We start from the raw sequence: 60948 nt of genomic DNA on the forward strand, positions 1-60948 counted from the left end.
TAGGATATACAATGTACAGTCAGCATAGTCAGTTATATTATTGGTTAGTCTGGTAACCAATCAGTTAAAAGTCCCACGTGTAATAACTGATTAGTTAATATCTCTTGTAATATATATGCGTTCAAAACGCTCAGTCAAATCAAGTCAAACATTTCCAAAACAGAATTCTCTTTTTCTTGATTTTCTTCAACACGTTCAGAACACACACAAAAGCAAATGAGGAGTGGGTTCAACCTTCGACGGAACACCACCGCGAATCTTCTCCGAGTCTCTGCTTTCCGCTGTAATGATGTTCCTCCAACGTCGACTCGCATCACCACCGCGGACTAGCTCCTCGCTAGAGACCTGGGAGGTAGCGTAGCAAAGACCCTCACAAGCAACTCAAGGACTCTCAACCGACTTCGCCGAAGACCCAAGGCCGGCAATCCTTCGGTGCCACCAACTCTTTCGACAAACCCCTCGGCGAGGCGATGAGGCCGAACCACGAGACGAAGTCCTACGTGTCAAATGGAAATAATTATTCTGAACTTAATTTATCCCTATTAATTAAGTAATTACATTTATTTTCAAAATAAAAATTTCAATTTCCTAATTTGTAGGATATTAGTAACTAATTGAAATTTAAATAGATTAATTCCCAGCATTTCTATATCTCTCTCCAAAATCATTGTTCTCACTCTCTCTCTCTCTCTCCCTCTCTCTCATGCAGTATCGGAACACGACATTTCATTTAGGGCTCCATAACGCAGTTTTATATTTTAATATATTTGGGCTTTTGTTTGTTATTTTTTTTTTATTTCCAAATATACAGGTAAAAAAGTTTAGAGAATCCGTTCTCTCTTGTGGTTGTTCTTTGTTTTCCAAACCCCTAGTTTCTATCACTGATCTTACTTGGTTGGGTTTGTATAATTTTTTGATTTTTTTCTCTAAATTGCGCATTTAATAACTGCTAATAATTTATTGAGTTTTTCAGTTTTTTAAGTTTTGCATAATTAATAATCGTTATTTATTATTAATTTATTGCCGTCTTCATTTTCGTCTTCTGATTTTTTTTATGGATTTATTCATGCATAATTAATAATCTTTAATTATTGTTAATAGGTGTACGTGTTTATCTTTATTTCACTATCTTCTACCAAAAGAATCAATTAATAAATTCATTGTTTCTTACTATCCAAAAATGTATAACACACGTTTTATAAAAATTAATTATACCAAATTTATACGCTTCGGTCTTTTGGAAGATTTTGTGAAGTTTGCCATGTAATACAAAGCTCGATATAATCAAAATTTTAGGTGGTATTTGCATCTTATGTCACAAATTGGCAATCCAATTGCAAATAAGTCACATGCAAAAATTTTAGAAAGTTTTAGAGGAAGATGAAGTGATTTTTAATGAGGTATTGTAAAAATTCAGAAGACATTGAGTAACTAATAAAAAGATTAAATGATGAGAGAGAGTAATTTGAAATTTGCACATGTGACGCGAATGTAAATACGTGACACAAATGCAATTTTGACAATTTTGTGACACAAATGCAAAAACCCGACGAATTTGTGACATTGACGCAAATTTCCCAAATTTTAGTAGGGTACTACTTCACGTATCTGATATGTTCCCATATATACTATAATAAAAAATTTCCGCTTTTAAATATTTGTTAGCAGATGCCAGGGTATCTGTAAGAAGAGATAAATGAACACATCTTATTTAGGTAATAAAGAAAGTAGAGTTTGTGATACAAAAGATGAGGATTCCATCTAAACATACCGTAACTCTTACCGACTAGGATAGTCCATTTCACACACTAGAAGACAAAACAAGACACCAGGCAGGTGGATAGATCCCATGCATATCCCACATTTATTTCTGGCATATATTATTTTAGCATATATATAATAAAGTAGCATGAGATTGGATTACATGGACAATAATGGTTCACCAAGGCCACCCACGGGCTGACATATTCCATCAGAATTGGGGTACAGCAACATTCATTACTGACAATAGCCACCAAACCCATGCCACGCATCACTTACACACGTCAGCCCTCCACAGCATACTTTTTTTTTGGTAAAAGTTGCAATCTCAGTCTCCACGATGCAACGCTGGTTGATGGAAGGGTATGTGTCGCCTTGCGACCACAACTCGCCGCTCCCATTATCGCCACTACCACTACCATCACCACCGTCATCCTCATCTTCTCTATCTGTTTATGATATCTTGTTTTTGTTGTCCAAACTCAATTTATCTATAGGAAAATATATTGCATGGCTTACCAATCCATCCCCTCTTTATTACAACCCAGGCTAGGCAGCCGAGAGCTGAAAACGAGGTCGTTTTAGATTCCCGCTCTTTTGCTTACATTTGTTTTCCGAGGCTGCACCTCCCCATGGATTCAGCAGCAGTTCGAAAGGTTGATCTATTCGGGAATCTCCGGATCTCCGCTTATTTTCAACTCCCCGATAGGAAAAGGGACTGAATTCATCCCTTGATGTAGGCGTATCATCAAACAACGTATAAGATTGATATGTATTTCGTATATGCTAGATTTTGGTATTATTCATGCGTTCACTGTTACAATTCTATGTTAGGTGTGTGTATATATTATTTATAAATATGTATATACGAAAAGCCAAAAACTCTAACTCTCAACCAATAGCCAAAACCAAAGTTATCGGTTAAAAACGAAATTATATTGGCAAGTAGGATATATAAGTCTTTAGTGCTATGTGTGATATTTCATGACAATTTTTTGAGGTTCACAATTTTGCTATATTGCATTGTATCTACCCTCTACATCCCGGCAAGTTATAAATTTCATGGCTTACAAATCCACCACGTATTCCGCTTTTCAACTATTGCTACTACTGCTTGTTATGATGGAATGTTTCTCTTATCGAGTGAAGAACATGAGAATTAATTTCTTAAGTTCTTGGACACTCTTGTAGAGGGAATATAATTTGGCTTGGAGTCTTGGGTTTTGAGAGAGAGTGCATTTTTCTTCTCCCACTCTAGAGAGAATGGAAGTAGATTGTTCCTCTTTTTTGTGTAAAATTGTGTGTGTGAAGTGACTTTGATTTCTCTTCGGTCTCAAAAGTGTTTTTAGTGAACGAAATATATGAGTAGAGAATTTTGTATAATCTGGTTAGAGAGAGAAAAAATCCGCCCTTAACATGAGTTTGTCTTGGGTATTTATAGTGAGGGGATGAATGTTGGGATAAATTCGTCATTTGGCTGTTGGGTCGCGGGCAAGTCTTTCCTTCCTTTAAAAGTCGAGAAGATCCTCACGTTGTCCGACCATATTTCTTACCCATTTTGAGAGTGTGTTGATTGGAAGTGCAGAGACTCAGATTCAGGGGAAGTTTGAGTGAAAATTCACTGGGTAGTAAAATAGCCAACTTAAACGTTTGATATTGTTAAATAGTCAACGTTTAATAAATCTTAGGTAAAAAGCCATAAATGATGACGTGACTTAATATAGGGAAAATATCAAAAGTATCCCTCGTGTTTAATAGAAATGCAAGATTAATCCCTTCGAATTTTAGAAATATCAGACATATCCCTTCAGTTTAATATAAATGACATATACTTCCCCTAAAAAAATGTTGTATTACAAATATCACCCTTTTTTTATTTTTTACAAAAATATAATTTGAACTCCCAAAAATACCCTTAATAGAATAAATATTTATTTACTATTTTATTAAAAAAATCAAAATCTCTCTATAAAAAAATCCATAACTTTTTATAAAGAAATTTTTTAATTTACTTTTTTTGTACATAGAGTAGGAAAAAAAAACTTATTTCATTAAGGGTATTTTGGAGAGTTCAATTTTATTTTATTTTTGTAAAAAATAAACGAAAAAAGTGATATTTTGTAATATAACATTTTTTAGGGGAGGTATATGTCATTTATATTAAACCGAAGGGATATGTCTGATATTTCTAAAAATCGAAGGGATAAATCTCGCATTTCGATTAAACACAGGGGATATTGTTGATATTTTCCCCTTAATATATGACAGTGGCTATTTACTTAAGATTTACGTTTGTAAATATATGAAAGTCGTTATTTACTTAAGATTTACCAAATATTGACTATTTAGCAATATTAAACGTTTAAATTGGCTATTTTCCTGATGAACCCTTTTAAAATAGAGGGTTTTGAAAGGTTGAGCATTCAGATAAGATTATGTTGTATTTATTTTACTATGATTGTGAAGTTCATTTTCATTGAGAGTATCATCTTTTTCAGACGTAAGCACAATTTGTCAACTGAGTTACCAAATTACGTGTCTCTTTATTTACAACTTTATTTGTTCTTTTAATAGGGTAAATCACGTTGTTAAAAAATCTTGTTACACATAAAATAAGAGAGACACTTTTTAAAAAACATCACAATGAGTCAAAAGATTTAGCTCTATGGATAAAACTTGTTTTTTATAGAGGTCAGTGAGTTGGATGGCTGCACTAAGTTTACGAGAAAATCTAATTCAAAGATATTTGGTGAAAAGAAATACAAAAGTGATCTTCGAGTAAAATAAAAACTTCCACAAAATCTCGATCAGCCCTTATAACATGATCCTGTAACATCTTGGACAATGTTGCCAAACAATCTCCATTCACCAACAGTAAACCCAAGCGTAGATTTTTGAATTGTTCTAGCGGATTAAAAAAAAAAGTTATTTAGCTAAATATTCAATTTACACTCATATGAATTTACAGATAAAAATTAGTGAAATAATCAAAATGTGTAATAATTTGGTTTCAAAAAAATTTTGACTGCATAATTAATTTTTTTGAAAGTGATATATTGTTTATTATAACCGTCAAAATTTTTAATACTGGGTGTAAAAAAAAATTTGAAAACGTAAATTTGAGTATGTGCTGAAAAGTTGAAATTTTGGTTATTTTGTTAATCAATAAGTTTCAAATGGATATGATATTTCCTTAAAAAAAAAAAACAAAATTGCTCTCGTGGAGCATCTTCAGGACAAGGCGCGCATTTCATCTCCCTCCACAACTATTTTTTATAAGTGTAGAATCTTCACACTTTATTTATCCCATGTTTAGCCCTGTTTTGAAAGTATTTGGTTTAAGAATTAAGATTCATGAGAGTGAATAATAAATTTTGATTATTTGCACAAATTGGGTTAGAAGCCAAGAATGTAGAAATTTGTGGATAAATTCAAGTACCAACACGCAGACCGCAAGGTTTCTAAGAAAAAGAAGGACGTAAAATTTTTAATATAAGGTATAAGATGAGATAGTGAGTACGTAGTTGCAAACGGGAAGAAGAGATAATAACATAAAATGACCGGATCTTATTAGGTAATAAAGTAGAGTTACGCTTACTCTGACTGACCAGGACACTTCATTTCACACACACAGAGAAAAACAACAAAAGAAGCTACCACAGCACTCTCATACCAGTGGTCTCCTATCAGAGATCCATCAGGGATTACATAATAGAGGTGCAGTGCAGGTGCATAGCATAATAGCGTAATAGATAGATATCCCAATTATATATATTTGGTATTAGTGGCATATTACATATTTCACAATAAACCAGCATATATGGGGTTGGAAACATTACATAGGTAACACCGAAGCAGAAGCAGGTTCAACAAGGCCACTTCGAGGCTGACAAACTCCATCAGAATTGGGTGAAGTGCAATAATAGCCGTAGCAACAAGGATTACTGAGTAAGTTGCAACCTCCGCCTCCTGGGATACAGCCCGCGACGGGCCTACAATAGCCACCAATCGGACTCCACGTGTCACTTCTACACGAGAGCCCTCCACAGCATATTTTTTCTTGGAAAAAGGTGCAATACTCGCCCTCCACCATGCACCGGTTGGAAGGGTACGTGTCCACATGGCGGCCACAACTCGTCGGTCCCACTATTGCCACTCCCACCAACAACATCAGCATCATCGTCTTCATCTTCATTTTTCTCTTTTCTGTTTATTATATCTTGTTCTTGTTTTTGTCTTCCAAACTCCCTATATATGGGGAAAGGGCATGCTAGTTGAGAGCTGAAAACGAGGTCGTTTCACATTCCCGCGCGCTCTTTTGCATATCCACTTGTTACACTTATTGTGCAATGATGCCCTTCACCAACTCATGAAGATCAATTATTGACTAGTCCACTGACAAGAGTTTTTTTTTGTTTGTTTTTGTAGCAGTTGTTCATAATTGTTGTTTTATATTTTTATATTTTTGGCACTGCATACCCATTACCATCAAACAACAACGTAAGATATATAACTTTTCGTATATGCTAGATTTTGGTATTACTTATGCAAGTTATTTTTCATGCTTATCCTTTCGTCAATTATTGCGCGTTTTTTTTTTATTGTTTTTGTTGATGGGTTCATTGTCACACACACACACACAAAATATATAAAACACTCTAACTCTCAACCAAAAGACAAAACAAAAGTTCTCGGTTAAAAATGAAATTATATTGGGCAAGTGAGATTAGTCTTTAGTGCTACGTGACAAATATTTCATGACACAACTTTTTCACGTTCACCATGTTACTATCTATTATATAATTACGAAACTTTTTGACGTTCATGTTTGTAAAGACCGGAGTTTCGAATACCGATCTGCGGTCGCTGTAGCCAGGGACGGAGCGAAAGATGTAGGTTAGGGGGTATAATATGCCAAAAAATTATAGGGAGGTTGGTTTGTAAATTTTAAAAATAAAAAAACTGGACGAAAAATATAAAGGAAAAAAATTGAGAGGGGAGCTTTAGTGGGCGGCAATAATAGCCGTAGCAACATAAGTATGGAGGACGGAACCTCCACCTCCAGACCTCGACCTCCAGCGGTACAGCCCTCTATGGAAGATTATTATTGTTTTTGTTTATGCGTTGCACTGTCACAATTATATATATATACACACACTAGGGACGGAGAGCTAGCGAAGCTCACCAGGGAGACTAATTTGATTTTTTTAGAGATGTTAATTCTCAAGGTAAAAAAATGTAAATTTTTATAAAAAAAAGGATCAAGCTAAAAAAAAATAAAAATAAAAAATAATTGAGGGGAGGCTTGAGCCTCTTTGTAGCTCTGTCCCAATATTGGGCAGTTGTTCATAATTGTTGTTTTATATTTTTATATTCTTGGCACTGCATACCCATTACCATCAAACAACAACGTAAGAAATCTTTTTCGTATATCCTAGATTTTGGTATTACTTTTATGCAAGTTATTTTTTTGTTGATGGGTTCACTGTCACAATTATATGTTACACAAACATATTAATATATATATATATATATATATATATATATATATATATATGTATGTCTCTGAAAGCCAAAAACACTAACCCTCAACCAATAGCCGAAACCAAAGTTATCGGTTAAAAACGAAATTATATTTGCAAGTAGGATATATAAGTCTTTAGTGCTATGTGTGATATATATGTCATGACAATTTTTTGAGGTTCACAATGTTGCGATATTGCATTGTATCTACCCTCTACATCCCGGCAAGTTATAAATTGCATGGCTTACAAATCCACCACGTATTCCGCTTTTCAACTATTGATACTACTGCTTGTTATATATTGCATGGCATCTTGGACCAGAGCATTGAGTATTAGTGGACACTGATGGATAACTTTTAACTACCTCTTGTACACCTTATTAGTTGTCTGGCTTGCAAATCTACCACCTTTTTATTGTTTACATACCCTTGGATATATACTTGTTATTTACAAGCCAGGCCAGTGATAAATTGTTGAGGTCGTTTCACATTCCGGCTCCACTCTCCTAGACCACGGCCACTTAATTGTACACGCTGCCCTTGCATCTATGTCCATCAATGACTAGTTCTAAGCTGTTCTTGCCTGGTTAAAAGGAAATTAATACCTATTGAAGCCCACTGTATAATATACGAGACATTGAATTGTAAGAAAAAATTATAAATATAAAAGATGATTTTAACGAAAATTTCCGACTTTTTTTATTGAGTTCATAATAATATAAGTGTTTGCGTAACTTGGATCATTTTTTTTTATTACAAGCAGGTTGAGAGAAAGCTGCCCTTCATTTAGGTTAACTCTCTTGGACCATTGCTGGGGTCATGAATTATTGACTTGTAGTACCATGACTGATTGTGCGCCTAACCGCACAAATTTATTGACTAGTAGTACCACCACTGATTGAATCGGCAACCGACATATTTTTTAAGAGGAACTCGACAAATGCTACTAATTAGAGCACTGATTTTAAAATTCTATTAAGTTTGATCAACACATGTAAATTATCCTATTTAACTATTTAAATTATTAAATTATGAGTCTACAAATTAGCTAATGTATAGTATAAGTGTTGTTAGTGAAATTCTGTTGTTTAGTGAAAGACAAGATATCGCACACAATATAGAGTTAATGTATGTGACAATATGTTTCGATGCAATAGACGGAAAATATAAAACACTACATAAAAATAAATGACATAAATAATAGTAACTCAGTTCGGTCCTACTCTGTAGCGCAGTTTACCCAGTGAAAAAGAAATTCACTACATGAAAAATAGTCAATAGTACTGATGAAAATTTTCTTTGACTAGGAAAACTGACACAACGCAAGCGTACGAGTCGTCAAGTGGTAAATGTGTAAAGAGCACAGATATCGATCCCACGAGAACTTTTGACGAATTTCAAGGTGAACTCACTAGTTTTCTTTTCAAGTTATGAAAATGTAAAAATGGGGGTTTTGATGTTTTTGAGAGTGAACTAATTTAAATGATAAGGAGTAAATAAAAACGATTTACAATGATTCAAAAACTATAAGAAAAGCAAGGGGCGCGACTTCGTTAGTTCATCAATTTAATTGACCTTGGTAACGCTTCTAAGCTCGGATTAGAATAAAAAGATTTTGTCTAAATCCTACTAAAACATCCACTAACCCCTCTCGAATCTTTAGGGACCTAGTTATTTAACGAACTTACACCTCTCGGTTTGGGTTCTATTAAAACAAACAACCGAATTAAGCCCGGAATTTCAAATCAACTACATCTACATCATATTCTTTCTATAGCTCTAGGTAGGTGAATGATGAGATGGGTAGAGAGCTCGCTCGATTATTACCTCTCGATTATTAAATTTCAATAATTAGGTAGCTAATCTCACTGTTATCGATCATTTTTTGAAAAATAAAATAAAAAATTGTCGCGATCTGCGACGAATTTCGTACCAAAAAGCTGAACGGGCCGGGACCCAAACAAGCCCGTCAAGGCCCTAAAAGAGCCGAAGCCCACTCAAGACGGGCTCAAACCGAGCACACGGTCGCACGCGTTGCGGCCACGCACGCGCAAAGTAGAGTGTGCGACGCGCTAACACCCTACACGCCCTCCAAAATCTCTTCGGGTGCGCTGCACCGTCCATCTGGCACGACGCGCCTTCCTCTATGAGGCGCGCGTGAGCCTTTTTGCGTGCGTGCGTCAAGGGTTTCCGCACGCACCTTGCCTCCTCCCAACAGCTTCTCTGCAGCTTTCCTAAGCACTATTAATACCCCTCCTTAGAGGGACCAAGGTACACAATTCTATTTCTCACAATCACTTGATTCCAGAGTCTGCCGAGGACCCTCCGCACCTGCTTTTACTCTGATCGAGCTTGATTATCTCAAATATTCTCTACGACGGCGTCCCCACCTCACTCATAGCAATTAGACTAATGTTAAGTGTCGGTGCACGCCAGAGGCACCGCCTCTGCGCGGTCTAGCTTATTTTCTTCTCTTTCTTACTCTCAGGTCTCCGCGACCAACGAAGAGCATTTTTGAGCTAGGAGAGGGAACTCAAGACTTTCGAGTTTCTACAAACCCGGCTCGGGCATGACCACTTTGTCGGCTTTGGGTAGACCCGCCCAAAGTCTTCGATGTTGTCTGATTTTCAGCGAAAACACTAACTAGAGTTAACACAACCCAAAACTCATAAATCTTCACTATCTAACCCAACTATGATGCACAATTCTAATCTAAGGGCTGACCAACCTAAATCACTACCTACAACATAGATTTTCATATATTTTACTATAAGTATCTAAATAAGGGTCTTTTAGCTATATATGCATTTGGCTTATAGCGTTTTGTATATTAGCCAACATTTTGTAAATTTTCTGTAAATAGTCATCTCAATTTATTTACGGTACTCAAAAAGACAAAACAAACTCAAAATAGGCGGAATTTTTTTTTTGTTTTTTTTTGTATTTTTTCGTTTTTAGTGCTCTATCAGAGACTGATTCTAGAGGGTATGGAACAATAATCATTTATATGTATATATATATATATATATATATATATGTATATATTACAGATGAAATAAATAAAGAATTACACATTATTATAAAGATATATATGTCATTTTTACTAGACATTATATTATTGTCAAATAAAACGCAATAATGTAATATTATAAAGAATTTATTTAAAATATTTTATTTTACAATAAAAAAAAACGTTTACTGAAATTTTGTGGTGATTAATATAATGAAATTTAAATATAATGTAATTATATTGCAGTACCTCATTATTGGCATTTTTATTTAATAATAACTCTTAACCTGGTCATTATAAGCTCACGCGCAAAAGTGAAAATTTGAAAACAGCAATAAATCAAAGTCCTATATGATCCATACAAGTTAAAAACAACCATAAATAGATGGGATCACTAAAGAAAGATTGAACTTAAATAATATAATATAGAACAGCGAATTCAATTAGTGAATCAATGATTAAATTTAAAGGTGATTTTGATGTATCACCAAACTGACAGCTGCAACCTCTCCAATGATCATTGATCACCGATTGAGTGTGCGGTTCGACAGGCATTTTAACTGTTTTAACCTTTAGTCCTTGATTATAATGCATTTTAATATAGGGTCCAGAAAAATAATTAATTTAAATGTTTGATATTGCTAAATTATCAGTATTTGTTAAATCTTAGATAAACATCCATTTTGAGACGTAAATCTTAAGTAAATAGTCACTTTAATATACAAAACATTGAATATTGATATATTGACGACACACATGGCTTATGTAAAATTCGCCACACAAGAATTTAAAGTGCTATTTTCTTTTCTTGTGGTATGCACAGTTTAATTTGAGTCTCTCTGAGAGCGAGAAAAAGAGAGATGAGATAGTAATGTGATAAACATAACTACTTTGTGTACGTACGAGCTCACACAACCATTTTTGATGCATGGCAAACTAGATTACAATTTTTGAAAATTTAGAATTTTCGTAGCAGAAGTAGACGCAAAAATATTGTTTTTTGATCGGGTGATTTAAGCTTAATTCTAACGTTTACTATCTCAAAATGACCAGTAAGTGTTCGGCCGTTTTATGTAATTTTCAGTTTTATTTGTTTTTAATTCGGTGTATTAATGTGTGTTTTGAGTTGTGAAAGGTCTCATGAAGCACTATAAATATTGAGAGCCTGTTTTGTATCGAATAGATGTTGATGAATAAAAAAAATTGAAGCTTGAAGTTTTCCCACAAATTCGAGCGTTGTGAGCGAGCTCCGAGTTAATTAATGTCTCAAAGTCGGCATTCATGCCCGTATCAACAGTAATTGAATACCCCGAATCTAGAATTCATGCGCGAATTAATAGGCGAATGAAGGTTCTTGATCGAATACTTGTGCTCGAATCAACAATCAAATTTGATTATCCGGTATTTTTATTTCGATTCTTAGATCGGTCTTTGATCTTTGTATTCTCCACTGCATCAATATTTGATCATTTGATTACCATTTATTTTACTCTCACATGGTAAATATTTGCCTCTCTAACTTGAGTGCGAGTGGAGCATTTAGAATGGATTTGGTTGGGTTAAACTTATGAACAGTAAAAATTCTTAATATTTATACTACATAGGTAAATATATATAGGAAAATATTCCTACTTACAATTCCAGCACAAATTCCTTATTTTATTTTTTTTTTTATTTTTTATCATTTGCACACAGCTACTTGTTTATTAGAAGACAGACCAATTATAAATTACACACCATAAATTATTGACTCCCCATCATTTATATTGATTAGCTGTAGCCCGATGATTGTAGTACGGCCTAGACCGACATATTTGTTATCCCTATTATGTCATCATATGTCATTAGTCCATCGATGACTGATTCTAGAGGGTGCGGAACAACGGCATAATGCCACCATTAATAATAGGATCCTTAATAATATATGAGGCCTTCTTGAAGGAAATAAAAAATAAAAAAATAAAAAATTGTTTACCAACCTTTTTTTTGTACTGAGAACCCAAGATATAAATGAGTGTGTATGCATAAACTTGGAGGACTGCGACTTGGGTACTGCTATTCAAGCCCGGTCGAAGGCTGGGGCGAGTGGGCAATCGCACTGGGACAATGCCCCTTTTTTGTTCTGAAATATAAATTAATAAGCCCATATTTTATTTGTAACAGATTTTGAAAAAAAAAATTATATAAAACATTTCAACTATAATCGTTTTCATTTTTTCCGAACAAAAACACTCGTGTTCCAAATCTGGCTAACGGTTATTGAAATCTAATCAACGGTCATTGAAATTTAATCAATAGTTATTGAAATCTAGTCAATAGCTATTGAAATCTGGGTAACAGTTTTTGAAATCTAGTTAAACATTTTTTGAAATCCGGTTAGCAATTATTGAAATTTAGTTAAAAGCTATTATAAAATCAGGTTAACAATTATTGAAATCTGGTTCAAAATATTGTTATATTCAAATATGGTTAACAATTTTTGAGATCCCGATCCTAATCGCGATATCCCGATCTTTTTCGAGAGACCTAGTATGTCAAAGTAAGAGTTTATACTTTACTTTCTCGGCTTCTCGTTAATTTTCGGGACGAAAATTCAAATAATTTATTATTTGTTTATTAGAGGTTCTTTCTAAATGCTTTTTTGGGTTTTAAATCCAAAATATTAGGATATATATATACTATAAATTATAGTAAGTTTTTATGAAATATATATATATATATATATATATGTATATATGTTTGTTAGTGTTATAGGGATAAGTTATGTATTTTGTTATATATATATATATATACATATATAGATAATTATATATTGTGTATATTTGTTTGTATTGAGAAAGTAACGTAGAACAAGTGAAAAACACTAGCACAGCTTCTAGAAGGAAGCAATATCGAACATAACAATTCAAGAGTATTGGTTTATTATAAAAAAAAAAAATAAAAAAAAAATAAATAAAAAAATCCCTTATATTTGTTCATGTGATTCACTCGCTGGACTTATATTAATTCCCACTACTAAACACATATATATACATCGCTGCAGTGTATATATGTACAAAAAATTGGTAAAATATATATGGCTAACGTAATTAATGACACAAAATAACAACTCCTACTTTATATATGAGTATATACGAAATACATGCTGACGTAGGATGGCCACTTGCCAACGTAAATCTAAAGCTCTAAAGGCTTTATCAGGCTTTCAATAACAACAACTCTATTGACCAACATAATAATAAGAGATTTGTGAATAATTAGCCACTCGAGGGATCTTTAAAAATAATAGTCAATGTTTATATTTTATTAAACAATTAGTAAAAAAAAACATTAATGTGTCTAAACTGCCCTTGTCTCAATTCACATAATCCAATTTCAAGAACAGACGTCAACCATGAACGAGGTCAAGTCTCGCTCGCTCATCGGCTTGCAAGCGCATAGCTTCCCATCGCCGAACATGACGTATGGTGTTTCGTCTCTAACGATCTCAATTTGTTCATCCATGGCAACGGCGATCTCCGATTCCGATCTCGATTTGTCCAGCCATGGTGATGACGATCTCTGATTTCGATTCGCTATTCGAATTCGATGAGTCCAAACTCTAGAGCGAAGACTCATGGGAGACGGCGATATCAGGCAGAATCGATCCGATGAAGTGAATTCCACCAGCGTCAGCGAGGAAGCCCGGTGACGCCAAGACGGAGATTGGCGACGTCGTCTCTCCCGATGAAAGTTCCAGAGTTGTCGAAGATCCGGAAGAAGGACGAAGACGAGGACAGAGATCAGAGGTGGATTTCTGGTGGAGATTTCAACGAGGATCTCGATTTCTCCGGTGGTGATCAGATTCCACCGCACGAGGTCTTGACAAGGACAAGAAAAGCGTGACAATTAATCCGATTAACTGTCACGGTTAATCCGATTAACTATGACGAACCTCTTTCGAAAAAGGTTTCGAATATCAGCCCTTATAACATGATCCTGTAACATCTTGGACAATGTTGCCAAACAATCTCCTTTCACCAATAGTAAACACAAGCGTAGATTTTTGAATCGTTCTAGCGGATTAAAAAAAATTATTTAGCTAAATAGTCAATTTACACTTATATGAATTTACAAAATAATAAAAGTTTATCTAAAATTAGTGAAATAATCAAAATGTGTAATAATTTGGTTTCAAAAAAATTTTGACTGCATAATTAATTTTTTTGAAAGTGATATATTGTTTATTATAACCGTCAAAATTTTTAATACTGGGTGTAAAAGAAAATTTGAAAACGTAAATTTGAGTATGTGCTGAAAAGTTGAAATTTTGGTTATTTTGTTAATCAATAAGTTTCAAATGGATATGATATTTCCTTAAAAAAAAAAACAAAATTGCTCTCGTGGAGCATCTTCAGGACAAGGCGCGCATTTCATCTCCCTCCACAACTATTTTTTATAAGTGTAGAATCTTCACACTTTATTTATCCCATGTTTAGCCCTGTTTTGAAAGTATTTGGTTTAAGAATTAAGATTCATGAGAGTGAATAATAAATTTTGATTATTTGCACAAATTGGGTTAGAAGCCAAGAATGTAGAAATTTGTGGATAAATTCAAGTACCAACACGCAGACCGCAAGGTTTCTAAGAAAAAGAAGGACGTAAAATTTTTAATATAAGGTATAAGATGAGATAGTGAGTACGTAGTTGCAAACGGGAAGAAGAGATAATAACATAAAATGACCGGATCTTATTAGGTAATAAAGTAGAGTTACGCTTACTCTGACTGACCAGGACACTTCATTTCACACACACAGAGAAAAACAACAAAAGAAGCTACCACAGCACTCTCATACCAGTGGTCTCCTATCAGAGATCCATCAGGGATTACATAATAGAGGTGCAGTGCAGGTGCATAGCATAATAGCGTAATAGATAGATATCCCAATTATATATATTTGGTATTAGTGGCATATTACATATTTCACAATAAACCAGCATATATGGGGTTGGAAACATTACATAGGTAACACCGAAGCAGAAGCAGGTTCAACAAGGCCACTTCGAGGCTGACAAACTCCATCAGAATTGGGTGAAGTGCAATAATAGCCGTAGCAACAAGGATTACTGAGTAAGTTGCAACCTCCGCCTCCTGGGATACAGCCCGCGACGGGCCTACAATAGCCACCAATCGGACTCCACGTGTCACTTCTACACGAGAGCCCTCCACAGCATATTTTTTCTTGGAAAAAGGTGCAATACTCGCCCTCCACCATGCACCGGTTGGAAGGGTACGTGTCCACATGGCGGCCACAACTCGTCGGTCCCACTATTGCCACTCCCACCAACAACATCAGCATCATCGTCTTCATCTTCATTTTTCTCTTTTCTGTTTATTATATCTTGTTCTTGTTTTTGTCTTCCAAACTCCCTATATATGGGGAAAGGGCATGCTAGTTGAGAGCTGAAAACGAGGTCGTTTCACATTCCCGCGCGCTCTTTTGCATATCCACTTGTTACACTTATTGTGCAATGATGCCCTTCACCAACTCATGAAGATCAATTATTGACTAGTCCACTGACAAGAGTTTTTTTTTGTTTGTTTTTGTAGCAGTTGTTCATAATTGTTGTTTTATATTTTTATATTTTTGGCACTGCATACCCATTACCATCAAACAACAACGTAAGATATATAACTTTTCGTATATGCTAGATTTTGGTATTACTTATGCAAGTTATTTTTCATGCTTATCCTTTCGTCAATTATTGCGCGTTTTTTTTTTATTGTTTTTGTTGATGGGTTCATTGTCACACACACACACACAAAATATATAAAACACTCTAACTCTCAACCAAAAGACAAAACAAAAGTTCTCGGTTAAAAATGAAATTATATTGGGCAAGTGAGATTAGTCTTTAGTGCTACGTGACAAATATTTCATGACACAACTTTTTCACGTTCACCATGTTACTATCTATTATATAATTACGAAACTTTTTGACGTTCATGTTTGTAAAGACCGGAGTTTCGAATACCGATCTGCGGTCGCTGTAGCCAGGGACGGAGCGAAAGATGTAGGTTAGGGGGTATAATATGCCAAAAAATTATAGGGAGGTTGGTTTGTAAATTTTAAAAATAAAAAAACTGGACGAAAAATATAAAGGAAAAAAATTGAGAGGGGAGCTTTAGTGGGCGGCAATAATAGCCGTAGCAACATAAGTATGGAGGACGGAACCTCCACCTCCAGACCTCGACCTCCAGCGGTACAGCCCTCTATGGAAGATTATTATTGTTTTTGTTTATGCGTTGCACTGTCACAATTATATATATATACACACACTAGGGACGGAGAGCTAGCGAAGCTCACCAGGGAGACTAATTTGATTTTTTTAGAGATGTTAATTCTCAAGGTAAAAAAATGTAAATTTTTATAAAAAAAAGGATCAAGCTAAAAAAAAATAAAAATAAAAAATAATTGAGGGGAGGCTTGAGCCTCTTTGTAGCTCTGTCCCAATATTGGGCAGTTGTTCATAATTGTTGTTTTATATTTTTATATTCTTGGCACTGCATACCCATTACCATCAAACAACAACGTAAGAAATCTTTTTCGTATATCCTAGATTTTGGTATTACTTTTATGCAAGTTATTTTTTTGTTGATGGGTTCACTGTCACAATTATATGTTACACAAACATATTAATATATATATATATATATATATATATATATATATATATGTATGTCTCTGAAAGCCAAAAACACTAACCCTCAACCAATAGCCGAAACCAAAGTTATCGGTTAAAAACGAAATTATATTTGCAAGTAGGATATATAAGTCTTTAGTGCTATGTGTGATATATATGTCATGACAATTTTTTGAGGTTCACAATGTTGCGATATTGCATTGTATCTACCCTCTACATCCCGGCAAGTTATAAATTGCATGGCTTACAAATCCACCACGTATTCCGCTTTTCAACTATTGATACTACTGCTTGTTATATATTGCATGGCATCTTGGACCAGAGCATTGAGTATTAGTGGACACTGATGGATAACTTTTAACTACCTCTTGTACACCTTATTAGTTGTCTGGCTTGCAAATCTACCACCTTTTTATTGTTTACATACCCTTGGATATATACTTGTTATTTACAAGCCAGGCCAGTGATAAATTGTTGAGGTCGTTTCACATTCCGGCTCCACTCTCCTAGACCACGGCCACTTAATTGTACACGCTGCCCTTGCATCTATGTCCATCAATGACTAGTTCTAAGCTGTTCTTGCCTGGTTAAAAGGAAATTAATACCTATTGAAGCCCACTGTATAATATACGAGACATTGAATTGTAAGAAAAAATTATAAATATAAAAGATGATTTTAACGAAAATTTCCGACTTTTTTTATTGAGTTCATAATAATATAAGTGTTTGCGTAACTTGGATCATTTTTTTTTTATTACAAGCAGGTTGAGAGAAAGCTGCCCTTCATTTAGGTTAACTCTCTTGGACCATTGCTGGGGTCATGAATTATTGACTTGTAGTACCATGACTGATTGTGCGCCTAACCGCACAAATTTATTGACTAGTAGTACCACCACTGATTGAATCGGCAACCGACATATTTTTTAAGAGGAACTCGACAAATGCTACTAATTAGAGCACTGATTTTAAAATTCTATTAAGTTTGATCAACACATGTAAATTATCCTATTTAACTATTTAAATTATTAAATTATGAGTCTACAAATTAGCTAATGTATAGTATAAGTGTTGTTAGTGAAATTCTGTTGTTTAGTGAAAGACAAGATATCGCACACAATATAGAGTTAATGTATGTGACAATATGTTTCGATGCAATAGACGGAAAATATAAAACACTACATAAAAATAAATGACATAAATAATAGTAACTCAGTTCGGTCCTACTCTGTAGCGCAGTTTACCCAGTGAAAAAGAAATTCACTACATGAAAAATAGTCAATAGTACTGATGAAAATTTTCTTTGACTAGGAAAACTGACACAACGCAAGCGTACGAGTCGTCAAGTGGTAAATGTGTAAAGAGCACAGATATCGATCCCACGAGAACTTTTGACGAATTTCAAGGTGAACTCACTAGTTTTCTTTTCAAGTTATGAAAATGTAAAAATGGGGGTTTTGATGTTTTTGAGAGTGAACTAATTTAAATGATAAGGAGTAAATAAAAACGATTTACAATGATTCAAAAACTATAAGAAAAGCAAGGGGCGCGACTTCGTTAGTTCATCAATTTAATTGACCTTGGTAACGCTTCTAAGCTCGGATTAGAATAAAAAGATTTTGTCTAAATCCTACTAAAACATCCACTAACCCCTCTCGAATCTTTAGGGACCTAGTTATTTAACGAACTTACACCTCTCGGTTTGGGTTCTATTAAAACAAACAACCGAATTAAGCCCGGAATTTCAAATCAACTACATCTACATCATATTCTTTCTATAGCTCTAGGTAGGTGAATGATGAGATGGGTAGAGAGCTCGCTCGATTATTACCTCTCGATTATTAAATTTCAATAATTAGGTAGCTAATCTCACTGTTATCGATCATTTTTTGAAAAATAAAATAAAAAATTGTCGCGATCTGCGACGAATTTCGTACCAAAAAGCTGAACGGGCCGGGACCCAAACAAGCCCGTCAAGGCCCTAAAAGAGCCGAAGCCCACTCAAGACGGGCTCAAACCGAGCACACGGTCGCACGCGTTGCGGCCACGCACGCGCAAAGTAGAGTGTGCGACGCGCTAACACCCTACACGCCCTCCAAAATCTCTTCGGGTGCGCTGCACCGTCCATCTGGCACGACGCGCCTTCCTCTATGAGGCGCGCGTGAGCCTTTTTGCGTGCGTGCGTCAAGGGTTTCCGCACGCACCTTGCCTCCTCCCAACAGCTTCTCTGCAGCTTTCCTAAGCACTATTAATACCCCTCCTTAGAGGGACCAAGGTACACAATTCTATTTCTCACAATCACTTGATTCCAGAGTCTGCCGAGGACCCTCCGCACCTGCTTTTACTCTGATCGAGCTTGATTATCTCAAATATTCTCTACGACGGCGTCCCCACCTCACTCATAGCAATTAGACTAATGTTAAGTGTCGGTGCACGCCAGAGGCACCGCCTCTGCGCGGTCTAGCTTATTTTCTTCTCTTTCTTACTCTCAGGTCTCCGCGACCAACGAAGAGCATTTTTGAGCTAGGAGAGGGAACTCAAGACTTTCGAGTTTCTACAAACCCGGCTCGGGCATGACCACTTTGTCGGCTTTGGGTAGACCCGCCCAAAGTCTTCGATGTTGTCTGATTTTCAGCGAAAACACTAACTAGAGTTAACACAACCCAAAACTCATAAATCTTCACTATCTAACCCAACTATGATGCACAATTCTAATCTAAGGGCTGACCAACCTAAATCACTACCTACAACATAGATTTTCATATATTTTACTATAAGTATCTAAATAAGGGTCTTTTAGCTATATATGCATTTGGCTTATAGCGTTTTGTATATTAGCCAACATTTTGTAAATTTTCTGTAAATAGTCATCTCAATTTATTTACGGTACTCAAAAAGACAAAACAAACTCAAAATAGGCGGAATTTTTTTTTTGTTTTTTTTTGTATTTTTTCGTTTTTAGTGCTCTATCAGAGACTGATTCTAGAGGGTATGGAACAATAATCATTTATATGTATATATATATATATATATATATGTATATATTACAGATGAAATAAATAAAGAATTACACATTATTATAAAGATATATATGTCATTTTTACTAGACATTATATTATTGTCAAATAAAACGCAATAATGTAATATTATAAAGAATTTATTTAAAATATTTTATTTTACAATAAAAAAAAACGTTTACTGAAATTTTGTGGTGATTAATATAATGAAATTTAAATATAATGTAATTATATTGCAGTACCTCATTATTGGCATTTTTATTTAATAATAACTCTTAACCTGGTCATTATAAGCTCACGCGCAAAAGTGAAAATTTGAAAACAGCAATAAATCAAAGTCCTATATGATCCATACAAGTTAAAAACAACCATAAATAGATGGGATCACTAAAGAAAGATTGAACTTAAATAATATAATATAGAACAGCGAATTCAATTAGTGAATCAATGATTAAATTTAAAGGTGATTTTGATGTATCACCAAACTGACAGCTGCAACCTCTCCAATGATCATTGATCACCGATTGAGTGTGCGGTTCGACAGGCATTTTAACTGTTTTAACCTTTAGTCCTTGATTATAATGCATTTTAATATAGGGTCCAGAAAAATAATTAATTTAAATGTTTGATATTGCTAAATTATCAGTATTTGTTAAATCTTAGATAAACATCCATTTTGAGACGTAAATCTTAAGTAAATAGTCACTTTAATATACAAAACATTGAATATTGATATATTGACGACACACATGGCTTATGTAAAATTCGCCACACAAGAATTTAAAGTGCTATTTTCTTTTCTTGTGGTATGCACAGTTTAATTTGAGTCTCTCTGAGAGCGAGAAAAAGAGAGATGAGATAGTAATGTGATAAACATAACTACTTTGTGTACGTACGAGCTCACACAACCATTTTTGATGCATGGCAAACTAGATTACAATTTTTGAAAATTTAGAATTTTCGTAGCAGAAGTAGACGCAAAAATATTGTTTTTTGATCGGGTGATTTAAGCTTAATTCTAACGTTTACTATCTCAAAATGACCAGTAAGTGTTCGGCCGTTTTATGTAATTTTCAGTTTTATTTGTTTTTAATTCGGTGTATTAATGTGTGTTTTGAGTTGTGAAAGGTCTCATGAAGCACTATAAATATTGAGAGCCTGTTTTGTATCGAATAGATGTTGATGAATAAAAAAAATTGAAGCTTGAAGTTTTCCCACAAATTCGAGCGTTGTGAGCGAGCTCCGAGTTAATTAATGTCTCAAAGTCGGCATTCATGCCCGTATCAACAGTAATTGAATACCCCGAATCTAGAATTCATGCGCGAATTAATAGGCGAATGAAGGTTCTTGATCGAATACTTGTGCTCGAATCAACAATCAAATTTGATTATCCGGTATTTTTATTTCGATTCTTAGATCGGTCTTTGATCTTTGTATTCTCCACTGCATCAATATTTGATCATTTGATTACCATTTATTTTACTCTCACATGGTAAATATTTGCCTCTCTAACTTGAGTGCGAGTGGAGCATTTAGAATGGATTTGGTTGGGTTAAACTTATGAACAGTAAAAATTCTTAATATTTATACTACATAGGTAAATATATATAGGAAAATATTCCTACTTACAATTCCAGCACAAATTCCTTATTTTATTTTTTTTTTTATTTTTTATCATTTGCACACAGCTACTTGTTTATTAGAAGACAGACCAATTATAAATTACACACCATAAATTATTGACTCCCCATCATTTATATTGATTAGCTGTAGCCCGATGATTGTAGTACGGCCTAGACCGACATATTTGTTATCCCTATTATGTCATCATATGTCATTAGTCCATCGATGACTGATTCTAGAGGGTGCGGAACAACGGCATAATGCCACCATTAATAATAGGATCCTTAATAATATATGAGGCCTTCTTGAAGGAAATAAAAAATAAAAAAATAAAAAATTGTTTACCAACCTTTTTTTTGTACTGAGAACCCAAGATATAAATGAGTGTGTATGCATAAACTTGGAGGACTGCGACTTGGGTACTGCTATTCAAGCCCGGTCGAAGGCTGGGGCGAGTGGGCAATCGCACTGGGACAATGCCCCTTTTTTGTTCTGAAATATAAATTAATAAGCCCATATTTTATTTGTAACAGATTTTGAAAAAAAAAATTATATAAAACATTTCAACTATAATCGTTTTCATTTTTTCCGAACAAAAACACTCGTGTTCCAAATCTGGCTAACGGTTATTGAAATCTAATCAACGGTCATTGAAATTTAATCAATAGTTATTGAAATCTAGTCAATAGCTATTGAAATCTGGGTAACAGTTTTTGAAATCTAGTTAAACATTTTTTGAAATCCGGTTAGCAATTATTGAAATTTAGTTAAAAGCTATTATAAAATCAGGTTAACAATTATTGAAATCTGGTTCAAAATATTGTTATATTCAAATATGGTTAACAATTTTTGAGATCCCGATCCTAATCGCGATATCCCGATCCTAATCGCGATATCCCGATCTTTTTCGAGAGACCTAGTATGTCAAAGTAAGAGTTTATACTTTACTTTCTCGGCTTCTCGTTAATTTTCGGGACGAAAATTCAAATAATTTATTATTTGTTTATTAGAGGTTCTTTCTAAATGCTTTTTTGGGTTTTAAATCCAAAATATTAGGATATATATATACTATAAATTATAGTAAGTTTTTATGAAATATATATATATATATATATATATATATATATATGTATATATGTTTGTTAGTGTTATAGGGATAAGTTATGTATTTTGTTATATATATATATATATACATATATAGATAATTATATATTGTGTATATTTGTTTGTATTGAGAAAGTAACGTAGAACAAGTGAAAAACACTAGCACAGCTTCTAGAAGGAAGCAATATCGAACATAACAATTCAAGAGTATTGGTTTATTATAAAAAAAAAAAAATAAAAAAAAAAATCCCTTATATTTGTTCATGTGATTCACTCGCTGGACTTATATTAATTCCCACTACTAAACACATATATATACATCGCTGCAGTGTATATATGTACAAAAAATTGGTAAAATATATATGGCTAACGTAATTAATGACACAAAATAACAACTCCTACTTTATATATGAGTATATACGAAATACATGCTGACGTAGGATGGCCACTTGCCAACGTAAATCTAAAGCTCTAAAGGCTTTATCAGGCTTTCAATAACAACAACTCTATTGACCAACATAATAATAAGAGATTTGTGAATAATTAGCCACTCGAGGGATCTTTAAAAATAATAGTCAATGTTTATATTTTATTAAACAATTAGTAAAAAAAAACATTAATGTGTCTAAACTGCCCTTGTCTCAATTCACATAATCCAATTTCAAGAACAGACGTCAACCATGAACGAGGTCAAGTCTCGCTCGCTCATCGGCTTGCAAGCGCATAGCTTCCCATCGCCGAACATGACGTATGGTGTTTCGTCTCTAACGATCTCAATTTGTTCATCCATGGCAACGGCGATCTCCGATTCCGATCTCGATTTGTCCAGCCATGGTGATGACGATCTCTGATTTCGATTCGCTATTCGAATTCGATGAGTCCAAACTCTAGAGCGAAGACTCATGGGAGACGGCGATATCAGGCAGAATCGATCCGATGAAGTGAATTCCACCAGCGTCAGCGAGGAAGCCCGGTGACGCCAAGACGGAGATTGGCGACGTCGTCTCTCCCGATGAAAGTTCCAGAGTTGTCGAAGATCCGGAAGAAGGACGAAGACGAGGACAGAGATCAGAGGTGGATTTCTGGTGGAGATTTCAACGAGGATCTCGATTTCTCCGGTGGTGATCAGATTCCACCGCACGAGGTCTTGACAAGGACAAGAAAAGCGTGACAATTAATCCGATTAACTGTCACGGTTAATCCGATTAACTATGACGAACCTCTTTCGAAAAAGGTTTCGAATATCAGCCCTTATAACATGATCCTGTAACATCTTGGACAATGTTGCCAAACAATCTCCTTTCACCAATAGTAAACACAAGCGTAGATTTTTGAATCGTTCTAGCGGATTAAAAAAAATTATTTAGCTAAATAGTCAATTTACACTTATATGAATTTACAAAATAATAAAAGTTTATCTAAAATTAGTGAAATAATCAAAATGTGTAATAATTTGGTTTCAAAAAAATTTTGACTGCATAATTAATTTTTTTGAAAGTGATATATTGTTTATTATAACCGTCAAAATTTTTAATACTGGGTGTAAAAGAAAATTTGAAAACGTAAATTTGAGTATGTGCTGAAAAGTTGAAATTTTGGTTATTTTGTTAATCAATAAGTTTCAAATGGATATGATATTTCCTTAAAAAAAAAAACAAAATTGCTCTCGTGGAGCATCTTCAGGACAAGGCGCGCATTTCATCTCCCTCCACAACTATTTTTTATAAGTGTAGAATCTTCACACTTTATTTATCCCATGTTTAGCCCTGTTTTGAAAGTATTTGGTTTAAGAATTAAGATTCATGAGAGTGAATAATAAATTTTGATTATTTGCACAAATTGGGTTAGAAGCCAAGAATGTAGAAATTTGTGGATAAATTCAAGTACCAACACGCAGACCGCAAGGTTTCTAAGAAAAAGAAGGACGTAAAATTTTTAATATAAGGTATAAGATGAGATAGTGAGTACGTAGTTGCAAACGGGAAGAAGAGATAATAACATAAAATGACCGGATCTTATTAGGTAATAAAGTAGAGTTACGCTTACTCTGACTGACCAGGACACTTCATTTCACACACACAGAGAAAAACAACAAAAGAAGCTACCACAGCACTCTCATACCAGTGGTCTCCTATCAGAGATCCATCAGGGATTACATAATAGAGGTGCAGTGCAGGTGCATAGCATAATAGCGTAATAGATAGATATCCCAATTATATATATTTGGTATTAGTGGCATATTACATATTTCACAATAAACCAGCATATATGGGGTTGGAAACATTACATAGGTAACACCGAAGCAGAAGCAGGTTCAACAAGGCCACTTCGAGGCTGACAAACTCCATCAGAATTGGGTGAAGTGCAATAATAGCCGTAGCAACAAGGATTACTGAGTAAGTTGCAACCTCCGCCTCCTGGGATACAGCCCGCGACGGGCCTACAATAGCCACCAATCGGACTCCACGTGTCACTTCTACACGAGAGCCCTCCACAGCATATTTTTTCTTGGAAAAAGGTGCAATACTCGCCCTCCACCATGCACCGGTTGGAAGGGTACGTGTCCACATGGCGGCCACAACTCGTCGGTCCCACTATTGCCACTCCCACCAACAACATCAGCATCATCGTCTTCATCTTCATTTTTCTCTTTTCTGTTTATTATATCTTGTTCTTGTTTTTGTCTTCCAAACTCCCTATATATGGGGAAAGGGCATGCTAGTTGAGAGCTGAAAACGAGGTCGTTTCACATTCCCGCGCGCTCTTTTGCATATCCACTTGTTACACTTATTGTGCAATGATGCCCTTCACCAACTCATGAAGATCAATTATTGACTAGTCCACTGACAAGAGTTTTTTTTTGTTTGTTTTTGTAGCAGTTGTTCATAATTGTTGTTTTATATTTTTATATTTTTGGCACTGCATACCCATTACCATCAAACAACAACGTAAGATATATAACTTTTCGTATATGCTAGATTTTGGTATTACTTATGCAAGTTATTTTTCATGCTTATCCTTTCGTCAATTATTGCGCGTTTTTTTTTTATTGTTTTTGTTGATGGGTTCATTGTCACAATTATATGTTACACACACACACATACATATATATATATATATATATATATATATATATTATATATATATATATCTCAAAGGCCAAACACTCTCACTCTCAACCAAAAGATAAAAACCAAAGTTCTCGGTTGAAAATGAAATTATATTGGGCAAGTGGGATTAGTCTAGATTACAACTTTTTCGCATATGCTAGATTTTGGTATTACTTTATGCAAGTTATTTTTCATGCTTATCCTTTCGTCAATTATTGCACGTATTTTACTGTTTTTATTGATGGGTTCACTGTCACAATTATATGTCACACACACACATATAATATATATATATATATATATATATATATATATATATATATATATATATATATATATATATATATATATATATCAAAAGCAAAACACTCTAACTCTCAACCAAAAGACAAAACAAAAGTTCTCGGTTAAAAATGAAATTATATTGGGCAAGTGAGATTAGTCTTTCGTGACAAATATTTCATGACACAACTTTTTCACGTTCACCATGTTACTATTTATTATATAATTACGAAACTTTTTGACGTTCATGTTTGTAAAGACCGGAGTTTCGAATACCGATCTGCGGTTGCTGTAGCCAGGGACGGAGCGAAAGATGTAGGTTAGGGGGTATAATATGCCAAAAAATTATAGGGATGTTGGTTTGTAAATTTTAAAAATAAAAAAAACTGGACGAAAAATATAAAGGAAAAAAATTGAGAGGGGAGCTTTAGTGGGCGGCAATAATAGCCGTAGCAACATAAGTATGGAGGACGGAACCTCCACCTCCAGACCTCGACCTCCAGCGGTACAGCCCTCTATGGAAGATTATTATTCTTTTTGTTTATGCGTTGCACTGTCACAATTATATATATATACACACACTAGGGACGGAGAGCTAGCGAAGCTCACCAGGGGAGACTAATTTGATTTTTTTAGAGATGTTAATTCCCAAGGTAAAAAAAATGTAAATTTTTATAAAAAAGGATCAATTAAAAAAAAAAGTAAAAATAAAAAATAATTGAGGGGAGGCTTGAGCCTCTTTGTAGCTCTGTCCCAATATTGGGCAGTTGTTCATAATTGTTGTTTTATATTTTTATATTCTTGGCACTGCATACCCATTACCATCAAACAACAACGTAAGATAACTTTTTCGTATATCCTAGATTTTGGTATTACTTTTATGCAAGTTATTTTTTTTGTTGATGGGTTCACTGTCACAATTATATATATATATATATGTATGTATGTATGTATGTCTCTGAAAGCCAAAAACACTAACCCTCAACCAATAGCCGAAACCAAAGTTATGGGTTAAAAACGAAATTATATTGGCAAGTAGGATATATAAGTCTTTAGTGCTATGTGTGATATATATGTCATATGACAATTTTTTGAGGTTCACAATGTTGCTCTATTGCATTGTATCTACCCTCTACATTCCGGCAAGTTATAAATTGCATGGCTTACAAATCCACCACGTATTCCGCTTTTCAACTATTGATACTACTGCTTGTTATATATTGCATGGCATCTTGGACCAGAGCATTGAGTATTAGTGGACACTGATGGATAACTTTTAACTACCTCTTGGACACCTTAGTTGTCTGGCTTGCAAATCTACCACCTTTTTATTGTTTACATACCCTTGGATATATACTTGTTATTTACAAGCCAGGCCAGTGATAAATTGTTGAGGTCGTTTCACATTCCGGCTCCACTCTCCTAGACCACGGCCACTTAATTGTACACGCTGCCCTTGCATCTATGTCCATTAATGACTAGTTCTAAGCTGTTCTTGCCTGGTTAAAAGGAAATTAATACCTATTGAAGCCCACTGTATAATATACGAGGCATTGAATTGTAAGCAAAAATTATAAATATAAAAGATGATTTTAACGAAAATTTCCGACTTTTTTTTATTGAGTTCATAATAATATAAGTGTTTGCGTAACTTGGATCATTTTTTTTTATTACAAGCAGGTTGAGAGAAAGCTGCCCTTCATATAGGATTTATAATTAACTCTCTTGGACCATTGCTGGGGTCATGAATTATTGACTTGTAGTACCATCACTGATTGTGCGCCTAACCGCACAAATTTATTGACTAGTAGTACCACCACTGATTGAATCGGCAACCGACATATTTTTTAAGAGGAACTCGACAAATGCTACTAATTAGAGCACTGATTTTAAAATTCTATTAAGTTTGATCAACACATGTAAATTATCCTATTTAACTATTTAAATTATTAAATTATGAGTCTACAAATTAGCTAATGTATAGTATAAGTGTTGTTAGTGAAATTCTGTTGTTTAGTGAAAGACAAGATATCACACACAATATAGAGTTAATGTATGTGACAATATGTTTCGATGCAATAGACGGAAAATATAAAACACTACATAAAAATAAATGACATAAATAATAGTAACTCAGTTCGGTCCTACTGTAGCGCAGTTTACCCAGTGAAAAAGAAATTCACTACATGAAAAATAGTCAATAGTACTGATGAAAATTTTCTTTGACTTGGAAAACTCACACAACGCAAGCATACGAGTCGTCAAGTGGTAAATGTGTAAAGAGCACAGATATCGATCCCACGAGAACTTTTGACGAATTTCAAGGTGAACTCACTAGTTTTCTTTTCAAGTTATGAAAATTAAAAAATGGGGGTTTTGATGTTTTTGAGAGTGAACTAATTTAAATGATAAGGAGTAAATAAAAACGATTTACAATGATTCAAAAACTATAAGAAAAGCAAGGGGCGCGACTTCGTTAGTTCATCAATTTGGTTGACCTTGGTAACGCTTCTAAGCTCGGATTAGAATAAAAAGATTTTGTCTAAATCCTACTAAAACATCCACTAACCCCTCTCGAATCTTTAGGGACCTAGTTATTTGACAAACTTACACCTCTCGGTTTGGGTTCTATTAAAACAAACAACCGAATTAAGCCCGGAATTTCAAATCAACTACATCTACAATATCATATTCTTTCTATAGCTCTAGGTAGGTGAATGATGAGATGGGTAGAGAGCTCGCTCGATTATTACCTCTCGATTATTAAATTTCACTAATTAGATAGCTAATCTCACTGTTATCGATCATTTTTTGAAAAATAAAATAAAAAATTGTCGTGATCTGCCACGAATTTCGTACCAAAAAGCTGAACGGGCCGGGACCCAAAAAAGCCTGTCAAGGCCCTAAAAGAGCCGAAGCCCACTCAAGACGAGCTCAAACCGAGCACACGGTTGCACGCGCTGCGGCCACGCACGCGCAAAGTAGAGTGTGCGACGCGCTAACACCCTACACGCCCTCCAAAATCTCTTCGGGTGCGCTGCACCGTCCATCTAGCACGACGCGCCTTCCTCTATGAGGCGCACGTGAGCCTTTTTGCGCGTGTGCGTCAAGGGTTTCCGCACGCGCCTTGCCTCCTCCCAATAGCTTCTCTGCAGCTTTCCTAAGCACTATTAATACCCCTCCTTAGAGGGACCAAGCTACACAATTCTATTTCTCACAATCACTTGATTCCAGAGTCTACCGAGGACCCTCCGCACCTGCTTCTACTCTGATCGAGCTTGATTATCTCAAATATTCTCTACGACGGCGTCCCCACCTAACTCATAGCAATTAGACTAATGTTAAGTGTCGGCGCACGCCAGGGGCACCGCCTCTGCGCATTCTAGCTTATTTTCTTCTCTTTCTTACTCTCAGGTCTCTCCGCGACCAACGAAGAGCATTTTTGAGCTAGGAGAGGGAACTCAAGACTTTCGAGTTTCTACAAACCCGGCTCGGGCGCGGCCACTTTGTCGGCTTTGGGTAGACCCGCCCAAAGTCTTCGATGTTGTCTGATTTTCAGCGAAAACACTAACTAGAGTTAACACAACCCAAAACTCATAAATTTTCACTATCTAACCCAACTATGATGCACAATTCTAATCTAAGGGCTGACCAACCTAAATCACTACCTACAACCTAGATTTTCATATATTTTACTATAAGTATCTAAATAAGGGTCTTTTAGCTATATTTTCATTTGGCTTATAGCGTTTTGTAAATAACCAACATTTTGTAAATTTTCTGTAAATAGTCACCTCAATTTATTTACGGTACTCAAAAAGACAAAATAAACTCAAAATAGGCGGGAATTTTTTTTTTTGGTATTTTTTCGTTTTTAGTGCCGTAAATAAGTTGAGGTGACTATTTAAAATAATTTTATAAAATGTTGGCTATTTAGCAATTCTTAGACTTTCGGTGGCTTATTTTGCTATTTTTTTAAAAATAATGTGATATATTTCTCTTCCATTGTTAGCTTTATGTTCATCCCCCCTTGACCTCTTTTCTTTTAGAAATTAAAAAAAATTAACTTTTAAGTTTGCAATACTATATTTATTTTATCCATATTTTCCCCAAAAGTAACACTTTTATCCAAAAAAAAAATTATGAGTTTATTTACATTCTTAGCCGAAATTATATGATTTATTCATATTTCCATCCTAAAAAAAATTCATATATACCCCCGTCTTTAATCAAAATATTTATATTTTAATCATATACGCCTACTCGGAGTTCAAATTTTAGCTCCGCCTGTGATCATGCTAATATCTATCTAATTTGTAGTTGTAATTATTCGTATTTGTATAAAAATAGAGCTATAGTATATTAGCCGATTTGAAACATAAAATTGGTAAAATAGCCAATGTTTGGTTTATTTTGTGGACTAGCCAATTAATCACATTAACCAACATAAATAGAATACGCTTCATTTAAAATAAAAGGTTACCAAATATAAATTAGTTAACAGAAATAAATAAATTAATGAAAAATATTACAATAAATAACTGTTTCATTAATAGATTAAAAAAATATCTAAAGATTTTACGAGATCTTCACCTCCGGTCTTCAACGCCAAGTCAACTTGCACAATTTTCTATCGATTTTCGCTGTCGATCAGTCTCGAAACGCCAATTCTCCGGCCGGAGGCACAGAGTCGCCAATTCTCCTACAAATAAACATCGAAATTAATACGAATAAACACATATTAACACAAATTAACAGATTCCAACGACATTTCAACACTAACTCACAAATCAATACAAATTAGCACAAACCAACACTAGTTTTCAAATCAATAGAAATCAACACAAGTCAACAGGTTTAACAACAAATCAATACAAATCAACACGTATCAACACAAATTAACAGATTCCAAAGACATTCAACACTAATTTCAAATCAACACAGATTAACACAAACCAACACTAATTTCACAAATCAACACTAATTTTCAAATCAACAGAAATCCACAGATCTAAAAACTAATTTCAACCAAAATCACGACTAATTTCAACGCTAATTTCAAACCAACAACAAACACCACTAACAACAATCAACAGAAATCAATCGACTGAATTCTTTACGAGTTTCTTTCTTTAATGTGAATAATTTCATTGCCCGAAATTTTCAATAGTTTCTATGACAACATATACACAATCTAACACAACTCAACACTAATTTCACAAATCAACTCTAATTTCAAACCAACAACAATCAACACTAATTTCGAACCAACATCAATAAAAAAAAATAAACCGAATTAATATGAATTAACATGAATTAACACTGAATGAATGAATACGAATTAACGTTGAACATCCTACCACAAATTAACATGACACGGGTGAAGCGGTGGGAGAATTCTCAAATAATTACGTATTATTCCTCATTTCTCTAGATCATGTCAAAGAATTCAGTAAACCAACAAAATACCCCAACAAAACAGAACTTTCGTTGATAAAACAATATAAGAAAGCAAAGGAGACTCGAACGTTACCTGAATAGGAAAGAGCTTAGTAATCCCCTTCTTAGCTAGAGTAGATCTAATCTCCGAGGCGACTTGGAGCTTCGAAATCTCGAGTCCTTGGCCAATGTTGCTGAACCAATCGAGGTGTGGCGTGAAAGCCCCAACCTTGAAACCCTAACGGCCTCATGGTGAAAAATTTCGTGGCCTTGGAATCGCGTGGGCCGTGGAATCGCAATCAACCTCTCTCGTGGTTAAGCCTACGCGATCAAAACGGCCTCTCCTGGAGGATTCTTTGGTGAAGTCATGGACGCCGGCGACGACGCCGAGGGACTGGCAGAAGTGGAGCCTCACGTTGGATAGAGTTCTGCAATCTTATGGAGAAGAGAGAGAGAGAGAGAGAGAGAGAGAGAGAGAGAGAGAGAGAGAGAGAGAGAGAGAGAGAGAGAGAGAGAGCAAATAATTTGAAAAATATGCACAATTAAGGTTGGGGCATATACACTGCAACAAATCTATCATACTAATCCCGAAAAATATGCACAATTAAGAGCAAAATCATGGTTAACTTTTCAGCTAAAATACTTTCTTCATATAACACATATCAGCAAAAAAAAAAAATGCATGATAAAATGAGACGTTCAAGGACAAAATCGACATAAAATTTGGGGTTGAAAACGCCACCTCATACTGAATGACTATTTCAAAAAAAATAAATCAAACGTTGGCTAATATGCAATCTCAATGTTTGCGTGCGGCTATTCCGTGTAATTTTTCTATAAAAAAAGGAAAATTTAGTTAATTAATATATATTTATATTTCCTTCAAATATATATATACATATATATATATATATATATATATATATATTTATATGTTTTCTTACGTTACGATGCTCTTTGTTTCTATTCTAACCAAATTAAATTCGGAATCAAAATCTGTATGAATTATCTAGGGTTATATAGTTAAATAGCCTTCTACAATTATACAATAGTGGATTTGGCCAACCTTCTGTTAATTTTGGGTTAATGGCCAACCCAATTAATTAACACTTAATAAAGTACCAAAATACCCTGTAAACCGTTCCCGCGCATACGTCCTCCGAATTAATAAATTGCCGCTATATTGAGTGTGATAACTTCTGCGGTTATCGAGACCATCATTACACTTACAATTAATACCAAATATACACGATATCTTCGTTCAGTACAAACGAAAACAGTAACAAGAAATCCCCAAATTAAAACCCAAAGATACGAGACCTCTGAATCAACAAAGCCGAACCTTCTTCCTCACCGAAACTAAAGATTTACATTAGAGACGTTCGAATCATCGAATCGACGGCGAGTAAGGTAATATCCAACCTATTCTTTAAATTTTTGCTATTTCGAACCAAACCCTAACTGTTATCGGACTCCAATGACCGATTAATGAAATGAACTGTGATCCCAGAACTATGATAACATAAAAAGTTAAATAATTTAACGGTGTGAATCTAAATCAAAATTGTGTATTAGTATAAAGCTTGCATGTTATCTAATTAATAAAATCCCGACATATAGAATATATCTTTATATTTTAATTTTGTTAGGAATTAGTTTGAAAAATCTGAAATGTAAAATTGGGCAAAGTAGACAGTTTAAATTCTACATACAAATTTACAGGTAAGGTTTTGATGGTTAATCATGTTTGATGAACAGATTTACGAAAATGACGAAAAAATCTCCAGCAAAGACGAAGCCAAACGCGGCTGAGAAAGATGAAAAAGAAATGAAGTCCTCACGTCGTAAATTAAAGGAACCAAAGGTACGTTCTAACTGTGGTGCTTTACATTGCTGTTTGTCTTTAACGCTGCGCCTATGTACAGTTGAACTAATTAATTAACAAGAGATGTTAGTTAATGATTATCTGTAAATATGTTGTTAATTTAGAACATAGTTTTGTAAATATGTGTAAATATTTTGTTAGGAAATAGATAACAACATATGTAATAAGAAATGTTAATGCAGGTGAATATCTGAATCCATTACCAGTATCTGCTAATAGTCTGGAATAATAGTTATGCACTAGATATTAATAAGATTAAAATATAACACTAACGAATTTAATTGCTTTGTAGATTGGAGAACAGATCATTAAACGAAAAAATTGGGACTTAAAACAACGTATAATAGTCCACTCGTCCTTCAATGTCATTAACAACTTGATGTCAGTACTCAACACTGAGCATCAACGAGATTTATTCAATCAAGGGCCATTTTCTCATTTTCAACATCTTAAAGGAGATGTGTACCCAAAGAAACTAGCCCATTTACTTGTGCTAAGTCAGGTGGAATCTGGGAAAGATGACGAGCTACATTTTAACATAGGAGGAAATAAATTGGTATTCAATGTCTACGACTTCGAAATAATTTCAGGTTTGCTTCTATTTCAATCCTATTAATTTGTATCAAAATAAATATAAATTGTAATACAGTTATTAACATATTTAATGTAACCAATTTACAGGACTAAATTGTGATAACGTACCACGTATTCACAATCAGCTTCAGTCAGACAATCCTCTAAAAGATGAATATTTCAAAGTGGCAGGAACCCAACGAGCACCTTACCTACTTGGAATACTACAAAGCAAATTTGGTGGCAGCGACGAGGAAAAGGTGGCACTTGTCAATTTGGCTATCTTGGAAACCATGATACTGCCTCGTGATCGACAAGCAAAAATTCCAGATGACCATTTAAAAATGGCCATCAACTCTGACTTGTTCAAAACATATCCGTGGGGAACACTTAGCTACAACGCTTTGTGCAGATCCTTAAAGAGATCTAAGAATTATGCTGCGGAAAGAACTGGTTTCAATATCGATGGGTTCTTACATCCGTTAATAGCATGGGCGTATGAAGTCATCCCAGATTTCGAATTCTATGGATACACATCGAAAACAAACGGGTTATGCATACCACGAATACTAAAATGGAATTTTAACTTCAGCCCAGAATATGAGGAACTCCAGAAGAATATAATCAACAATGACCAGGTAAATAACTACTTGTATAAAAGTGTAAATAGGAATTGATATCGTAAATAACTGTTTATTGTTCTAGGTTCGTATTCTGCCACTAGACGCTACAGAGGAAGAAATATCAGAAGGCTATGAAGAGCGCGTAGAAGCTGTCTGTCCAGAAACACAACCTAATCCAGTTGACAAAGGCAAGGCATTGCAAGCAGTTCAACACACTATCAATCTGAAATGCCAAGCCATTCACCAGATGACCTGGAACTTAAATTAGATGATGCTCTCCAATCAATTGAAATCGTGAAGCGTCGAGTGGACGAGGCTCATAACAAATACGACACACTGCTGGAGGTATTCCAGGCGTACATCCAGAAGGACAATAACAAAGCAACAGATAATCCTGAGCAACAGAGAAAGGTAATGTATGTTAATAGGCTGGAAATAGATTATCACCTAACAATCCATTTACAGGTATCAACAGGTTCAACACCAGCTGACCAAACGGGACACCATCATTCTAATGAAAACACACATGTAAGCATTTGCAGGCTCAAGTTCTTATAAAATATATATCTTGTATATTTGTTAATAATTTGACCACATGATTAATAGGAAAGATCACCAATCCCTGATATAACAACACCTGAAGATATAACACACCAAGTTAAAGAGACAACCCCTGTGCAAGTCCCAAAAAAAAAAGAGGTATACATATAACAGAATTATATATTACATTACAATGTTACATAAACATCCATTTACAGGTTCAGGTAGAACATATGGCAGCGAGGCCACATACCCAAGTAACCCAAACAAACATGGTAAAATGTAATTAACTGCAAAGTTCATTAACACCGGAAACTAATAGAATGTGTGGTTTATATGCAGATGCTAAGAAGAAAGTCAGGAAACGTGGAAACAACTAGCTCAGATTCAATTTCCATGGTACATTCCAATAAATTGAATTAACAATATGGAAAACATCCCGTATCTCACATTTATGCTTCGCAGGATATTTCACCACTACTTGGAGATAGAGCAGCTCATTACAGTCCAGTAAGTGTTGAAATGTAATTAACAAGGGATAACATGTAAACTAACATTAACTTATCACAGGACGACATGCAGAAGCTGCAAGCTGATTGGGTATTTACCGTTAATGATGTGTTGAGTAGTTTACCTAACAACTGCGAATTTGAACAGCATTCACAGGTTGTTCAAGAGAAGGATCCTCAGCCTAACGCTGTCCCTGGTCGCGTCTACAAACGCTTGAGAAAAAACGGCCAACCAGTAATCAGACCTGCAGTAAAGAGCGAAATGCCTAGCCAATCATTCCCCAATCAGCCAAAATTTGTGCCTAACCAGTCTAAGGTATATAAGTAACAATAATTGTACTTTTTTGATGAAATGCAATTGCTAAATTTCCGAAATTTCACAGGAATCCATTGCTCAACCTCAATCCAAAAAGACTTCACCAAAAGTCCAACTACAACAACAAATACCTACAAGACCAAAAAGAACATGTAGGAAATCAGTCTTTACAACATCTCCATACATCATTGAGACCAAAAAGAAGAGGAACGCAGACGAGAAATCAGTTGAAGACAACAGTGATCCCATCGCAGAAGATACCAATGATGATCCCCCTAGTCAACCATCATTTGACCTAGGAGTATAGTTTATTAACTGTTTAAATATCATAGCAAATGCACTAAAAGTATTTTGAGATGTATTTTGTGTGCTTCAGCACTGTAATCAACTTGAAACAGCTTATGGTTAAAGATTGCATTTTTTGTTAATGTTGACACCAAGTTACCATATACTCCTGTCATATCACGTTTCAACATAGAACTGTTAAGTAAATAGGATGTTATATGTAATAGGCGCTTAACAAGCCATAACAATGACATTAAAAGTAGTTCTAATTTCACAGTTATAATGACTTAATAAATATTTACGAATTAAGATTGTCAGTAAGTTAATTGATAAGCATATTGAAGCTTATGGTTAATGACAACTTTAGTGTTATGTTTAACCAATTTATCATATATTCATCATCTCACGTATCAACAAAGAACTGTAAAGTAAATAGGATGTAAGTATTATAAACTGGAAGTTTACGAAGCATAACATCGAATTTGAAAAAAAATTCTAATTTAACAGTTATATGGACAAAATATATTGTTTACGATTTACAAAGTCATAACGTTAATTGATAACAATTTACAGCCATTATAATATGTTGCTGACCCAAGTACTCGTGGTCTGAATATAACAATTCCATGATTAAAAAGAACTAAACATCAATTACAGACTGAAATGTAAAAAAAAAACCTACACACCCTTATTTCTAGCTAGTGTATTTACTTGCACAACATTCAAATATACACATAATCCAAAGATAATACAAATACATACACTAAATATGGCAACCCCTTTTGTTATGACCAATCTGCCCACATTTGCCACAACGATGCTTAAATGGATGAACTCTTTCATGCTTCGAGCGATACCTCTTCTCTTTCGGACGCCCAGCTTGACGTTTTTGTATAGGAGGCTTGATAATTGGAGCATCAACAGGAATCTCCCAGTCACCTTCATGAGAAATTGGAAACACATCTTTCTCATACGTCGCTGCAAAATATTCTTGGGTATAGTAACTTGGAACAAAATCAATGGGTCGTAAATTTTTACGATATAAGGAAGCACACGCATGAGAGCACGGAAAATCTTCAAGTTGCCAATAACAACATGTGCAGGTCTTCAGATAAACATTTACAACACGCCGTATAGCCCCGTCAACAACTTCAAACTCATTGTCGTTAATGGCATTAACCTGTAATATGTAGTGTAAATGGGTTGTTAATTAATTGTGACTCAAGAATATACTAAATAAAGGACTGTAAATGGCTTGTTAATAAACATTTAATTTACATAAACAGATTGTGTGCATACTTACATTCATTGATCTGGCAGCTTCAAGCGATTCATATAGCATCCTGAAACCTTCACTAGTCAGACCTGACTGCATCTTTGGAATTAACTCCCTCTTCTTGTTAATCCAATTCTGTATTAAACTTCTATAACTCAAGACAAGACAAGCAACCGGCCAACCTCTAGCTTCTCTTAGAACAGCATTCAAACACTCGGATATGTTTGTGGTCATGACATTAAACCTTCTTCCGGGGAATTTACTCCGAGCCCACAACTGAGGATTGGCTTTGAGAAGATATTTTTTTATATTTATTTTGTTGTTAGAGAGAATATTGAGCCAATATTCAAACTCTCTAACAGTATATGCTTTAGCACATCTATAAAAAAGAGGCTGGATATAAGTTTTCCCATACTTTGCCTTCACATTACCCCAAAGATGCTGCATGCATATAGCAAAATTGGCTTCCGGAAACACCGTGTTAACAGCCTTCTGAATTGACTTGTGCCTATCCGATACAAACACCATATCTTTTCTAACACCATACACAACTCGAAGGTGATTCATAAACCAAAGCCAAGATATGTCATTTTCAGAATCCACTATACTAAAAGCTAACGGAAATAAATGATTGTCACCATCTTGAGCCGTTGCTAATAGCAAAGTACCATAAGATTTTCCTTTCAAAAAAGTGCCATCCACCGATATAACAGGACGACAATATTGAAACCCATGAATCGAGGCGCCAAATGCAAGGAAAAATGACTTAAAAGTACCATCATATTCAGTATCAGTAACAGTATATGACCCTGAAATACCAATTTGATTCATTAATAACAGTATATAATAAGTAACTAATGCATATGATAATTACTCGAAGTTAATGAACTGTAAATGACAGGTACATTAACAATTACTGATAAGTAATAAACATTTGAAATTAATTAACAAGAGCTTACAGAGTATCTACCTGGGTTTTTCTCCCTGATCATTCCACCAACAAGAGGTAAATGACTGTATGACTCTTCAAAATCACCGCGAAGATCCCTCAAAGACTCTTTACGACCCTTCCATGCTCTATAATATGTAACCTCCACATTAAATCTCGACCTCATTATTTCTGCAACACCAGATGGCGTAATCTGATTTGCCAATGGACCCCTAAAATCATCTTTAACACACTTGCTAATAAGTACAGCAGAAGCATGTTTATTCTTGTGAATAATAGACTGACCATAGCACGTATGTTCTTTAACAAATAACCTGATAACCCACAGTCCAGAATTCTTGCAAAACGACGCATTCAACTTCCAAGAACACGTATCTTTCGCACATCCAATACAATACCGAGTTTTACTTGATCTAAACACCTTGAATTCAAAATTTTTGCGAATAGCGATCATTCCAATAGCCGTCTGAAGAACTTCTTTGCTTCTAAATACATTATTAACATCGATTTCAAAATTCATTGGAAAATTCTTCAAATCAGGATCATCGTACAATACTATCTCTGGAGAAGTCAATTCTTCACTACGACTAGCCAACAACTCTGTCATAGATTGATGGCATTGTTGCTCGAATAAATTAACTGAAACAAGAAAAATTAATACAGCATAAACACTACAGTAAACGCAAAAAAAAAAAATTAGTCATGATAAATGTTTACCAGACTGCAGAAACGAAGATGAAGATCCCCCCTCCATGCTTATCCTCGAATATTGAAAAAAGAAATAAACTGGCGTCGTTTGTCTGTTTAAGGCAACTTTGTTTTCTAAAAATTTAAAAATAAATGAGCGGTCACATGACTGCAATATTTTCGCTCTTTAAAAACCAAATAAAGTCTGTAAATGCTAAACATGTACTTCGCGCAGGAAATCCACATCCACCAGAATATTAAAAATACTCAATAACTTCTCGCAAGATTTTCTCAACCCAAATCCAAATATTTCGGGGAGGAATAACTGCTACACGATTCAGTTAACCAAATTTAAAAAAATAAGCAACTTAATTTCGGGAAATAATAACTGCTGCACAATTCAGTTTCATTTTTAAAATTTAAAAAACTTCCGCCATTGCTGTTGAAATAATAAATAAGGGCAAAACAGTAACACAAAAACAGTTATGTCTTGCCACGTGGGCGCAATGGCCATTTACAAACAATTAACTAAACCATGGCTAAAACACAATAGCCCACGTTGGACAGGCTTATCTGGCCAATTTAAATTATACATCTACAAATCTCTCAAACAATATTTTAATTCGAGTTTGAATGAGAGAGAGAGAGAATTGAATAGGAAGTATGAGCATAAAAAATTACATAGTCCAACTCCAAAAAACCATGTCACTAATAATCAAAATCCAATTATTAATTAGCAGCCATTAAAAGTTAAATCTAGATGCCAAATTCATCAGAACCGCACACGTCAGCCCTTCTTGATATTGTGTGAATTGAAAACGGTGTTGTACGGCAAATAGATTGAGCCAAAACCAGACTCTTTGATCTGGCGCGGAACGAGAAGAGGGAAGTTTTCGGTCAAGAGTTCTTAAACGAGGAAAGATTTGGCGAGGAAGATCTGGAAATCAGATATCCGTTTCAGGTGGAGATTCATGTTATGGAAGGTGACACAAGACAAGACTGCTTGAAAACAGGGGAAACCTGGCTTTACGGGTTGCGTGTTGTGTAGAAGGGACGACCCAGAATCGGTGGACCACTCTACTAAAAGGGTCGACTGATAGAGAATTATTTGAACCAATCCCGATCGACCATGCCGAAGATCCTATGCCTCCAGTCCATTCAATTGCTGAATAGGTGGAACGGCACTGTCAGGACTTCAAGACCTGTCGTTCTTTCACCAAGGTGGCAGAAGTGGCAATTTGCTTGATTTTGAGAAATCTCTAGTTTTATATATTTCACTTTCCATATACGGTGCAGTATTAATTAACTCATGTCGTGTTGGGGTGAAGAAGAAGAAGAAAAAAAGTGGTTAAACAAAGAACATTATTTATTAATAAATCCGAAAGGACATATATAGTACTGTAGTAGTACAAAATGAAAATGTAAGAAGACATATATTATAAGAGAACATATATGAACACATCTTATTTAGGTGGTCATATAGAAACTAGAGTTGGTGATAGAAAAGGTAATATTGGTCCAAACGTACCTGTTAGGTCAGATTTTTCCGAAGCCAAAAAAAAAAAAAACAATTGGGCCTCATACAACAAAAATCAATCGGAAAAAAAAAAAATCCTGATGGCTACCTCTCTTCTCGCCTGGGTTGAATACAAACACACGACAAAGTAAAAAAAAAAAAAAAAAAAGACCTTCCTCTCTCGTGAATCCATCTACACGGTCAGACCAAAAAGAAAGAGAAAAAATCTCTTCCGTGACATTCATTAGTTGGTCATGAGATGAGCACAAAAAAAAAAAAAAAAAAAAAAAAAAAAAAGAGATGGAAGAAGATTATTCTTCCACATGTTCAGAATACACACAAAAGCAAATGAGGAGTGCGTTCAACCTTTGACGGAACACCACCGCGAATCTTCTCTGACTCTCTTCTTTCCGCTGTAATGATGTTCCTCCAACGTCGACTCGCGTTACCAACGCGGACCAGCTCCTCGCTAGAGAACTGGAAGGTAGCAAAGACCCTCACAAGCGACCCAAGGACTCTTGCCCCACTTCGCCAAAGACCCAAGGCCGGCGACCCTTCGGTGCCGCAAACTCTTTCGACAGACCCCTCGGCGAGGCGATGAGGCCCGAACCACGAGACGGAATCCCCGACGGACCACTCAGCTATGCGACAAGGTCCAAACCACGAGACGGAGTCTCCGACGGATCACTCGGCAAGGCGACGAGTCACGAGACAGAGTCTCTGGTGGACCGCTCGGCGACGTGACGAGCCACGAGATGGAGTCCACGATGGACCATTCAGCGAGGCGACGAGTCACGAGACGGAGTCTCCGACGGATCACTTGACGAGGCGACAAGCCACGCGATGGACCACTCAGCGAGGCAACGGGCCACGAGACGGAATCCATGATGGACCACTCGGCGAGAAAAACGAGTCAAGAGTTGGAGTCTCCGACGGACCACTCGACGAGGCGACGAGCCTCGAGACAAGGGAGTCTCAAACGAACCACTCGGCGAGGCGACGAGCCTCGAGATGGAGTCCACGGAGGATCACTTGGGAAGCGACGAGCCATGGGACGGAGTCTCTGATGGACCACTCGATAAGGCGACGAGCTACGAGACGGAGTCCACGACGGACCACTTGGCGAGGCCACGAAACACGAGTTGGAGTCTCCGACGGACCACTCGACGAGGCGACGAGCCACGAGATGAAGTCCGAAGAACACCCTCGACAAGACGGAAAAACCCACGAGACGTAACGACGAAGGCAACGAGTACATGGGCGAGATAGAATAGATCATAAAGCACAACGACTCCAGGACAGACATCTCGGCGAGCCACGACAAGTCCTTGGTTGGCGAGCCACGACGAGTGCTCCGTCATGGAAACCAAAAACAAAAGAAGAATAATCTACTTTCATTCAATCTAGAACAAGAGAAGAAACATCCACTCTCTCTCAAATAGTTTTACTCACAAATAAAGGTAAATCAAGCCAAATTATATTCTCTCTATAAAAGTGTTGAAGAGCTTGAAAAATCAATTCACATGTTCTTAACTTAATAACAGAAATATTTCACTATCACATTCAAATTCTTTTTGGGTTCTGTGTCCAAAACACGATTTAAAATTTCCTCAAAAGCTCTCAAACGCTCTGGGCCTTGTCCTATATTTTCTTGAGCCTTTTGAAATCTCGAAGAGTGATTTTGTGCCCATTTAAAACTAGACACATGATCATTAGTATGTATCTAACATTTGTGGTAGTTTGTGTCGTGTCTCTATTTAACATGTACATCGTATTTCCTTTTCAGTCAAGTTAAATGGAACTCATCCCCATAAAAGATTATGAATGAATCTATATATTCTCAGTTAGCTTCAGGTTAAATTATTGTTAAATATATAACATATGATTCTTTACGTGAAAGTCGGAAAAGATTAATTTTATTCACTGCTAGAAAACGGTTTATCAACTTCGGCCGAAAGTTGTAGTCTGTCATCTACGACTACGGTTTTTTCCACATTTTTCACAGACAAAGAATTCGATTTACATTCTCATAAATCGCTTGACAATAACTCAAGAAAGATTTCACACCATTAACATACGGTTTTGTACCTCTATGTAAAGTCATTCATGACTTGTCTATTTGATAAGACTATAAAAAAAATTATATCAAACCCAATAACTTAACAAAATGTATACTAAACCACAAATGACACACTTGTTGACACTCAAATAAAAAAACTCCATCGAACAAACACAATCAAAGATTTAATAATCAAACCACGAATTCAAAAAAGGACAAACTTTACTCTATATTTGATCTTTCCAAAAAGGAAAAAAAAACATTTTTTATACGATAGAGGGCGTTTTAATATAAACGCCTTTAAAGCATACCATGCTGGACCTACCACTATCATCGTTCCGTATTTTATACCTTATTTCAAACCATATAACTTAGAAATATTCACAAATTTGAGCTAAAGCCTATCCAAATCAACAATCTAAACACAAAGTGATCAATACAAATCTAAATAAACTATCATAACAATGCAACAATCAAACAAATGAAAAGTAACATAAAAACCGAAAAAGATTTACCTCGAGATGGTCGGCCAAGTAAGAACGGGGTCGGAGAGTATGAACACATCAAAATCATACTAATAAAAATCGCTATAAAACAATAAAAAAAAATAACTTAGTGAAATTAACTAACGCTGTTAAGATGGTTGTTCAAGTTATAGGTTAAGCAACTTGTAGAACAACTGATTGTTTTAACAGACTAGATGCAATGCTATGGAAACAAAACAATCAAACAGAAAGCAGTAAAGGACACAGAGAAATTGAAAACCCTGTTTGGTATAACAACCTACTCAGGGGGACTGTGACGTCCGTGTAAAAGTAATCCACTATCTCAATCAACCACGATTATAGGAATATTAAGTTAGACAAAACTCCTCTTTGCTATTATCGATCTTCAATGGTTATCTCCAGTGAGTATGAATTCAAGCCCGCTTTGAACCAGAGATTCCTCTCTCTGTTTTACCCCGATCTTGCACCGAAGATCAATAGCACACTTATGCGACACACGATCTCAAGCTTAGTATGACGATACAAAAGCTCTGAGTTAATCAATGCATGTTATCGATGAAGTTCTCTGGGATGAGAAGACACGTAAAGAAATTACGACTTCGTAACTAGCGAAACAGTCGAAGAACCTCGTTGGCCAAAGATACAAACCCTAGGTGAATTTATATATTGTCAGGTTCTGAATTCCTACGCAGAAATAATATCAACGAATCCCTGAAGATCCGTGATGACATCTCCAAGTAAATCGGGTAACTAACCAACATAGTAGTTACATGATTTTCGCGTAAAAAAATACGCAACTTCCCTGACTGCATGTTGCAGAGGTTGCTTGAACAACTTGTAGACATGCCGACTTGAACAACTCTGTTACAATTTATTTTGCCAAATAAATTATGTCATATATACAAAAATAACAACACTTAGAATACAAATACCCCTAATTATTTTGGGCATATATAAGAACATAAAACGCAAGTTACAAATCCTAACTTGGGTTGGAGGTAATGTTAGAGGCTGAAACACAAGAATCCAACCCTTTAAAATGGTTCAAAATCCATAATATCACCTACACAAACAAGAAATTTCATAAATTTTGAAAATATTTGAAAGTCTGCCCACTTCTTCATTCGTTTGCTGGCTTTGTGAAGATAAGCTCGTGCCACTTCGGCCTGTTCATGCCAAGCTTTAGCGAACTTGAATGCGGTCGGGTTCTTTCCTTCGTATCTTGTCACCAGGGAAAGTGGCGTCATTGGTTGTTGCCCCGTAATGAGTTCAAATGGACTCTTGTTTGTGGCTTCACTTCGTTGCAAATTGTAGGAAAGCTGCGCTACGTCCAAGAGTTTCGCCCAGTCCTGTTGGTAGAGCTCCAAGAGTTTATTTGTTCTCTTTGTTTGCCCGTCTGTGGATGAAAGCTTGTGGAAATGTTGAGGTTGGACCCGAGTAGCCTAAATAATTTCGTCCAGAAACGTCCCGTGAATCGTGGGTCTCGGTCGCTCGCTGTGGTTGGCGTGGTAAAGTATGGTCGATGGCGATGGAGGAGGGCTGAGAAGGTGGAGGATGTCAATGGAGTTAAAAACTTTTGAAGGCGCTTCTATATAAACACAGTAAAAGTTTGACACTCCACGTGCCATGTTTTTATTCGATCAAAACTATAAACGCCGTTTCTATATAAACACCGTGTATAGTTCTACTAACACGCCCGCGTGGCGCCGTCTGATTGGTCTAAAAGAAAAGATTGCGGTTATATGTAAATGCCTTCTCTTATTTTCTATGGCACTCGTCAGAAAGGTCCACGTGAATCCTTCCGATTCGTCGCTTTTTTATAAAAATGCCTTTAGTGCTATTTTTTTCATCAAACGCCGTCAAAAGAAATGTTGTGAAAGACATATTTTCTAGTAGTGCGTGAAAGAGGTATTTGATCCGGTCATTGTGAGGTACTGTAATGACCCTATTGTGTTTCTGTCAAGAGATTAACGCATGGTCAAATTATGTCATCTTTCTGCAGCTTGTGGCTCGGACACATGGGTGTTGGACTTGCTTTTGACTCCATCATATTGATCTTTTGGAGTAGATCTTTGTTATAAGTTTTTTTTTATGTATGTATTGAATCTGTGAAAGATGATTTTGGTCTCAGATTTGGTTTTGAGTGGAAAGATCCAAGTAAAACGAGTAAATTCATCATGTACATAATATTTGTAACCATCAACATAAAAGGGCTCCAAATGTCAGAGTGAATCAAATAAAAAGCATTGTTGATTTGAATTTCTACAACAGCAAAGTTGAATTGATGAATATTGCCAATAGCACAATTTGAACAAAACTTTAGTTTGGACACAGAAACATGACTTTTTCAGAGTTTAGAATATAATTGAGTACATCTTTTGATTTGTGTCCTAGGCGACTATGCCACACATTAAAATCAGTTGTGATGGCATTATTAGAGAGTGCTATAAACATTTGACTCAATACAATAATCTAGATTGTTTTACTAACCCATTAAAAACAAATTGCCATTCGGAGATGCAACAAGAGCTTGAAATCTTGGTTGGAGAAGATGTGAAAGTTAGGACGAGTCCATCTCTAGGAGCTACTACTACACATCCTTCGTGACCTTGACCATGATAAGACAATGATAATGAAAGAATTAAATTAGGATGTTGTTATCTTTGGTAAATTGAGATATGCTAATACGGTTGTTAGTTATACTAGGGACATGAAGGATATTTCTCAAATGCAGGTTACCATTATCACTCTTTAAAGAAGAATCACTAATATGTAAATTAGGCAGTGAGAACCATTACCTACAATGAGTTTGTTCTTACCCTTATAGTCAAAGCTTTTATTGATGTTGGCCACATCTGACGTGACGTGATGCGTAGCTCCACTCATTTGGTGTTGCAACTGTAAAGGCTTGAGCTCCATGTTGTTGTTGATGTGACGATCCATTTGCTTGCTGTTGAGGCAAGCTCTTATTTGATAGTGAGTGGCCAGAGAATTGTCGTCGAATATGTGGAAGAATTTGTTGAGCAAATGTCCAACTCTGCGCAGAGTTGACCTATTAGCATGTTGTTGCTATTGTTTTAGTTATGGCCTCCTAATTTTCCTCGTCCGCGTCTACATCCACGACGGCCATTGTTGCCTCGACCTCCTTGAATCACCAGATTGGCCATTGGTGCAGACAGAGGATCTGCTATGTTGACGGCGTTGATCACCTCAAGTCTCATCTCATATGATTGCAACGCAAATTGTATCTTAGGGAGGGTGAGGTCATAAGATCTGCTAGTGAGATTTACCACTATACCGATTCATACTCTGATCCTAGTCTGCCCAAGATTTAGAGTACTAGATCATCGTCTTTGATTGTAGATCCGACTAGACTTAGGTCATCTCTACTCGTCTTCATCTTGATGACGTATTCATCGATGCCAGGGTTTCCTTTCTTCATGGTTTGACGAGCAAGATGAAGTTGTAGGACTCTGGCTTTTGAGATCGTCTCTGGAAGTGAAATTGACATTGTTAAGTGAAATTTTTTCTATTTTATGACATGTTCTCCGACTCGTCTCTACATATTACATTGTCCACTAGACACACCACGCCGGTGATTATTTATATCGTTATGCAAAAAAAAAAAAGCAAAAAAAAAAAGAAAAAAAAAATCTGAAAAAAAAAAAGAAAAAAAAGAAGAGTGTTTATTTATGTCAAATTTTTTCTATTTTGGCGTGGTGTTCTATGTTTTTGTTTTAGAGACTTGTCGCTTGTCGTGAGTTGAAGTTTGGGGTGGGGGGGGGGGGGGGGGGGGAACACGGGAAATAAAAGACTAAGGAAAACGTTCATGTTAGGCGAAATTTGATGCCAAGAACGTGGGGATGAGTGAATGAGTTTTGTATGAGGGTTGTGATTTTGGTGAGAGATTTGAGTCGCTAAGGTCGATGTTTGAGCCACTAAAAATTCCATTCAATACCTTTGACCCTAGCCTAAAACATTACAAGCCTTAAAGACCTATTGACGAGCTAGAAATGACATGTGCGCATTAGTGGAGATCAAGGGTGAAGAGAAGGCTTATGGTGTGTCGAATCGAATAAACTATCACTCAAAGAATCGATTCTTGTGGTCGCATATTAGGATTGGGAAAGGCTACGAGACTTGGGAATCGAAAGCTAATCGAGACAGAATAACATTGCAAACGGCTTGAGCTAACACGAACTTGTATGGATTCTTTTACATTTGGTAGTTGACTTAGAGTTTAAAACCATGGTTTTCTGTGTAGATGTAAGTCTAAAGGTTTAAAATTGAGACAAATATGAGTAAGTTATTTTACTTAAAGTATTGAGATTTACCAATTTAGTGTAGGTAACTTCCTTCGTGTGTTTTATTTTGTGTTATTTGTTTTGTTGCTTGAGGACAAGCAACAATTTAAGTTTGGGGGTATTTGATAGGTGCGTTAATAACGCGGAAAACTCCTATTTTCCCGACTAAATCCGAGCTTGTTCTCGAGTATTTGTGATGTTTTAGTGTGTTTTTGAGAGACTTGTAGGTTTTAGAGGCCAATGAGGTATTAAGGAGGTTAGTAGAGCATCACGTGAAGTAACGGAGCCATTTTGAGAAGATTCGAAGACTTTTCGCCAAGTTAGAGCAAAGAAGAAATATAGCGTCCTCTTGTGAACAATTCTGAGAGTTTAAATTAAACATTTTGGATGATCCAATTTCATGATTGGATAGAGCTCTCTCTTAGCTTTCCAACGCATATTTATTTGCAAGAATCGGACATCGGAGCTAGGAGTTATGGCCGTTACAAAATCGGTGCGCGCAGGAAAAAAAAGTGCGCGGCGCGACCCCCTAGTGGGTCGCGCCGCGAGATTCCGAAAATCGCCGAAATCGATCTCCGAGCATGAAGCGCGGAACTCGAGGTCTTCCGGGATGTCAACCTCGCGGCGCGACCCTAGAACTGCACGCCGCGAGGTCCGCCGAGACAAAAAAAGAGGAAACGCTGATTTGGAGTCGATCTGAACCGTTGGATCACTTTTAATTACCCAATCTGCTCCGAAAATTAAGAGAAACTCAAGGATTTTGACCTAGGCCTATAAATACAGCTCTCAATCTCTTGTTTATGACTTTTGGTACTTTTTCATTGTTTTTCTTAGTGTTTGGGAGAGATAGAGAGGAAGAGGAGAGTCGTTCTTCATCAATTCGCGCCAATTACAGTTTTCTTCTTCTCTTTTACTCTTGAACTCCCGTATTTTAATTTTCAATTTAGATTTCAATTATGGTTTCTTCTTCTTTTTCTTTTATTTTATTTTTGTTTTCTCGCTACGCCATGAACTAATTCCATTAAGGACTATAGCGTAGCGGGTTTAGGATACGGTTATGGATGTGATTTAATATATTGAAATTCAATTTCCATTCTCTATTGCTTTGCTTAATTCAAATCCGTTTTTAATGCTTGATCGAGATTAGCTACCTTGTTCATGATTTTATACTTCAACTTGATGCTTGAGAAAGATTAGGTTGTTAGTGTTTTGGTTTGAATTACTATGATGCATGCCTATGCTAGAGATAGTTAGGTTGCCATAGAATCGCGTGAATACTCTTGAAATTAATGCATGCCATTGTTAGGGATTGAGATCGAGATAAGATTTTCCTAATTTTGACATAGGTTGTTAGATGCTCGAGAGAGATTTAGCAATATTATTCTGTGAGTATGGTTAGCAAAGAGTAGTGAGTTGATTATTGATTGTGCGTAAAATTCGTGTATCCAAACCGTTGAATAAACCCGTGAAGCCTTGGTCCTTAGCCTCTCTTTCTGCTTACAACTTTTATTTGAGTATTTTGTTATTTATTTGCGTTAGAACTTGTCAACAATTTGTGACATCTTTCCATCTCATCTTTAGTTCAATTCGTGCTAGTTGATTTGTTTGTTAATTAAGCTTGTTCCTCGTGGGATCGACACTCGTACTTAATTCACTATATACTTGAGCGACACGTGCACTTGCGCGCGTAAAAATCGCAACAATCGGCGAAGGTGAGGCACCGATTGACGCGGCCAAGCCTTCCTTCCGAGAAAGACACGAATAGCTAGCATAGAAGAAATTGATCGTGCCTGAGCCAGAGGATGTGCTCTGGATTTGGCGTTTGACTTGCGACTCCATCAGAATTGGTCGATCTGTTGAATTGAGCTGGAATCAAAACTTTTCCTTGAAGAAAGCCGTCCAATCCTTGCGCGCAAATCGTTGAGAGGACTTAGAGAACTCCGGAATAGGAAGTTGTTCCAATCGAGCTTAAAGCTCAAGGATTGATATGACGAGCAAAACCTATCATGACTAATCAGCGTGGTATCGAGCGTTGTCGAAGATGACTGCGTGTTCGCCGAAAACGCTATTGTTGAGCGAAGCGAAGATATAGAGAAGAAACCAGAGAGAGAGAGAATCTATGGAAAAAGATCAGATGAATTCGAAACGATCAATTTGAACTGATTTTGACTAACGGTATTCGTCTCTCAACTGTTTGATATAAATATAATGTGCTTAATCAATATCAGTTCGTTTACAAATTTACAACTTCCAATTGACAATACGTTCCAAGTTTTTTAGCTATGACGATGACATGTCAGCTTAGTTATATCTACATACATTCAATAGAAAGGTATCAACAATCTTCTAGTTTGTGTTGTGTCTTTATTTAACATGTACGTACACATGCATGCTTACGAATTTGACCAATACTCAATGGACCAGTGCATTAATAATTCATTTACTGCTACGTCATTAAATGGAGATGTATTACGAATCTGATCAATGATGAATATACCACTGCATCAATAATTCATTCACTGCAGGCCTTGTCCTGTTGCTGATTATAGAAAAATGACATGTTTCCGTACAAAGAAAAAAAAAAAACAGGAAAACGACATGTTCACAAATCCACCGATTTTTAATTATTAGCCAATTGTCACGAAATGATCGAATTACAGGGCATTGCTCTCATTTCAATATCACCAACCGACATAGTTTTTGTTTGCTTTTGTAGCAATTGATCAGGGCATTCTTTTGTAGATATCTGATGGATGAATCTCTTCCCCAATACGTACCTCTTCTGTTGCTTTGTTGCAGTTTGGAACCTTTTTATTTCTTGTTGTTCTTAACTTTTTTTTTTTTATGAGTTTTAACGTTTAACTAATGAAACACGAATGTTATGATTAATTTTATAATTTGATTAAGAATACTAGATTATTATTATTATTATTATTATTATTATTATTATTATTATTATTATTATTATTATTATTATTATTATTATTATTATTATTATTATTATTATGTTTTCGATTCAAGCATGATTTGAATCTTACCACTCACAATTTTGTACTTCACAATAGAACTCTTCTCTTTTTTCTTCTTTCTTTAGCATTGATGGGTTTAAGTAGCATATTGTTATTTGTTGGTATGTTGCATGCAACAATTAATTTATTCTCGATTTACGTGAGTTTGATTATGGCGCTGACTCAGTTACTAATTTTAAGCTTTAATTGGCAATTAATGGACAAAAAGGCTTAAAAGTATTATCGTCTTTTTGCGTCTATTAATAAAATCTGATTGTTAACTTTTTTATGAGTTTTAACGTTTAACTAATGAAACACGAATGTTATGATTAATTTTATAATTTGATTAAGAATACTAGATTATTATTATTATTATTATTATTATTATTATTATTATATATTTATGTTTTCTATTCAAGCATGATTTGAATCTTACCACTCACAATTTTGCATCAATAATTCATTCACTGCAGCCCTTCGTCGGATATATATTGTGAATTGGAAAACGGTGCTGCAAATAGGTCCCATACAACAAATCACCCTTGGTAAATATCAATTAACCTAGCTATGTCGTGTTGTGATGAAGTAGAAGAAAAAAAAATATTATTTTATTAATAGATCCGAAAGGACAGGATGACTGTAGTGACTAGTACAAAATGAAAGACGACAAAATAAGAGAACATGATCATATCTTATTTCGGTCATAAAGAAACTAGAGTTTGGTGATACAAAAGGGGATAGTACCCTAACTCTGACCATGATAGTTCATTGAGTTCTCCGTTCACACACGAAAAGACAAGGAACTGAACAAGAAAGGTAAATAGCACACGGGTAGTGGCTCCCTCTCACACGGAAAGAAGATCCCACAATTATTTAAGATGATTATTATTATCGTAACATAGCATGGAATCATGCATATTACATAGGTAACATAATTGGTTGATCACGAAGAGCATATTCTGGCACACACCTTCCGTTACCGTCGTAGGAAGAGCACACGTTAGGGTAGCAACATGGACTAGTCATGAGGTTGCAGCCATGGCCTTGTGGGAAACAAACCGCTTGGCGTTCACACGAGCCACCAATTCCAGCGCCAGCACAATACAGCCCTTCACAGCATATCTTGGCCTGCGTCACCGTGCAGTACTCAGTCGGAATTCTGCAGCGGTTCGGACTGGGAGTAATGAACGTGTAGCCGCGCCCACAACTCGCCGGTGAGACCAATAATCCCATTATTGCCACTCCCACCATCATCTTCATCATCATATTCCTATTCATTTTTCTTTTTCTCTTTACTATTATATATCTTGTTTGTTTTTCTTCTCAAAACTCGATTTATCCATCTCTATATATAGGAAAATTTCCACACATAATTGATTGATCTACTACTACACTGATCATTCCAGTGATTGGGGCCACACATCATGTTATGGGTCACTACATTGATTGGCTATAATATACTACACTGATTGTAAACGCTGTCACCAGCGGCCTTTACTACAACCATGCATCTCTGAAATAGTTAATAATCCTATAGTGATTGATTGTCTACCACACATCATGGCCTTGAACCTGAAAAGGAATACTAATAGGAGGCCATTAAATTTCCAAAAAAGGAAAAATTAAAGGAACCATTTTTTTGTCGTTGCTAGCTAGTAAATATCTCACCATTCTATGAAAGGTATCAACAGTCTTCTAGTTTGTGTCGTGTAGTCTTTACTAATTTAACATGTATATTGTATTTCCTTTCCGGTCAAGTTAAATTATACTGATCGCCATAAAATGAAGATACATGTTCTTAGTGTAGCTTCAGGTTAAATTACTAACCTCTCTATGATTTTTGACATGAAAGTCACAAAGGAAACCAATTTTTTTCATAGCTAGTACAAATTTGAGCTAAGAAGGTGCTCTTGGGATTACCTATAGTATAGTGATTATACGGAAAAGTCCTATCACTATCATTTCTAAAGTTAATTGTTCTACAATTGATTTGGAGTGCATTTAACCAAAAAGTCCAAAAAAGGAATACTAGTGCGAGGTCATCATATGCAATGAAAGGAAGTGAAAATACCAGTTCTGTTACTGTGTCTTTTACTGTTTAACGGAAGTGGAACTTTCGTTAGACAATTTTTTACCTTCTAGAAGTTAACAGATGTGGTATTTTCGTTAGCCAATTTTTTTAGCTTAGTGAATATTAAGTATGTACTATAGGATGCAAGTCAGTTAGAGTTAGTTAGACTTGGACGACTGAGATTAGTCCAAGCCGTTTGTATTTATATCAAACAGTGTATGTGCAATCAATCAATCAAGTCAATACAATTCAGTTGGCTCACTCTCTCTCTCTCTCTCTCTCTCTCTCTCTCTCTCTCTAAGTCTGTTACGTTTGTTATGGTATAAGAGCGAGTTTCTTGAAATCGAGCTTCGAGCAACAATGGCGTTTTCGAGTGGATCTTCAATCTCCAGCGATCCTCATGGACAAGCTTCCTCAACACAGATGCATATCTATCAGAACCTCGTTCCACACGTCAATCCGCTCAGCCTGTGACTAGATTGGAAGTTTTGGAGCACTCAAGTAGTCTCCACAGCTCGAGCTCATGGACTTGAAGGCTTCCTTCTTGGAACTCTTCCATGTCTCCCTCAGTCGCTGCAAGTCTCAGGCGTCAATGGCGATTCGACCTCAGCGCCAAATCCAGAGTATTTCCTCTGGCTTCGACACGACCAATTCCTTCTCAGCTGGCTTTTCGCATCGATTTCGGAGAACATGCTAGGTCATGTCAATCGATGTGTCAATTCAGCATCGGTTTGGTCCACACTTGGCCATATCTTTCAGACGACTTCAAAGGCAAAAGTCATTTTGAGATTTGCATTGCAAATAATGAAGAAAGGAAATCTGAGCATTGATGAGTATATACTCAAAATGAAGACGATTGCCGAAAATTTGAGTTGTGTTGGATCAGTGATCAGAGATGATGATCTGATTCTCTGTGCACTTGGAGGATTAGGATCGGAGTATGAATCAGTCGTTGTGAATCTCACGAGTAGATCAAATTCCATGTCGCTACCTGAAGTTCAATTTGCACTCTAGTCACATGAGATGCGAATTGAAACACAGAATTCTGCAGTCTTAGAAGATCCTTTTGGAGCTCCGATGGAGAATGTGGCTCAAAGATGAGGACGAGGCAACTATGGTGGCCGGAACAACCGAGGATGTGACCGTGGAAGATCTGGAGGACGTGGCAACAATGGATCCAGACCTACCTGTCAATTGTGCGGCAGAGTTTATCATCTATCGGTGAACTGCTTCCATTGGTTTGATCTGGCTTTCCAAGGCTCGACTCCACAAGGCTCACCTCAAGACATGTCTTCACAAGGTCATAATGGCTCTCAAGCACGAGGAACGTCTTCAACACAAGCACACGTGGCAACCAGCCAAGATGATCAAACTAACCAGGAGTGGTTCCTTGACAGTGGAGCTATAAACCATGTGACCTCGGATCTCTCCAACATCAATCTCCAGGCTGACTACAAGAGTAAGAACAAGCTCATAGTAGGTAATGGCTCTTCTTTACCTATTTTACACATAGGATATTCAACTTTAAAGGTCAATCAAAACAACTTGTTGCTGAAAAACATCATACATGTCCCTAATTTCACCAAAAATCTCTTAAGCATATCTCAATTCACAAAACACAACAATGTGCTGATTGAGTTCTATGATGATAAATGTCTTATTAAGGACAAGGATTCGATGAGAGTCTTGTTGGTGGCAGTGCTTAAAGGTAGCCTATATCAGCTTGATCTCTCACAACTGGATGCCCTTCTCAAGCCAAACCTTCGTGCCTTTGTGTTTCTCTAAATGGAAATCTGTTTTTTATTGTAGTGCTGTCTCAAAAATTTCAAAGTGTGTAATCAGTCTAGTGTGTGCAATTGTACAAATAAAAATAGGTCTACAGCAAAGTCAAAGTCTAGTTTTGAGTCACTACTACAAATTAGCATATTGGGTGCGGAAGGGTATTAGGTGCGATATGTCGCACCTAATAGTCGCACCTAAGCCCATATTAGGTGCGACATGTCGCACCGGATACTCATCCGGATGACTAAAAATTTCACTAATGTTTAGTGTTATTCGGTGCGACATTGTCGCACCTAATATGAATATGTCGCACCTAATACCTTTAGGTGCGACAAATGTCGCACCAAATGAGTTTTAAAATTAAATTTGTCAGCGAATCCCGCCGAATTTTTTTTGGATTTGGGATTTCATATTGGGTGCGACATTGTCTCACCCAATATGATTATTAGGTGCGACAATGTCGCACCCAATAGGTTTAGGGTTTTAAACCCTGCGTTTCTCCTTTTTCACACATTAACTCACTATCTCTCTCTCATCTCACAAGGTCTCTCTCTCTCAGCCAGCCCCCGCCGCCGTCCTTCCCCGCTCCGCCGCTGCCGGCCCATCCTGGTACGTCCCCATCTCTCTCTCTCTGTCTCACCGGCCGTCTCTCACCATCTCGCACTGTCTCTCTCTCTCTCTCTCTCAGCCAGTCCCCGCCGCCGTCCCTCTCCGCTCCGCCGCTGCCGGACCTTCCTGATACGTCCCCCTCTATTTCTCTCTCTATCTGTCTCACCGGCCATCTCTCACTCTGTCTGTCTCTCCCAGCCTGCCCCGCCGCCGCCTAGACCAGCCCCGCCCCGCCGCCGCCTGGACCAACCCCGCCCCGCCGCCTGGACCAGCCCCCTGCCCGCCCGCCCCACCGCCGCCTGGACCAGCCCCCCGCCTTGCCCCACCGCCGCCTGGACCAGCCCCCGCCCTGCCCCCTGGATCGAACAGCATTCTATTTCTGATTTTGTAATTTTTTTTAATTTAAAAAACATATTAGGTGCGACATTGTCGCACCTGATATGTCGCACCTAAAGGTATGACTATTAGGTGCGACATGTCGCACCTAATGCCTTTAGCGACGGCATATTCGGTGCGACTTTGTCGCACCTAATGTCGCACCTAATAAACTATTAGGTGCGACATATGAGGTATTTGGTGCGATAATCGTCGCACCGGATGACGTTTTTTGTCCTAGTGAGTCAAATGTGTGCAATACCTCAAATAACTCTAGTGCCACTGATGTAAACACTTGGCATAAACGCCTTGGTCACACATCAAAACACGTTCTCTGTACTGTTCTCAAAGCTGTAAATTGCAACACTAATGTCAATAAACTCTTGTTTTGTTCTGATTGTGCTATCGGCAAACTTCATCAATTTCATTTTTCCAAAGTTGAAACACACACAAGCACCTTTTGATCTAATTCACTCTGACTTATGTGGTCCCTCACTTGATACGTCTGTAGATGGCTACAAAGATTACATTCATTTTGTAAATGACTACACAAGATTCACCTGGATTTTTCCCATAAAAACCAAAAATGAAACATGTGCCATAGTTACCAGATTTAACTCCTACATAGAAAGACAGTTCAACACCAAAATCAAAGCCATACAGACTGACTGGGGTGGGGAATATAGAACCCTAGTACCTATCCTACAGAAGCTTGGCATAACCTTTAGACACCCCTGCCCACACACACATCAACAACATGGAAGAGCTGAAAGAAAACACCAACACATCACTGAAATGGGACTCACCTTCCTTGCCACAGCCAAACTTCCATACAAATTCTGGTGGGATGCATTTGTCACATCTGTTTTCACCATAAACAGGCTACCATAACAAACCTTACACAACAAGTCACCTTTTGAACTGCTTCATAAACACAAACCAGACTACAACTTTCTGAAGGTTTTTGGATGTGCTTGTTACCCATATTTGAGACCCTACAATCAAAACAAATTCATGTACAAGTCATCAATGTGTGTTTTCCTTGGGTACAGCCCATTTCACAAAGGGTACAGGTGTCTTCATCCCTCTGGGAGAATTTAAATTGCTCGTAGTGTGCTTTTTGATGAGTCAAACTTTCCTTACAATGATATATTTTCTCAGGAAATAACTAGAACCAGTTCAGTGTCCACTGGTTCAATACCTGGTCCCATTTTTGTTACTCCAAACAGGTCGAATCCCATTCATCAACTCCCAAGTCCTGGTCAAACTCAGGGACCAATACACTCCCCCCCAAGCACTCAGTCACACATCAACAACACACAACAATCCAACCAGTCACACCTGACTCTTCTCAAACACACCATACACAGTACAACATACCACACACAATAACTCAACCAGTCATACCTGACTCTCCCCACACACACCATACACAGAACACTCATGATAACACCCTACAAATTGTCCTACCTTTTACCACATCCACTGGCCTACCCCCACCCACACACCCAATCATCCGTCACAGTAGTTCTCAACAATCACACACACAACCAAATTTACATCACATGCTCACTCGAACAAAAACTGGATCCCTTAAACCAAGGACCTTTAATGTTGAATCGTCCATGTGTGATATAGTTGAAGAACCCAATACTGTTTATGATGTTTTGTCTAACCCTCAATGGAAAGCTGTTATGGATGCCGAGTTCAATGCCTTGCAGAAGAATAAGACCTGGTCCCTAGTACCTGCAGATCAAGCAACAAACATTGTCTCTAACAAGTGGATCTTCAAAGTGAAGCAAAAATCATATGGGTTACTGAACAAACTCAAAGCTCGGCTGGTGGCTGGAGGCTTCGAGCAAAGTGCTGGTGTGGATTTCTTTGAGATGTACAGTCCAGTGGTGAAGCCATCTACACTGAAAATAATATTCAGCCTAGCTGTGACTTATGGCTGGGATATCAAGCAGCTCGATGTCAACAATGCCTTCCTCAATGGCATCCTACATGAAGAAGTCTTCACTTATCAACCGAAGGGCTTCATCGATAAAGCTCTATATGGGCTAAAACAGGCACCAAGAGCCTGGTATGATCAACTCAACACAGCACTCCTAAACTGGGGATTCAAAAACTCAGTTTCAGACATATCACTCTTTATATACAAGAAGGATAAAACTTGCATTTATCTACTGGTATATGTTGATAATATTCCGATAACTAGCAATGATCAAGACCTGATAGCCAAAGCCATCTCAGACCTCGACAAGTCTTTGAAACTGGAGAGTCTTGGGTCAGTCAGTTTCCTCCTTGGATTTAAGCTACCAGAGATGACACAGGTCTCAATCTAACTAAAAAAAGTACCTCAGAGATCTTTTGGCAAAGACAAACATGAGTGTTGCAAATTCCAGTCCTACACCTATGTGTTCAAATGCCAAACTCTATAAAGGAGATGGAGAACTGTTTGAACACCCGTCGTTGTACAGAAGCACCATTGGGTCACTACAATACCTGACCATGACCAGGCCAGATATCTCGTTTGCTGTAAACAAGTTCAGCCAATACCTTCAAGCCCCCACAGTGACACATTGGGTAGCATGCAAGAGGCTACTAAGGTACTTGGTTGGCACTCCAACACAGGGTCTACGGTTCACCAAAACACCGACCCTGAATCTCACAGCCTTCGATAGAAGATCAACAACCGGAGTATGTGTTTTCCTTGGTCCAAACCTCATCTCCTGGTTCTCAAAGAAGCAAGATGTAGTGTTAAGAAGTTCTACAAAGTCAGAGTATCGTGCCTTAGCCACAGCAACAACATAAATCATATGGCTTCAATCACTCTTCAAAGAGCTTGGAGTCCAACTTGATCATGGTCCTGCGGTGATCTGGTGTGATAACATGGGAGCAGGGTCCTTGGCTACTAATCATGTGTTTCATTCTAGGAAAAAACACATTGAAGTAGACGTACATTTCATCAGATAGAAGGTGGCGTCTGGTGTGGTTAAAGTTCGATATGTTCCTACAACTGAGCAAATAGCTTATATGTTCACAAAGCCACTCACCATACCTCAGTTTACATTCTTGCCTGACAAACTAAACATGATTTCACACCATGTATAGTTTGAGGGGGTGTATTAAGTATGTACCGTAGGATGCAAGTCAGTTAGAGTTAGTTAGACTTAGACGACTGAGATTAGTCCAAGCCGTTTGTATTTATATGAACCAGTGTATGTGCAATCAATCAATCAAGTCAATACAATTCAGTTGGCTCACTCTCTCTCTCTCTCTCTCTCTCTCTCTCTCTCTCTCGTCTGTTACATTTGTTAACGAAAAGGGGTAATTTTCTATTTTTATTTAAAAATAATAATTAATTGGAGACAAATAATACCAACCGTTAGATGTGTAATTATCAACGGTTTAGAACTTTTTACTTATAAAATACAAATACAAATAACTAATAGAAGTTAACGTAAGAAATATCTTCCGATAGCCTTCTTTCACTTTTAAAACGCTAGTGAAGAGTTCCTTCCGATGTTGTTAACTACGGAAATGATACTTCCATTAAGCACAAAAAAAAAAAAACAAATGAAAATCTTCCTTCCATTAAATTCCGTACCGTCAGGGCCGGCCCAAACTCACCGGGGGCTCTAGGCGATTCAATATTTTGGGGCCCTATAATACTAATAAAATTTAAATTTTCAAGGTAAAAAATGTAAATTTGTTAGAAAATGGGCCAAAAAAGTAAATTTTTAGGGTAAAAAATGTAAATTTTCTTAAAAATGGGCAAAAAGTGTAAAATTTTTGGGGCCCATCCACATATGGGGCCCTAGGCCTAGGCCTAGCCCGCCTTAGCCCAAGGCCGGCAGTGCGTACCGTTAGCCGGCTCTAGTGCGAGCCATCGAAATTCCAGAAACATAAAACTAGAAGGAACCATTTTTTTCGTAGCTAGCTAGTAAAACCTACGAAGTACTTATTGTATATGACCATTCATTTATGTGAACGGTATCAGCAATCTTGTAAGTTTCTGTCGTGTCTTTATTTAACATGTATACTGTACTTCCTTTTAGCTCAAGTTAAATTATCTGATCACCGTAGAATGAAGAATACGAATGAAGATATATGTTCTTAGTGTAGCTTCAGGTTGAAATTATTGTTAAATATGTATAATCTTTCCGAAACATTGAAATTGTGTTTAACCAAAATAAAAAAATATAACTAAAAATAAAAAATAATTGTTATTCCACCAAGTCTGAAAAGGCATAAATTTATTGATAATAATAATAATTTACTGATGATTCAAAAGAAAACGACTGAAAAATCATACAAAATTATTAAAGTGTAAGCCGTTAGATGGCAACTAGATAGAATGAACGGCTAAGATAAAGCCTCAAGAAATGTATTTATACTCTGCTAACAGAATTAGTTAGCTATTCAGTCAAATCAGTCAAGAAGTCTTTGACTCATCTCTCGTCTCTCTCTCTCTCTCTCTCTCTCTCTCTCTCTCTCTCTCTCTCTCTCTACAATCTCCTATATTCTTGATATGGTATCAGAGCCAAGGCTCATCGACTGAATCGATTCGCGTTTTCAATGGCGTCATCGGAAAACACCGCGGCGTCACCAACAATTAGCGATCCTCGGCTTCAAGCTCTAGCGGATCAAGTCAAATTGTACCAGAATGTGGTCCCACACATCAATCCTCTCAGTCTCCGACTCGATCGGAACAATTTCCAATTCTGGAGCACACAAGTCCTGTCTACAGTGCGAGCTCACGGACTCGAAGGATTTCTACTCGGAACGCTCGCATGTCCGTCTCAACTGCTGAGCACAACCGACAACAATGGCGGTGCGAGTCTAATTCCAAATCCAGAGTATGTGCTCTGGCTTCGACACGATCAATTCCTCCTGAGTTGGCTCTTCGCCTCCATCTCAGAAGGAATGCTAGGTCACGTCAATCGATGTCTCACCTCAGCCGAAGTCTGGTCAACGCTGAGCCAGATCTTTCATACGACGTCGAAGGCTCGAGTTCTTCAACTCCGATTCGCGCTTCAGACGACAAAGAAAGGCAATCTCAGCGTCAATGAATTCATCCTCAAGATGAAGACAATCGCAGACGATCTCAGCTGCGCCGGTGCTCCAGTCCAGAACGATGACCTAATCCTCTACATTCTCGGAGGTCTCAGTCCTGAATACGAGTCAGTGGTGGTAAACCTAACCAGCAGATCGGAAACTCCGTCTCTTCCTGAACTTCAATTTGCGCTTCAATCGCAAGAAATGAGAATCGAATCGCTCAATTCGAACTCGAGTTCAGAGAATTACTCGAATCCATCAGCGAATCTGGCCTATCGTGGTGGAAGGGGGCAAAATGGCGGTCGTGGTGCTCGTGGACGCAATCGAGGTGGAAGAGGTGGTCGCAACAGCAACAATCGCCCTGTGTGTCAGCTCTGTGGTAGAGTTGGACATCTCGTCACAAAATGCTTCCATCGTTTTGACGTGCACTTCAGTGGCGTTGCCTCACAGCCTCAGAACACGT

General features: G+C 36.6%; 2 protein-coding genes and 1 long non-coding RNA gene across 3 annotated transcripts; 2 read left to right on the forward strand and 1 right to left on the reverse strand.

Annotated features, from left to right (window-relative positions):
* Positions 1-32623: 32623 nt before the first annotated feature.
* LOC149391658 (uncharacterized) lies at positions 32624-33800 on the forward strand. The gene is made up of 3 exons (XR_016300077.1): positions 32624-32961; positions 33310-33415; positions 33729-33800. It is a non-coding gene; the product is annotated as an uncharacterized LOC149391658 (long non-coding RNA).
* Positions 33801-34860: 1060 nt separating this feature from the next.
* LOC149391659 (uncharacterized) lies at positions 34861-36448 on the forward strand. Its single transcript, XM_089620036.1, has 7 exons — positions 34861-35160; positions 35239-35331; positions 35391-35447; positions 35515-35571; positions 35638-35682; positions 35743-35997; positions 36065-36448. Exons 1-7 carry the CDS (start codon positions 34861-34863, stop codon positions 36302-36304), a joined length of 1047 nt encoding a protein of 348 aa, XP_089476162.1. The 3' UTR covers positions 36305-36448.
* On the reverse strand, positions 36439-41596 carry LOC149391660 (uncharacterized). The gene is made up of 7 exons (XM_089620037.1): positions 41419-41596; positions 41160-41351; positions 38906-39146; positions 38529-38821; positions 37586-38367; positions 37140-37462; positions 36439-36451 (listed from the first exon to the last, which is right to left on the reverse strand). The coding sequence occupies exons 1-7, from the start codon at positions 41594-41596 to the stop codon at positions 36439-36441; spliced, it is 2022 nt and encodes a 673-aa protein (XP_089476163.1).
* Positions 41597-60948: the final 19352 nt, after the last annotated feature.

This window comes from Urtica dioica, chromosome 7 (assembly GCF_054948205.1).
Source record: "Urtica dioica subsp. dioica isolate 48M chromosome 7, U.dioica_male_clone48M_v1_H2, whole genome shotgun sequence".
NCBI lineage: Eukaryota > Viridiplantae > Streptophyta > Magnoliopsida > Rosales > Urticaceae > Urtica > Urtica dioica.

Coding starts and splice junctions, on each gene's coding strand:
- LOC149391659 (XM_089620036.1), top strand. CDS start 34,861: ATGCCAAGCCATTCACCAGATGACCTGGAACTTAAATTAGATGATGCT. Junction 35,448..35,514: donor AAGTAACCCAAACAAACATG/GTAAAATGTAAT, acceptor GTTTATATGCAG/ATGCTAAGAAGAAAGTCAGG. Junction 35,683..35,742: donor GAGCAGCTCATTACAGTCCA/GTAAGTGTTGAA, acceptor AACTTATCACAG/GACGACATGCAGAAGCTGCA.
- LOC149391660 (XM_089620037.1), bottom strand. CDS start 41,596: ATGGATTCCGTCTCGTGGCCCGTTGCCTCGCTGAGTGGTCCATCGCGT. Junction 38,368..38,528: donor GATCAGGGAGAAAAACCCAG/GTAGATACTCTG, acceptor TTGGTATTTCAG/GGTCATATACTGTTACTGAT. Junction 37,463..37,585: donor AAGCTGCCAGATCAATGAAT/GTAAGTATGCAC, acceptor TACATATTACAG/GTTAATGCCATTAACGACAA.